The 72,089-nt window shown below is 46.1% G+C and overlaps 1 protein-coding gene across 2 annotated transcripts; it reads right to left on the bottom strand.

The window, feature by feature from the left end:
* Positions 1-48,779: 48,779 nt before the first annotated feature.
* On the bottom strand, positions 48,780-64,522 carry SIX2 (SIX homeobox 2). Of its 2 annotated transcripts, none has more exons than XM_081904389.1 (2): positions 63,871-64,522; positions 48,780-50,333 (listed from the first exon to the last, which is right to left on the bottom strand). In XM_081904389.1, the coding sequence occupies exons 1-2, from the start codon at positions 64,434-64,436 to the stop codon at positions 50,030-50,032; spliced, it is 870 nt and encodes a 289-aa protein (XP_081760515.1). In that variant the 5' UTR covers positions 64,437-64,522; the 3' UTR covers positions 48,780-50,029. The 2 variants fall into 2 exon arrangements, with proteins under 2 accessions (XP_081760515.1, XP_081760516.1); XM_081904390.1 differs by having other exon boundaries at positions 63,877-64,521.
* Positions 64,523-72,089: the final 7,567 nt, after the last annotated feature.

The raw sequence follows: 72,089 nt of genomic DNA, 5'->3' as shown, positions 1-72,089 counted from the left end.
AACACATGCTGAATGTGCCTCTTGGATAATCCAGCCCTGCTGGATTTGCTATGTAAGCTTCCTGACAGGTGGGCTGCTGTTGCTTACTAGGAGGGAGAGGAAAAGCAAAGGAGATGCCTGCACAGTGCAAACAAGCCAGCAGGAGGGCTACATTGACTCTGCTGGTGCATTTGCACTGCACCAACCTCCCTACCACTACTACCCCCATAAGCTACAGCGCCCGCCTGCCAAGAAGCTAGTGTAGCAGTGCAGGCACCACCTAGCCAGTCACTTCTGCTGCTGGGCGAACCATTCATTCATGTGAACCCCAACTTGCGTCTATGGCTGATACAGTTCGGGCAGTTAAATCAGCTGACCTGTATGCACAGGACAACAGCTTAGCTACTGCATGTCTATTCAGAAGTAAGCCCCTCCGAGCATATCCCTAACATGCAGGTTTTCTGCAGCACCTCTGCTGAACACATTTCGATTCATAGTATAGTATAGCAGGGGCTGAAAAACAAAACAATGTACTTGTTTTTGGAGGGTTATTAATTGATCACGGATGGCACTCCATTTGTAGGCCCTGTTCTAAGCCCCGTTGAAATCAATGAGAGGCCTTCCATCGACTTCCTATGGAATTGGATCAGATCCTATAGCTGTAGGCGCCACGGAAAAGGTCACTTCATTTAATTCCTGGCCTCTTTTTATTGCAATTGTCGCTAAAAGGAAAAGAAATGATTTTTAATCAATGTCCTGTGTTCTTTCTCTTTGCATGTGACATTCTCAAGGGACTTTTCATAGGAAAGAAGGCAGAGTCAAGTCATTCCCTTATTGCTTTTCTTGTTAGCGTTGGTAACAGACCAGAGGGGTGGGGTGAGCATGATCTGACCAGGTTGCTGACCGCTTGCCAATATATTGTGTAAAAATCCCAGCCATTTTTTTTTAAAAAAAACCCCAACTAAGTCAGATGTCTTTTAGAGCAAATGTTTGCAGTCCCATCTTTCAATGAGTTGTGTGTGCACTAAGGAAGCTGATTGCTGATGGGGTTGCGGGTGGGCACTGGAGCTAGCTGGGCTTTGTGGAGGTTGTCTGTGTCATGAAAAACTTTAAGAAAAATATTAACAGGCAGTGATACTGTTGTAGAATAGAATGTCCCTATTTTCATCTGAGGAATATTGGAAGACCTGTACTAGGCTTATATTAGGGCTGGAGAACCTGTGGCCTTCTAAATATTTTTGAGCGCCATCTTCCATCATCCCTGACCATTAGCCGTGCTAGCTGGGAATGGAGTTCCACAACATCTGGAGAGCCACATGTTCCCCATCTCTGATCTCTTGAACCATGTAATAATAATAATACAGTCATACCTTGGGTTACAGCCGCTTCAGGTTGCGTTTTTTTTGGGGGGGGGTTATGCACCCACCAAAACCTGGAAGTACTGGAATGAGAGCCAGTGTGGTGTAGTGGTTAAGAGCCGTAGACTTGTAATCTGGTGAACTGGATTCGCTTCCCCGCTCCTCCGCATGCAGCTGCTGGGTGACCTTGGGCTAGTCACACTTCTCTGAAGTCTCTCAGCCCCACTAACCTCACAGAGTGTTTGTTGTGGGGGAGGAAGGGAAAGGAGAATGTTAGCCGCTTTGAGACTCCTTCGGGTAGTGATAAAGCAGGATATCAAATCCAAACTCCTCCTCCTCCTCCTCCTCCTCCTCCTCCTCCTCCTCCTCCTCCTCTTCTTCTTTCTTCTTCCGGGTTTTGGTGGTCGCGCATGCGCAGAAGTGCCGAATTGCAACCCGCTCGTGTGCAGATGCGCCGCTGCGGGTTGCGAACGTGCATCCTGCACAGATCAAATTCACAACCCGAGTGTCCACTGTAATAATAAATTATTTATACCCCAGCCACTCTGGGAGGCTCCCAACAGAGTATTAAAAACATGATAAAACATCAAACATTAAAAACTTCCCTAAACAGGGCTGCCTTCAGATGTCTTCTAAAAGTCAGATAGTTGTTTATTTCTTTGACATCTGGTGGGAGGGCGTTCCACAGGGCAGGTGCCACCACCAAGAAGGTCCTCTGCCTGGTTCCCTGCAACCTGACTTCTCGCAGTGAGGGATCCGCCAGAAGGCCCTTGGAGCTGGACCTCAGTGTTCAGGCAGAACAATGGGGGTGGTGACGCTCCTTCAGGTATACTTGTGCAAATGGTGCAAAGCAAGGAAAATAGCACTATGACTTACCAGAAGTCATTATTGCACCAGCACAATAATGAGGAAAGAAGGGAATCACAGGTGTCCTCTAATTTTTATGTGACTGGTATGCCAAATTTTCTCTAAGTCCTGAATGACTGGTGAGATTTTTCTCTTTTTTTGGTTAGGGGAAGAAAAAAAAACACCACCCAACCCACAGGAGAGGAAAGTATTATTATATAAAAGATGAATTGCTTTCAGATTCAATCATCATTCTGGCCGGGATATGGCATCCCACTACCTAATGACAAGCCCTGAGGATTTAGAATAAGTTCAGCAACAAATAATACACTAAAGCTTTAACCCAAACCTGTATTTGATTCAAATTACTCATGCTGCGGTAGTTGAGCTATGCATCCCTCTCTAGATGCGCTTGATCAAAACTGGCAGGCAAAATACAGTGAGTGGTGACAATTAATCTCTGAGTGGAAAGGAGGGAAGGAGAAGGATGTGGCATAATCTTGCAGGCTTGCTTTTCCCCCCAGCAACCTGTGCTGCTCAGGTCAACCTACCGCTCTGAAGGAGCCACGCAGGTAATAATAATAATGTCACCTTCCAAAGTTGCCGATCAAGAATCAGAAGTGAGTTTGCCCTCCAAGGAGAAACGCCAGTCAAACGCCGGTAAAGGCCGACACGCATTTCTGCAACAGTGGTTCAGCTGGTCTTGTGGCTTGAGTTCCTTTCCTTTCTCAAAGCAGTGGCAATGCCGGAGGGAAGAATATGTCTCAGTTTTAATAGCCTTGTCATGATGCTTAGTAATAGGTCAGATAGAAGAGAGCAAAGGCTGCTGCCTGAAAGGCCAGGACTGAATCTGACAAGCTAAAGGTTGCAACTAGGTGTGGGGATAAATTTAGTTTGGTTTATATTTCTTTTTTTAAAAAAAATATAATTTTTATTAACAGGCCAATCAAATCACATTAATTCCAAATCACATTAGTTCCAAATTATACAGCCAGATTTTTAATTTTTTGTTGGGGGTACCCATACTACAAGCTCCGAAACGGGGTCCAAACATCACTTATATTGCTGCTTTAATTAGACAGTTCTATCCAGTTCTGTCCAGATAATCTCTTTGTTACTTTCCTCATCTTCTTGTTGTTATCATATATTCCTTTCTTTGCGATCTCTGATAATCTTCACAAGCGGGTTGGAAACAAACATCCTCTGTGTGGGTTTTACACTCTCCAAAAATCATATCACATAAGGACAGGCGCCATTTCCACACCTCCGTAAAGAACTTTCCCTCAGTCTGTCCGTTGATTTCCCCAGGTTTGCCAAACATATCTCCGAGGGCTCTGCCAGGTCTAGATCACATTCCAATAACCATTTGCATTCCAATGACCCTTGTCCTCCTCCCCCCGGCCTTCTTAGGCAAGCCTGTCTTAGCGAGATGCCATTTGAAACTGCGTCATACAACTTTCCTCCTTTCTCCGATGTTTACCAATCCTCTCTTTGATCAATAATTCACTCCACACAGTTCTTGAATTCCTGCTTGTGATTAATAAACTGCAACGATTCTTCTCTCTGGGGTGGAGGGTTATTAATATTCACATAAGGCAAAGAAAAGAAAAGTTTTTTCCTCCACCCGCTTTCCGTTTCACTCCAAACATACCAGTCTTTTAATGGTGATTCCTCACTTGATTTATTTGTCCCGCCCGTCACTCCGCTCACAGAGATTCATCAAGCAGTCTTTCTCCCGATCTTCGCTTGATGTATGTCCTTTAGCTTCTTTCCAATTATGTATTTCCAATTATATATTTCAAGCCAAAGCGAACCAGTGCGCTGATTGGAGATAGTGTCAGGAAGAGCCGACTTCAGACGAGGGCTTGTGCCAAGTGCCCGCACCCCCTTCTTTCAAATCCAGGGGTGAATTATGGACACCGCTGGCAAGGCAGTCCCCCCCATCCCTTTGGGGGGGCCGGGAAGGCTGCATACTTCCCATAGAAGCCTCTTAATTACCTCGTGTGGGTCGGAGAGATGTTATTGTCGGCCATCTTCCAATGCGCCCCCTGGTGGCCCCCCCCGTTTGGTTTATATTTCAAAGCAAAACGTCTCTAATTCGCACTAGGATAACCGAAGCACACCTGTCTTTAGAAATGCGCGCCTCTCTGGATTTTTTGATACACTTCATGAACCACAAAATACACGCAGAAATCTGTATCATAGGAGAAAGTGTTCCGTAAAATGCATATGTTGGTGAAAATATCGTGCATGCATGATATTAGAGGAAGCTGCTTGCAAAAATGGGTATGTCTAAGTAAAATGGCAGACAAAATTATAAGGAGAAATGTGCGTTAAGATATTGTTGCATTCTCATGAGGACTTTAAAAATATCAGTTTGAAAACTGATGTGAAAATGTGACAAGGATTTGAAAAACTGATTTGAAAACTGATGTGAAAATGTGAGAAAGATTGGAAAAACAAGAAGCACCAGCTGACAGATTCAACCATCCCTTGTTATAGGGAAGGTAGCTTTTGGTTAAAGATTAATGGCATTATTGGATGGATCTCAACCAGGGCTTTTTTTCCCAGCCAGAACTCTACAGAACTTGGTTCTGTCACCTCTCAGGTGGGCAACATTGCCATTGTAAGAGAACGAGGGAGGTGTTCATGGTGAGTTCCTGCACCTCTTTTTTCTAGAAAAATCGCACTGGTTTCAACTAATGAGTCCCATCAGTGGGAGCCCTGTTCAAGGACTTCCACTTGCAGAAATAGGTTCCCCCTCTCCCCCCATGCCCTTGAAATTGGCTTGGGGTGGGTGGGAGAACCACCAGAACAGTGGCCAGGGTAGGGGGAGGAGCAGGGGACCGTTCTGACTAGAAATCCAAAATGTTTGCCATGACAGAAAAATCAGAAGAACACGGTGATGAATCACTTCCATTCCTTAGAGGAGTGATGGACCCTTCCTTCCTGGAGGTCTCAAAGCAAAGGCTGGATGATTCTGTGTTGAGGACACTCTGCGGGGGGGGAGGGTTTAAATTAAATGACCCAACGCCTCCAACTTGATGATTCTAGGATGCTAAACAGGTGCTACCTGTTAAGATTCCCGCTCCATGATTGTAGTCATGGTATTGTTGTCTTTCACATGACAGTGTATGTTTTGACTCCACAGAGTGGGAAGTGACGGAGACAGGATGTTTGTGTTACTGTGTTCCGTGAAGTGGGACTATTGTCCTTTGTTCTTTCTCTTTGCTGTCTGATGCTAGAGAGAGAGGGAGTCATGTTGCAGTGCTCCGTGTGTGTTTATATGTATATAAAGTAGATTAGCCAAAATGCTGAGTTGCTGAGGTCTGTTACGCGAATTGTGCAAACTCTGCGGATCCCTGAGTGTGCTGACGTCTATTGGCATCGGTCGCTGTGATGTTTGGGCAGAAGAAAGCTTTTGAAACCCCTGAATGATCGACCAGGAGGGAGAGAACATGCCAGTCGGGCATGTGTCTCTGCCAGGGTCCTACTCGACAGTAAGATGAGATCCAGACACTACCGTGTACCATTACACATATACATCTGGAATGGGAATACCATGGACATTTGCATGAATATATTGAATCAAATCTTTCTGCAAAGAGCACACCATGGCATGGGTCCTCCACACTCCCTGCCTCTCACACACAAATCTCTGTGTCAGTGCAAATCCAAAACAATATTTCTTCCACCTTCACAGACCGGAGCCAGGGTGAAAGTGTTTTTGTTTTAAAACAACAACAACTAACATTTATTAAAATGGTTAATAATGTCAAAATACAAATCAACTGAGCTCTCAGAACATGCAGACCGAAGATATTTTTCCTTTGTTGTTGTATTACAGCGAGAATATTTATTTGTTAAAAATACCTCCATGAAAAGTATTATTATTTTTTAAAAAAAGAACATGTAAACCAAAAAGTGGCATGTACTGTGGCTGCAATCCTATATGCATGTGTTTACATTCACACAAATTAGGGATAGTCAGATCTGTCAGTTTTTATTTCTCTCGCTTTCTTAAATTCCATTCACATTTTCACAGGAATTTCTATTTGTTTTTTAAAAATCCACTTGATAATTAATCAGCATTTAAGTGCAAATTTCTCCAGAGGGAGACAGACAGACAGACAGACACACACACACACACACACACACAGAGAGAGAGAATTTGCACTTAAATACTTACACACACACACACACACACACTTACTTTTGCATGTAGTTTTCCCTATATACACATTTTTGCAAGCAATCTCCCCTAATATCATGCTTTTTTCATGTTATTTTCACCCATCTTTGTGCACACCTGTCCCTCATGTATTCGTTTTGCACACCTTGTTTGGTAGGAAAACTTCGTTGCAAAATTCAGCATTGCAGATTTCGAATGATAATCATGTTTTGGTCCAAGAAGTGTGAATTAGGTAGTTTGCTATTAGAATGCAAACAAATTTGAATTTCTCCTCGTACCAAACACATGCACGCACACGCACACAGACCATTCACTTACTGAAATGAAAATGCATGCATGCTGCCTCTCTTCAGAGCTGCCTTTCATTCCAAGCCTATCGGGCAAATGGCAGCCAGCCTGCAAAATCTTTCCAAGTCAGCCTCAAGGGCCTTGTTTGCCCAAGTTCATGTCTCTTCCAAGCAGCTCCCTGTTGAGCTACCTAAAAATCTGCCTGGAATCCTTTACGAGTTTTACATCAAGGTGCGAGCAAGAGATTATGTTACCTGTCAAGAGAGGTGAAAGGGTTGGTACAGCATGCTGAAGGAATAGCCCAAGTGCAACACAGTGCTGAGATGGTGTTGTGGGATAGGCAATGAGAGGGAGCCGTGGACTTGGTCGGGCAGATCCTGGGGTGGGGGTAATCGCTCAGAGAGGTGCTTAGAAGGTCTCTAAAGAGAGCACATTGCATCTCCTGCCATGCCATAAGAATACCTTGCATTCCATTCTGCATCCTATGCTATGCTGTGTGTTGTTGCAAATATTTGCTTGTTGGCTTTGCATGAACAAAGGTGTTGTACTCTACATGGGGCTACCTTTGAAGGTGACTCGGAAACTACAACTAATCCAGAATGCAGCAGCTAGACTGGTGACTGGGAGCAGCCGCCAAGACCACATAACACCGGTCTTGAATGACCTACATTGGCTCCCAGTACGTTTCCGAGCACAATTCAAAGTGTTGGTGCTGACCTTTAAAGCCCTAAATGACCTTGGCCCAGTGTACCTGAAGGAGTGTCTCCATCCCCATTGCTCAGCCCGGACACTGAGGTCCAGCGCTGAGGGCCTTCTGGTGGTTCCCTCACTGCGAGAAGTCACGTTGCAGAGAACCAGGCAGAGGGCCTTCTCAATAGTGGAATGCCCTCCCATCAGATGTCAAAGAAATAAACAACTATCTGACTTTAGAAGACATCCAAAGTCAGCCCTGATTAGGGAAGTTTTAATGACTGAGGCTTTAATATATTTTTAATCTTTTGTTGGAAGCCGCCCAAAGTGGCTGGGGAAAGCCAGCCAGATGGGTGAGGTATGAATAATAAATCATTCTTATTCTTATTCTTATTCTTATTCTTATTCCTACTATTACAGGATTCCATGTCTTCAGAACTCCCTCAAAATCCCTGGCTAAGGGTATGCAGTAGCTTCCTGCTGAAAGGGAAGCTTTGCTTACCAGTGGGGTAGGAGAGCTGAAAATAATGCCAATGTATTTCATTTCTGGCAACCAATGGGAAGACAGGTCTAAAAAGCCTGGGACACAAATTTTCAAGGCCAGTCACACTTGGGCCAGTCACACTTCTTTGTCTCTCAGCCCCACTCACCTCACAGAGTGTTTCTTGTGGGGGAGGAAGGGAAAGGAGAATGTTAGCCGCTTTGAGACTCATTAAAGGGAGTGAAAGGCGGGATATCAAATCCAAACTCTTCTTCTAGGAGTCTTAGTTTGGTCTGAATCGTGTATACACTTCCAGAGTGTATACATTTCGTCTGATAAATGAGCCACCATAGCCACTAGAGGGCCATCAATACAGTGGTACCTCGGGTTAAGAACTTAATTCGTTCTGGAGGTCTGTTCTTAACCTGAAACTGTTCTTAACCCGAGGTATTTCTGGGTTAGTGGAGTCTGTAACCTGAAGTATCTGTAACCCGAGGTACCCCTGTATTTGTTTTTGTACGATGTCTATGGGAGAGAGGCACTCCTGGGATGTCAAGTTTCCTTCTTCTTTTGCAAGTTACTAGTCCTTATGGCATAAGGATTAGAAACTTGCAAAAAGGAAAGAAGAAGAAGAAGAAGAAGAAGAAGAAGAAGAAGAAGAAGAAGAAGAAGAAGAATAGTAGTAGTAGTAGTAGTAGTAGTAGTTTGGATTTGATATCCCGCCTTTCACTCCCCTTCAGGAGTCTCAAAGCGGCTAACATTCTCCTTTCCCTTCCTCCCCCACATCAAACACTCTGTGAGGTGAGTGGGGCTGAGAGACTTCAGAGAAGTGTGACTGGCCCAAGGTCACCCAGCAGCTGCATGTGGAAGAGCGGAGACGCAAACCCAGTTCCCCAGATTACGAGACTACCGTTCTTAACCACTACACCACACTGGCTCACAAGAACCTAACACCTCAAGGCTTCGGCCATTCTTGGAAATGAATGAACAATGCCTTCTGAAGGGGGCAAGGGGGAATAAGGTTTCCAGTGATCTGGGAAAGGGCTTCATTGTCCTGCATAGCTCATTGTCCCTTCCCATGATTAGCAGAGCCATAATAAACTATGTGAGTCAATTTACATAAATCACAGAGGTCACAGAGTTCAGCCTGCCTGGATATGATATTTTTAAGGATTGGGCACACACTGCTGCTGTACATGTATCAATATGCACATGATGGGCCAGAAATGCCTTGTTTTTCATTTTTAATGAAGTATGTCAGTTGTTTGTAACTTGGAACTGGCAATACTCACTGGTGGGACAAAGAGAAGGAAATCCTGGTCAAGCAACTATATAGCTCTAAATAAAATAAAATAAAACTTTAAGAAGTCTACTTTAAAACACAGAGGGAAAGAGAGATTCCAGTGTTTGCATTGAGGCTCCATGGTTCTTGAAAGTGGAATAACCAATACAGGCACCCCCAGAAGAGTGCATTGTGTTAAGATTCAAATGTATCATTTGCTGAAGAGCTTGATAGTGCTGGAGGCCTGGGCAGCATGTGACACGCAGCTGCTTGGTTTTTTCCAGAGAACACCCTGGCAAAACCATGTTGTAATAAGCCTCTTGCTGCCTGTGCAACATTCAGCATTATCTCACTGACCTACTTATCAATAAAGAGGAAAGCCAGAAGTTTAGCCGCGGCTTCTGCCAAGCACCGTGGAACAGATTTTGAGACGATAGCAGAAGGGAGACCAGCACTGCAATACCCTCATTAGAGATGGGGGAGATGGTTGTCTCTCTTTCCCCGTCTCGCTTGAGAATCTCTGATCTGTCTTATTGGGAAGATAATAACACAGTCCCAGCAATTGAACCTCAGAACCATTTATGGAGGCTGTTAGGGAGAGAGGGAGGAATTCCTTCTGGTTTCACCTGAGTCTGAAATGATTCCTTGCATGGGAGACAATAGCAGCAAGGGCAGCCGGGTCTGTGTCTATCAATCTCCTTCTCCTCCCCCTCCTCCTCCTCCTCCTCGGCTGAAGTGGGTAATGGATAATTTTGATAACTGGAGCCCCGGCTAATGCGTCAACTCATTCAGAGCCAGAGAGGGCACCAAGGCAGACTTTTAGCAGATAGTTTGCAAGGTCTCCGCAGTTGTCACATTGGCTGCATCTTGTTGGGGGAGCAGCTGTTTTGTCCCGAACAATTGAGATCATTGTGCCGGAGAATGCGGAGAAGCCGCCGGCAGAATGTAGGACATGCCAAGAATCTGCGGACAAAGGCACTCGGAAGCTGTGTCAGGCCTTGCCGGGGCTCATAATATGGTCTCAGCATGAAAAATAAATGAGCGACATCTGCTTAAGCTTTTAAGAGCACCACATGCATGGCAAACCATTAGCGACTGGATGGAAACTGGGTGACAGGGTGCGGAAACCGGGCCCTTTAATGAGCCACAAAGTGGAAGGAAGACTTTCCTAGATTGGGGAGGAATGGAATGAAACGGAGAGGGTTGTGTCCAAATGGTCAGAACGGTCATTTCATGTGTTTGGGTGCATTCAGACATGGGGAACATGCATTAGTTTTCCTGTCCATAATGCTGATCCCATTTTTTTTTAATGTTCCTTTCACAGTGCAGAACCTGTTGGGTTGCTGAACTGTGGCTTTTTGACTGATACACCGGCACGCCAAGCTAAATTCCGTTCACTCCAGTGGGTGTGGTGTGACACAACGACAAATATCATGGGATAACGCCGCTGCTCCCCCAACCCTTTCTGCGCATGTGTGTTTCTCCCCCCCCCCCATGATGCCTCCCCCATGAAAATAACAGGATAGAGCTATATGCCGCTATGCTGCCCCAAATTTCAGCACTTTACTTCTTCAATCTTGTAGGTTAAGGGCTCTGCAAACCATTTTTTTTTTCTGGAATCAGGTAACGCAGAAATGAATGCTAAAAATGCTCTATAGTCCATTGGTTCCCCCCCTGCCCCCCGGGAAGTGGCTTTTACATTGGGCAATGCTCAAATATAATGCAGAAATTTAACAGTGAGGGAAACACCGGGAAAACAGAAGAAACCACCATGTGAATGCAGCCTTTGTGTGAGCCAGATACATTATTACAACAGGAGCTGGAAATGGGTTATAAAGAAATGGAAGAGACAGGGAAACAGAATCCTGCATTGGAATGAATGACAACAATGTGATAGTTGTGGTGATAGAAGGTGGTTATATATTGGGAATAATGGGAGATTCGTTCGGGAGAAACCTGCCCCTTGGAACTGGGCTGGAGTGCTAGGTGTTATGGGGGAAAGGCCATAGTTTAGTGGAAGGACATCTGCTGTGCATGCAGAAGGTTCCAGGTTCAATGTCCGGCATCTTCAGGTTGGACTGCAAAAGAGCTTTGAAACCCCAGAGAATCGCTGTCAGCTGAGGAACAGTTGAGGAGTTGGTTGGAAAGAGGTGTGGAGGTAATTGAGTTGGGTGAAGGATTAGGAGAAACTGGCTCAAGGGAAAAACCACTGAGAAGCTTGTACCAGGAGCTCTCAAGTCTACAGCAACAGCCAACAGGCAGTTTTGAGTTCCCAATATGTGTATCCGTTCTCCCTTTTGTGTACAAAATTCCCACCCTCTCTCTGGTACACCTTGTGTCCAAGCCTAACAAACTAGAGGCTTTGAAGCATTCTGAAGGACCCGGTGACAGTCAAGAAATGAAAGGAACACAGACGCAGGCAAGGCTGGCATGACCATTGGACAGAGGGAGGCAACCGCTTCAGGTGGCAGTAACTGAGGGGCAGCAGCAGCACCTCCTCCTTGGCATCGTCCCCTCTGTCAGAGTGCAGAAGTGGCTGTGCGGGGTGGTCTGCCTTGAATTCCCTAAACTAGCCAGCAGCCCACAGGTGGGTCAGGGGATGCTGCTATCCTGCTGCTGGCGTTGAAGTTTGAGTCCACTCTCAGTCCAGTAACCTTGTGAATGTGTAAGAAGGGCACTACCTTGTCCTTTGCTTCCAGCCAAGAGAGGACAAAGGGACTGTCTCCTTATGAGATAGTTTCCAGGCATATGTTACTTTTCTAAGCTAAGTCTGCCTTCTGGGATCCAATAGTGAACAGAATGTGAGTGAGTAAACTCTTTTTATACCTTTATAGAAGACTTATCTTTTATGAGGTAATGGGGGGAAATACCTGAACTTTTATGAGGTAATGGGGGGAAATACCTGAACAGTTATTATAGAGGCTTTAGCAAGCCTGCGCAAACTCATCCACTGTGAGTTTAAAAAGGGGAATGTTACTCTGCTAAATTGTGAACTTGTTTACACAACTTGGAAAGGCTATAATTATACAATATATCCCCTCCTGCATCCCTGAACATTCCCACCCTCTGAACACAGGGATGTGCGTGTGAGAGTAGACAAGTGAGGCTGAGGGGCCAGAATCCCTGAGAAGCCCCCAACCACTTCCCACTGAGGGAAAGTGGCCCTCGGGTAAGAGAGAGGTCCCCTACCCCTGGTCTAGGCTGCAATGGGATAAATGGGGGAGATCCAGGGGAACCCCATTCTAATGAGCTCTGAAACCAAATAGATTTACTATTCTTGAACTATAAGGAACAGTGGGGTTCAGCCCCACTCTAATATGGCGGCTCCCTTAAGCTATTGCTTTGGAAGGCTGCAAGGGGACATGATTTGGCTATTTCACAATTTGAGAGCCAGTGTGGTGTAGTGGTTAGAGTGTCAGACTAGGACCTTGGAGACTAGGGTGTGTATCCCCACTCAGTCATGAAGCTCACTGGGTGATCTTGGGCCAGTCAGTGCCTCTCAGCCTAACTCTTCTTCCTCTTGTTGTTGTTTAGTCATTTAGTCGTGTCCGACTCTTCGTGACCCCATGGACCAGAGCACACCAGGCACTCCTGTCTTCCACTGCCTCCCACAGTTTGGTCAAACTCATGCTGGTAGCCTCAAGAACACTGTCCAACCATCTCGTCCTCTGTCATCCCCTTCTCCTTGTGCCCTCCATCTTTCCCAACATCAGGGTCTTTTCCAGGGAGTCGTCTCTTCTCATGAGGTGGCCAAAGTATTGGAACCTCAGCTTTAGGATCTGTCCTTCCAGTGAGCACTCAGGGCTGATTTCCTTAAGAAAGGTTTGATCTTCTTGCAGTCCATGGGACTCTCAAGAGTCTCCTCCAGCACTGTAATTCAAAAGCATCAATTCCTCGGCGATCAGCCTTCTTTATGGTCCAGCTCTCTACCTGACAGATATTGTGGGGATTATATGAGGAGGGAAAGAACCAGTACTATTTTTCTATTTTTAAAAAAGAGGTGTGGGAACTCACCATGAACGCCTCTCTTATTATGGCAATGGCGCCCACCTAAGAGGTGCCCTAACTGAGTTCTGGTGAGTTCTGGCTGAAAAAAAGCCCCAGAAAGAACCATGTACACCACCTTGAGCTTCTTGTTGAAAAAGATGGGATTTAAATGCAACAGCTGCAACAGCAGCAGCAGCAACAACAACAACATAATAATAATATTAGAGATGTTCAGCAGTAGGGCTTGTGGATTTCATTGAGGGCTTCATTATCTTCCCGTAATTTGATCACTGACTACCTATTAGTTTAAGAAGAGTAAGTTAGGGGGTGGCTCAGGCAATTCTCACTCTTCAATGTGAGAAAGGTGAGAATCTTAGGACAGAGACATAAGTCTTTTCTCTCATTAAATCTGGCAATCTGAAAAATATGAGTTTTGTCTGCTGAACTGGCCAGGAGCTCGTCCACCAGCTATTGCTACTTAGCACATCTCTAGCTGCCTGCAGGAGTGTAGCAGATGAATGTTTGGAATCTGATGTTCATAGGCCATTTTAGGATGGAGAGAGAGAGAGAGAGAGAGAGAGAGAGAGAGAGAGAGAGAGAGAGACTGACTGCTAGGTTGCATTCACACATTGGCACTTTAAGTGGCTTATAACATTGTAACACCAGTAAGTGTCCACACCACTTACTGTTTTTGAAAATGCTTCAGTGCCATTTAAAGTATTTTACCCTGGGTCATCTCCCAAGGTGGTCTGGAATAAAGAGCATTAACCTAATGCAGTGTAAAACATAGTGTAAATGCGTTAAGCACTTTGAGCGCCCCCCCCCCGGGCCACAGCCATCCCAGCATGCTTCAGGGCTGAGCAGAGAAAAGGAAAAAAGCTCAGATTGTTACCTCACTGTTGTTGTTTTAATTGACAGAGAATGAATGCCCCCACAGCAGCTGCACAGCAAACAGAAATTCAACAGGTAAAGCTCTCCATCACTGAAATTCCATGCCAGTTAAAGAATTGCCTAGTGAACAACTGGCTTGCTGTACATTTCATGCTGAAAGCATTGAAAAGCCCAGTGAGTAAAATGGCGGCAATGCTTGACACTGCCTAGGTGACATGGATTCCGAAAGGTGCTCTCTGTTGTGAGCATTTCAAAGAAATGGCTTCCCTAATTTCACCCCCCCCCATGAATTATGGGCGCCATTGTGGGTCTAGTTTTAATACTGTTCAGAACATAATAAGAGCCTGCTGGATCTGAGACGCTTTGATTTGGGCCAGTTTTTGGTGGCCCGTATTTATTTATTCTGAAGATTTATACCTAGGTTTTGTACCCCCATCAATCAAAAACTATAGAATTGTAGAGATGGAAGGGACCCCAAGGGTCATCTAGCAATGCAGGAATCTCAGCTAAAGCATCCATGACAGATGGCCATCCAAGCTTTGCTTAAAAACCTCCAAGGAAGGAGAGTCCACAGTCTCCCAAGGGAGACTGTTCTACTGTCAAACAGCTCTTACTGTCAGAAAGCTCTTCCATATGTTTAGCTCGAATCTGCTTTCTTGTAACTTGAAACCATTGGTTCGAGTCTTACCCTCCAGAGCAGGAGAAAACAAGCTTGTGACAGTCCTTGAGATATTTGAAGATGGCGATCATATCTCCTCTCAGTTTCCTCTTTTCCAGGCTAAACATGCCCAGCTCCTTCAACCGTTCCTCAAAAGGCTTGTTTTCCAGACCCTTGATCATCTTGGTTGCCCTCCTCTGCACTCATTCCAGCTTGTCAACATCCTTCTTATACAGTGGTGCCCTGCAAGACGAATGCCTCGCAAGACGAAAAACCCGCTAGACGAAAGGGTTTTCTGTTTTTCGATGCGCTTCGCAAGGCGAATTTCCCTATGGGCTTGCTTCGCAAGACGAAAACGTCTTGCGAGTCTTGTGATTTTTTTCGCTTCCCCCCCTTTTTCTAAGCCGCTAATAGCCTTTTAGCCGCTAAGCCTTTAATAGCCGCTAAGCCGCTAAACCGCTAATAGCGCTAAGCCGCTAAGCCGCTAATAGGGTTGCTTCGCAAGACGAAAAAACCGCTAGACGAAGAGACTCGCGGAACCGATTATTTTCTTCTTGCGAGGCACCACTGTACTTTGGTGCCCAGAATTGGACACGGTACTCCAGGTATGGTCTGACCAAGGTAGAATAGAAGAAGCTGTTTAAATCAGCTTATAAATATGAAAACAAACCTACATGATCCAGCTGTTAAAACATACATTATAACCCAATGAAAAACAAATGGCAATCAATATATTAAGCAGCAACGGAATATTACGCTTGCTTCAAAAGGGATGGTTTCTATTTCTACTGCAACATAAAGAAAGAGGAAGATCGTCTAACTAAGCTGAAGTGGTAAGGAGGTCCACTTCTAGGGTGCCACCACAGAAAAAAGCCCCCTCATGTGTTCTAACCCCCTTCTCTCTTGTTCTAAGCAGAGCAGTAGTGGATGGCAGGATGGAGCAAGGTGCGTACCTGATCTCCCAACAGCAGAATCTCTGCTGCTTACCAGGAGGAAGAGTGAGAGGGCTAAGGGAGTGGAGAGGATGGCCCAGTGCAAACACACTGTCAAGAGCTCTGAATTGACTCTGCCACTGCATTCGCACAGCACCAGCCTCTCTGCCGCTTAGGCCCACACACTTTCCCACTTGGTAAGTAGCAGCGACTCTGTTGCTGGGGGGCCAGGTAAGCATTCTGCCTCTCCCCACCACCTGCTATAGGAGATTCTTTCATGGTATTACGATAAAACATTTTAACAGTTTCTTTGCAGATCTCCCAGAGTTTGTGCACGTGAACGGAACCTAATATAAGGAGAGCATTTCCCGTGGGCCTGTATTTATTGCCTATCTTCAGCTTCTTAATTTCCATCCTGGGTAGCTTTTAAGTAAACAGCTTTAAAACTGAGACTCCTTCGCTGCTTCACCAGCGCATTTGCGCTCCTGGCAGGCAGTAAAAGTGAGAGACGTTAGGCAATCTTTTGTTTTGAAAAGTCACTCTGCTCTTGGGATACGGGTGAAACAGAAAAAATAGATGGGAGTTTCACAAAAGGACAAGCCAGTGTGATATGACAGTCAAACGTGTTGGAGAGAACTGGATTCAGATAGCTACTCAGCTACAAAGCTCATTGAGTGACATTGGGCCAGTTACTATATTTCAGACTAATCTACTGTGGGTTAAACCACAGAGCCTAGGACTTGCCGATCAGAAGGTTAGCGGTTCGAATCCCCGTGACGATGTGAGCTCCCATTGCTCGGTCCCTGCTCCTGCCAACCTAGCAGTTCAAAAGTACGTCAAAGTGCAAGTAGATCAATAGGTACCGCTCCGGCGGGAAGGTAAACGGCGTTTCCGTGAGCTGCTCTGGTTCGCCAGAAGCGGCTTAGTCATGCTGGCCACATGACCCAGAAGCTGTACACCGGCTCCCTCGGCCAATAAAGCGAGATGAACGCCGCAACCCCAGAGTTGTCCGCGACGGAACCTTACGGTCAGGCTTCCCTTTACCTTTACCCAGATGTTTAGAAAGTTGGTGCCAGTTTTAATCTGTTTTTAGTCTCTTGTTATTTTAATTTTTTGGATGTCTTAAATTATCGTGGTTAATTTTTCTTATTGATAATTTTATTGTTTCTTTCTTTGAGGGTTTTTTTTTAAATCAAGCAGTGTATAAATTTTATGAAATAAATAAGTAAGATCTGGGACACCATAATTAAGCTCTTGGAATGTCATCTGAGCCATCTTACTCAAATTGGGGAGCAAGAGGGCACTGGGACCATATAGCACCAGTCTTAAAGCATTGGCTCCCAGTATGTTTTGAAGCGCAATTCAAAGCATTGGCATTGACCTTTAAAGCCCTAAATGGTGTCTCCACCCACATTGTTCAGCCTGGACACTGAGATCCATCTCCAAGGGCCTTCTGGCAGTTCCCTCATTGCGAGAAGAGGCAGAGGGCCTTCTTAGTAATGGCGCCCTCCCTATGGAACGCCCTCCCATCAGATGTCAAGGATATGAGTAAATACATAACCTTCAGAAGACATCTGATGGCAGTCCTGTATAGGGAGGACTTTTAAGGCTTAATGTTTTACTCTGTTTTTATATTCTGTTGTACAGAGTGGCAACCCAGTCAGATGGGCAGGGTGCAAATAAAAACTATTATTTTTATTTATTTCATTACATTACATTGTTAAGTGGCTGCATAGAATTCTGAAGAGAGAGTCAGGAGCAACAGGTTGCTTTTGAGGGGAGAATCATTTGCATGAAATAGCAAGCATTGCAAGTGCCACTGCTGGGTTATTTATCACAGCTATGTTATATAATAACCAGTCTCCACAGGGCACAAACCTAATAAATGGGCATTTAAGTCAGGGGGAAAGCAGCCTAACAGGTAACCATCCATCACAATGCAGGCACACATGTTATTATGCAGAGTGCCAGATAAGCAATGCTTCCTTGTGTCCCTTTTTAAATGCAGCATCTATACAGACAGGAGCACCCACGGAGGAATGGGTCGTTTCTCTTTCTACTGCGGTCAGCTACTGATGGCTTGCTAAGTCCTGAACGCGTATTCTCCGTTTTACCAGCAGATGGCGCTGAGACTTTATCTTCTGCAAGCCTTTCTGGAAACGTAATATCGCGCTAGAATCGCTTGCCTTGACAACGAAAGAAATGTTGCCCCAAGCAAGCCGCCTTAATAATATGAAAGGATTAGCTGAAAACTTAACAAATAAATAAAAATAAAATAAGTTTTGGAAATAAAAACTGCATAGGAGAAGATAGTGTTTTAAAAACCAATGCACAGAGTCAGTTTCCTGGCCATTTGCAGCTTTTCCCACAGAAGAAGTGGGACGTGGGTGGCGCTGTGGGTTAAACCACAGAGCCTAGGACTTGCCGATCAGAGAGTCGGTGGTTTGAATCCCCGCGACGGGGTGAGCTCCTGTTGCTCGGTCCCTGCTCCTGCCAACCTAGCAGTTCAAAAGCATGCCAAAGTGCAAGTAGATAAGTAGGTACCGCTCCGGCGGGAAGGTAAATGGCGTTTCCGTGCGTTGCTCTGGTTCGCCATAAGCGGCTTAGTCATGCTGGCCACATGACCCGGAAGCTGTATGCCGGCTCCATCGGCCAATAAAGCAAGATGAGCACTGCAACCCCAGAGTCGGCCACGACTGGACCTAATGGCCAGGGGTCCCTTTACCTTTACCTTACCACAGAAGAAAATGAAAGCCATCCTTTTGGGAAAGAATGAAAACTTTGACAGTTTGGAATTGCCCAAGAAAGGTGTTAAATTATTTTTGTATGCCACGACCGCAGCTAGAATTTTGTTAGCGAAGAACTGGAAAACACAAGAAGTACCAACAGTGGAAGATTGGCAGATTATGGACTTTTCAGAGCTGGGTTGGCAGATTATGGACTTTTCAGAGCTGGGTGACCTGACTGGAAGAGTCCACGACCAGAAGGAGGAGGACTACCAGGAAGAATGGAATAAATTTAAAGACTATTTAGCTAAATATGTCAAAATAATTTAATGAGAAAAGCTTTCAAATACTAGATAGGCTTAGGATTTAAGTATGCAAGGATAGAATTTAAGATGTTTAAAGACAAATTTGAAAGAATGAAAGATGTTAAGTGACTAAGTTAACTTTCTGATAAAACTGAGTTTGGAAAACTGTTAAAATGATATATAATGAAATTCAACCAAGGGGTTTTGAGGAAGTCACTAAATAATGTTACCAAGATTTAAATAGGATGTATGTATGTTTGTGTGTTTGTTTGTTTGTGTTTTATTTATTTTTTTTGGAAAATTAATTTTAAAAAATTGGAAAAGAAAGAAAGAATGAAAACTTCTGAAGAAAAGGGGTGAAAAGGTTCAATCCCTGCCAATGTCATCTCCAGGGCAGGAAGAGCTAATAGTTCCCCCAGACCTTCTGTCATAGAGGCTTTAGCTGAGATAGTGAGATTCCTTCATTGCAAGGGGTTGGGCTAGATGACCCATGGCTCCCTTTGAGCTCCACAATTCTGAGATTTTATGATTCTGTAAAAAAGTGCACCCATTGTGCTGGCATTTCCCTTCCCTCCTGGGACCCACATGCTCATGGTGGGTGGGGAGAGCAGAGGCTCAAGTAGGCAGAGCAACGAATGCGAATTATACCTTTGTGCTGCAGGGTAGTATACGGGGGGGGGGGGGGGATATGGGCCACTTGGCCCGGGCCTCCGATTCCAAAGGGGGCCTCGGTCAGCATATTTATCTATATTTTCCATTTTGTCTTTATATGCAGATACGGTTCAAGCCTTGAAAAAAAATTATTTGTCAGGATAACTTTTGTGAAAATTATTTATATACTTGCTTATTTATAAGACGGTCCACTGTTTCTTTAATGCTTAAAAAGCTGGGTCTGCATGAGTCAGCGGCCTGCAGTGACTCACGCAGCCTTTCACTAGGTTGCACTTGTATATCTAGAGTGAGAAATGTTACTTTAGTTTTGTTTTGGGTTGGTTGGTTAGTGAAAGCTGGTAGTGCTGATGTGTGTACAGTTGGTCAGTTGCTTTTTGCAGAAAGACTTTTTAAAATAAAAGCAGAAAGTACTCTGCAAGGAAAGGGATGCGGGTGGCGCTGTGGGTTAAACCACAGAGCCTAGGACTCGCCGATCGGAAGGTCGGCGGTTCAAATCCCCGCAACGGGGTGAGCTCCCGTTGCTCGGTCCCTGCTCCTGCCAACCTAGCAGTTTGAAAGCACGTCAAAGTACAAGTAGATAAATAGGTACCACTCCGGAGGGGAGATAAACGGAGTTTCCGTGCGCTGCTCTGGTTTGCCAGAAGCGGCTTAGTCATGCTGGCCACATGACCCGGAAGCTGTACGCCGGCTTCCTTGGCCAATAAAGCGAGATGAGCGCTGCAACCCCAGAGTCGGTCACAACTAGACCTAATGGTCAGGGGTCCCTTTACCTTTACTCTGCAAGGATATTCTTCTCGTGGACTCTTTTATGCCGACAAGGGTCTGAGGACCAGGCTGAGGCGACAAAGGGAGGTCAGAACCTTTTTTTTTTTTACAAACACTGACAAAGACTTCAGTTATCCCCAGGGTAAAAGGGGGGGCACATTATCTACCTGGCCCGGGCCTCTGCCTGGCTCTGTCCCTGCGTACCCCCAGAAAAATCACTGATATAACAACAACAACAACAACAACAACAATTTAGTATTATATTATATATTGAGTCCAGTATTGTATTGTATTGTATTATAAAATATTATAATGTCATGTCATGTCATGTCATGTCTTGTCATGTATTGTATTGTATTGTATATTATTAATGGGACTCAAGGAGGCTTACAGATAAAAACAAGAAATGTTAAAAACACTAAAAACATAAAAATCAATAAGTATATACAACTAAATAAATACCACTAAACTTTGATAGAATTAAAACTATATGCATGTATAAAATCTGTTTAAAGCATACCAATAATTACAATAAAAACAGCTCTTTCATTAAAAGCTAGTCAGTTCCCAGAGGCCTGTTGGAACAAGAAGGCTGTCACTTAAACGACAGCAAGGAGGGAGCCAGTCTAGCTTCCCTATAGGAGTTCCAGTCTGGGAGCAGCCACCCAGGAGGCCAGTGTTGTGAGCTCTGGCTGGCAGTTGCTCTCCTGGATCTTGGGCAGAGGTCTTGTCTAGCAACCTGCTTCCTGAGTCATTAACTGGAGGTGCCAGTGATTTCGCAAGGCACCTGCTCCATCACTGCTCCCTATCCCTGAACCAAGGCCAAGAGGTTAAAAGCATTGCATTGCTCCCAGTGCCTTTCAACTCATATAGATGGTGAGTCCTCAGGATAGGGATCTGCCCGCTCTGCTTTTTTTGTGGTCTAAAAATACAGGGCAGGATCTAACTAACAACATTTAGAATGCATTTCAAGTCAAGGTTTACGGGAGCCACAGATTTGGGGAAATGACCAGCACAACATTTTTTCTTCAAATCCCACAACAAGCAGACAACAATAATTATAATAAAGTAAGGTAAAGGTAAAGGGACCCCTGACCATTAGGTCCAGTCGTGACTGACTCTGGGGTTACGGCGCTCATCTCTCTTTATTGGCTGAGGGAGCCGGCGTACAGCTTCCGGGTCATGTGGCCAGCATGACTAACCCGCTTCTGGCAAACCAGAGCAGCGCACTGAAACGCCATTTACCTTCCCGCCGGAGAGGTACCTATTTATCTACTTGCACTTTGACGTGCTTTTGAACTGCTAGGTTGGCAGGAGCAGGGACTGAGCAACAGGAGCTCACCCTGTCGCGGGGATTCAAACCACCGACCTTCTGATCGGCAAGTCCTAGGCTCTGTGGTTTAACCCACAGCGCCACCCGTGTCCCTTATAATAAAGTACATAATAAATAAATAAATAAATAAATAATACAATAACTTTTTTGCTTTATATACTGCTTAGTGTTAAAATAGGCTTTTAAGCGGTTTACAAGTATAAAAACCAATTGCACTGATAACAATACAGACCCGTAGCCAGGACTTTTTTTCCAGCCGGAACTCAGTTCTGGCACCTCTCAGGTGGGCACCGTTGCCAATATAAGAGAACAAGCGAGGTGTTCATGGTGAGTTCTGGCACCTCTTTTTCTAGAAAAATAGCACTGCCCATAGTCAAGAGTTTGGCCAGTCTGTTCAAATCCTTATATGATGCCCATGACTCACTTGACTCCTTGGTTGCCATTCACATGGCTTCTTGGCCCATCCCCTTCCTGCTGGAGCAAAGAGAGTTTCCTATCACTAGACCCTGTGCACAGTTTCTTCCCTAGTACAATCAGATTTTTGTTTTCATGATACCAGTTCCATATTAGGGCTGAGGATTTATTTCCTTTAGCTGCCACTATGTGCCCTTAACAGTTTGTGACAAAGGTCTGGGCGCATGCACTGAGTCACTCAGGAGGACGGAAGTCACATAATGCCCGGAATCCCGTAAGCCAGGATTTGTGCTTTTGGAACTTAAAAAGTAGATCTATGATAATGATTGTGTTCCTTCTTTGCGCATAATGATGTATAAAGTCATGTTGTTGTTGTTCTTGTTTTGTCGTTTAATCATGTCCGACCCTTTGTGACCCCATGGACCAGAGGACACCAGGCACTCCTGTCTTCCACTGCCTCCCGCAGTTTGGTCAAACTCATGTTAGTAGCTTCAAGAACACTGTCCAACCATCTTACCCTCTGTCGTCCCCTTCTCCTTGCACCCTCAATCTTTCCCAACATCAGGGTCTTTTCCAGGGAGTCTTCTCTTCTCATGAGGTGGCCAAAGTATTGGAGCCTCAGCTTCATGGTCTGTCCTTCCAGTGAGCACTCAGGGCTGATTTCCTTAAGAATGGATAGGTTTGATCTTCTAGCAGTCCATGGGACTCTCAAGAATCTCCTTCAGCACCATACTTCAAAAGCATCAATTCTTCGGCGATCAGCCTTCCTTATGGTACAGCTCTCACTTTCATTGAACAATCCTAATCTGTGTCTACTCAGAAGTATGTCCTGTTGGATTCAATGGGGCTTACTCCCAGGTAAATGAGTCTAGAACTGCAGCCTAAGCCACTCATGTGAGTTGTTTAAAATCCACATCTTTGGTTGAAAAGTAAGAAGAGTTTCCTTTCCTTTTTTTTTGCAGCAAGAATGTTTGTGAATATTCCGTGGTATGTTGGCAGCTCAGTCAAGGGCTTGAAGCAAAGAGGAGCACCCAGGCTGAAAGTGATAAACAGGAAGATATTTAGCCTGTTAAATGGTATGTTCTGGGATCACCGCAGCAACCATACCTTTAAATAAGTTTACATGAAAATGGATCTCTGTGTCAATACGTGCAGAAGAAAAGAGCAGTGTTTTCTGCGTAGTCTTGAGTGTATGTGCTTGGTGTTGGTTTTTTTAATCTGCTGGTGCATCTCTAAGCTGGTATATTTACTGATATAATCCTCCCATGCAAGCCTTAGTTAGGCCACCAGCTTCTTCAGTGTGTGCCTGGTATTTCTCAATGAGCCAAACCTGGCACTGTTTGCCATGCCGTGCATTAGCTGTATCGGGTAACAGAAATGGTGCCATGTAATGTCCTGTAATAGGAGAGGTGCTTATAAACACTGGATTTAAAGTCTATGCTTGTGACCTTCCAGCAGATGGAGGCAAAATTAATTAATGAATTGCTAGATCTTAGCCGTGCACTTTCTTTAATCAAATGCTAAATGAGTGCAGGAGGCGGGGGAACGTAAGCAGGGGAAAATCAAGCAAATCCGCACAGCTAAAATAACTAGAGTGACACCAGGGATTTGACGGACCCTGTAGATATTATTAAAAGGGGAATCTTTAAAAAACTCATCTTAGAGACCTCATGTCTGACCAGTACAGTGGTACCTCGGGTTAAGTACTTAATTCGTTCTGGAGGTCTGTTCTTAACCTGAAACTGTTCTTATAACCTGAAGCACCACTTTAGCTAATGGGGCCTCCCGCTGCCGCCGCGCCGCCAGAGCACGATTTCTGTTCTCATCCTGAAGCAAAGTTCTTAACCCAAGGTACTATTTCTGGGTGAGCGGAGTCTGTAACCTGAAGTGTATGTAACCTGAGGTACCACTGTACAGACATTCGAAGGAAGAATAACAAAGAATCTCGTAGCCCCTTAAAGGCTGCAAATATATTAAAGCATAAGCCTTCAGGTACCATAGCCCACTTCATCAGGTACATCAAGTTTAACCCTAAATAATCAGGCTTATTATACATTGGTCATTTTGTTTTTATTTAAAGCAGGAATTGCTAACCCATGAGCCGTATCTACCCACCTAAACATGTTTTGTCATCCCCAAACCTATCCCCCCAAATTTGTCTGTCTTGCCGGAGTGGTGCATGCTCTAGTTATCTCCCGCTTGGACTACTGCAACACGCTCTACGTGGGGCTACTTTTGAAGGTGACCCGGAGCCTGCAACTAATCCAGAATGCGGCAGCTAGACTGGTGACTGGGAGTGGCCGCCAAGACCACATAAAACCAGTCTTGAAAGACCTACATTGGCTCCCAGTACGTTTCCAAGAACAATTCAAAGTGTTGGTGTGACCTTTAAAGCCCTAAGTGGCCTCGGCCCAGGATACCTGAAGGAGCATCTCCACCCCATCGTCCAGCCCAGACACTGAGGTCCAGCGCCGAGGGCCTTCTGGCGGTTCCCTCATTGTGAGAAGCAAAGCTACACGGAACCAGGCAGAGGGCCTTCTCGGTAGTGGCACCCGCCCTGTGGAATGCTCTCCCATCAGATGCCAAAGAGATAAACAACTACCTGACATTTAGAAGACATCTGAAGGCTGTCCTGTTTAGGAAGTTTTTAATGTTCAATGTTTTATTCTGTTTAATATTCTGTTGGGAGCCGCCCAGAGTGGCTGGGGAAACCGAGCCAGATGGGCAGGGTATAAATAATAAACTATTCTTATTCTTATTGTCATTTATTTAAATATATAAAATTGACAGCCCCCACAGGAAACCTGTGATGCCATGATGCCAAAAATTATTTATGACCTCTCAATTTCTTTCCATTCTATTTATTAATTGGCTTCTCCCATAGCCCGCCCCTTCTCATTGTCATGCTGTCATTTCAAAATATTTTTGTTAGTCTCCAAAGTTTCACCATAGAATCATAGAGTTAGAAGGGACTCCAAGGGTCATCTAGTCCAACCCCCTACAATGTAGGAATCTTAGCTAAAGCATCCATGACAGGTGGCCATCCAAGCTCTGCTTCAAAACCTCCAATAAAAGAGAGTCCACATCCCCTCTTTTTGCTCTGCTCCCAAACTCCTGAAACATGATTCCTGAGCGCTCTGTCTGCTGCTCAGTCTGCGCCATTACTTGTCTACATAAAGAACTCCATCTTACTTACATGTAAGAGTATCTGTCTGTGTGTTTGGGGCAGAAGCTAGGACATGGGTAGGCAAAGTAAAGCCTGGGGACCAGATCCAGGCCAGTCGCCTTCTAAATCTGGCCCATGGACGGTCTGGGAATCAGCGTGTTTTTACATGAGTAGAATGTGTGCTTTTATTTAAAATCCATCTCTGGGTTATTTGTGGGGCCTGCCTGGTGTAGAATGTGTGCTTTTATTTTAAAAAATGCATCTCTGGGTTATTTGTGGAGCCTAGGAATTAGTTCATTCCCCCCCCCCAAAAAAAATATAGTCCAGCCCCCCACAAGGTCTGAGGGACAGTGGACCGGCCCCCTGCTGAAAAAGGTTTGCTGACCCCTGAGCTAGGACATCTGAGTGCTTTCATTCTCAAGGAACCCTGTATTTTAGAATCACACGCTGGTATTAGGTTTTCAGGCGTGTGCAGTTACATATAACTGCAACAAGTTATGTGTAGGGCTGCCTCTCAAGAGAGGTTTGGAAACTTCAGCTGGTGCAGAATTTGGTGGCCAGGTTGCTCACTGAGACGAAACGGTTTGAGCATATTACCGTGATCCTGGCCCAACTGCACTGGCTGCCAATTAGTTTCTGGGCCCAATTCAGAGTGCTGATTTTGACCTCTAAAGCCTTAAATGGCTCAGAACCCAAATACTTCATGGAAGGACCTCCTCTCTGTATATGAACCTAGGTAAAAGGTAAAGGTACCCCTGCCCGTACGGGCCAGTCTTGCCAGACTCTGGGGTTGTGCGCCCATCTCACTTAAGAGGCCAGGGGCCAGCGCTGTCCGAAGACACTTCCGGGTCACGTGGCCAGCGTGACATCGCTGCTCTGGCGAGCCAGAGCCGCACACGGAAACGCTGTTTACCTTCCCGCTGGTAAGCGGTCCCTATTTATCTACTTGCACCCGAGGGTGCTTTCGAACTGCTAGGTTGGCAGGCGCTGGGACCGAGCAGCGGGAGCGCACCCCGCCGCGGGGATTCGAACCGCCGACCTTTCGATCGGCAAGCCCTAGGCGCTGAGGCTTTAACCCACAGCGCCACCCGCGTCCCATATGAACCTACCCAGACCCTGCAATCATCATGTGAGGTTCTTCTTTGTGTGGCTCTTCCACAAGAGGTCTGGAGGGTGGCAACATGAGAATGGGCCTTTTCTGCTGTGGCTCCCCGTTTGTGGAATGCTCTCCTAAGGAAGGTTCACCCAGTGCCTTCATTGTACACTTTTTTTAAAAAAAAAATTTTAATTTATTTTTATTTTAATAGAAAAGAGATTCACATTAGACATCAAGCATATACAGTTAAAAAGTGAAAAAAGAAAAAGGAAAAAAGAAAGGAAACACAATCAAAAGAAAAAAGAAAAAAAAAGGAGAAAAAGAAAAAGAAACAATAAAAGACAAACTTCCGTTCAGCTCGGTCCAGGAATTACATAACCACAATATAATCTTTACAGTAGAACTTACATTAGTATTTTACATCGGAGGTATTAATTATCATCTGCTATTGTGTTGCCAATACCCATATTATTCTCAACATAAATTAAAAATTTCTTCCATTCATCTTTAAGTTTCGTTGTACTGTTTTGCCTTATTTTCTGTGTTAGTCTCGCTAATTCTATATATTGGAATAATTTCACTTGCCACTCTCCAATCGTGGGACTATCAGGGGATTTCCAATTTTGTGCAATTAAAATCCTCGCAGCGGCTATCGCGTACTGGAAAAAGATTTGATCTGGTTTTTTTATTTCCTCACCAATCATACCCAGAAGAAACAACTCGGGTGTTTTGGGGAAGTTGTACTTTAAGATTTTTTTCAGTTCGTCATATATCTTACCCCAGAATTCCTTCACTACCTCACAGGTCCACCATAAGTGAAAAAAGGTCCCAATCTTGTCTTTGCATCTCCAGCAATTACTATCGACGGTTTTATACATCTTTCCTAACTTTGCTGGGGTCAGGTACCAGCGGTACATCATTTTCTCTAGATTTTCCCGGAGAGTTGCACACGCTGTGAATTTCATACCCTTCCTCCAAAGTGTCTGCCATTTATTATAATCTATATTGTGACCAAGGTCTTTATCCCACTTTACCATAACCCCCTTCACCACATCCTCTCTTGTGTCCCATTCCAGTAGTTGTTTGTATAATTTGGAAAGGTGTTTTTCATTATTCTCTAAGATTTCCACCTGAAATCTTGATTTTTTATCCCTCATCCCCAATTTCTTATGCTCAGTCCACAGTGCATTAATCTGATGGAAGTGAAACCATTCTTTTATCTTATCTTTCACCTCGTCGTATGTCTTCACCTTCCAACCTTCTTCTGTCTTAATTAAAAGGTCCTCATAGGTCCACCTTTCCCCCGTCATGTTTAACTTTTTAATTTTAATAATATCCACTGGGGATAGCCACCAAGGGGTCCCTTCTTCCAACAGTTTTTTATATCTATTCCACACCTCCAATAGTGCCCCTCTGATTATATGACTAGAAAACCCTCTGTGAACCTTGCCTTTCTCCTGCCACAAATAGGCGTGCCACCCAAACCTAATGTCAAAACCCTCCAAATCCAATAAATCAGTATTTTTAAGGGTGGCCCATTCTTTTACCCAACTTAAACAGGCTGCCTCATGATATAACCTTATATTCGGTACCGCAAAACCACCTCTCTCTCTTGCATCTGTCAAATATTTAAGTTTTATCCTGGCTCTCTTCCCCTGCCAAATAAACTCAGACAAAATTTTTTGCCAGTTCCCGAAACGGGTGGTACCTCTAATTATTGGGATGTTTTGGAACAAGAACAGTAACCTTGGAAGAATACACATTTTGATCGCCGCCATCCTCCCTGTCCACAAAAGCTTCAGCCTGTGCCAGGTGTCCATATCTTTTTTAATATCCTGCCAAATCTTGTCATAATTATCTTCAACCAAATTTATATTTTTCGGGGAAAGCCAAATTCCCAAATATTTCACCTTATTCACAATTTTTATTCCGGTCTTTTGTTCTAGTTGGGCTTTATCCTCATTGGCCAGATTCTTTGTTAAAATTTTTGTTTTCTTCCTATTCAATCTAAATCCTGACAATCTGCCGAATTCCTCCAATAATTCTATTACCTTACATGTGCTGTCCATTGGTTCTTCCAGGGATATGACTAGGTCGTCGGCATATGCCTTTAATTTGAATTCTTTCTCTCCGATTTTTATCCCCTTCACTCCCACTGCGTCTCTTATCCTATTTGCGATAACTTCCAAAACCATTATAAATAACAGGGGAGATAGGGGACAACCCTGCCTTGTACCTTTCCCGATCTTAAATGGTTTAGACAAATTGTTATTTATAATCAGCATAGCCTGTTGTTCCGAATATATTGCTTTGATACCTTTCAAGTAGGGGCCTTCTATACCTGCCTTTTCCAAACATCTTAATAAGAATTCCCAGGAAACATTATCGAATGCCTTTTCGGCATCTATAAAAATTAGTGCTGCTGGAATGTCTATCCTTGTGTCTAAATATTCGATAATATTTAATATATGGCGAACATTATCTTTCTGGTATCGGTTCGGGAGGAATCCCGCTTGATCTTTATGTATGTATTTCGTTAATAACTTCTTGAGTCTGCTTGCCATGATATCAGCAAAGATCTTATAATCGTTATTGAGCAGAGAGATTGGCCTATAGTTTTTTATGTCTGTTTTCTCAGTTTCTGATTTTGAAACCAAAGTTATGTATGCCTCCTTCCAGGAACCGGGAATTCCCCCTCCCTGGAGAATATTATTAATTAGATCCCTAAGCACCGGAGCAAGGAGTTCCCCAAATATTTTATAGTATTTTGAGGACAGACCATCCGGCCCAGGGGCCTTTCCGTTTTTCATCCTATTTATAGCCTCCTTAACTTCATTTACTGTAATCTCTTGGTTTAATTCTATTCTGTCTTCTTCCACTATACATTTTCCTCTATCCTGCTCCAGGTAATTTTCAATTTCAAGAGTCTCCTACAGCCCCATAATTCAAAAGCATCAATTCTTCGGCGATCTGCCTTCTTTATGGTCCAGCTCTCACTTCCATACATCACTACTGGGAAAACATAGGTTTAATTATACAGACCTTTGTTGGCAAGGTGATGTCTCTGCTTTTTAAGATGCTGTCTAGGTTTGTCATTGCTTTTCTCCCAAGAAGCAGGCATCTTTTAATTTCGTGACTTTTGACTTCTAGTCAAAAGGACTAGAAACTTGTCAATTAGGATGTTCCACAGCAGTGGAAATGGTCCATTAGGCCCAATAACCTCAATCTGCCCTCAGTGAACTCCCACCTGTCTCCCTTCTTGCTTACAACTAGTCCTGGGCATGGAACAGGCTGCCATACCCTTCCTCCTTATCCACAGCATTGCCCTTGTAGAACTCAGCACAGAGGATGAGGGAAAACTATTTTTTTAAAAAAATAACTTTTTATTCAAAATTAAAACAAAACATATTATCCAAAAAATATATCATCCTTATTTCCACCCCATTTTTCCTCCCTCCCCCCACAGAATCCACCCACCCCGACTTCCCTCAGTTCCAGTCTTTGATTTCTCTAAAAATGCTGTTTTCTGCATGTTACACAGTTGTATAGATCCTCACACTATTTATCAGATTATTATCAATAAAAAGTTTGTGAATGTTTATTCAAAACCAGCCAAGGAGTCCAGTTCGCTTTGTTGTGTCTTCAAATACTTTGTAAAGGGTTCCCATTCATCTTTAAAGTCACAGTTATCCTTGTCCCGTAGCTTGTATGTCAGTTTTGCCAGTTCTGCATAGTCCATCAATTTTATTGCCATGATTCTTTAGTTGGGGTTTCTTCAGTCTTCCATCCTTGTGCTATTAAAACTCTCGTTGCTGTTGTCGCATACATGAAGATGTTTTTCAGCTTTTTTGGCAGATCTTTCCCTACAATCCCTAATAAAAATGCTTCAGGTTTTTAAACAAATGTTAAATGGAACATTTTCTTCAATTCGTTGTATATCATTTCCCAACATTTTTTAATTACCTTACAATCCCACCACATATGATAAAATGTCCCCTCCTTTTCCTTACACTTCCAACATATATTTGAACTAGTTTTGTACATTTTCCCTAATTGCACTGCTGTTGTGTACCATCTGTACATCATCTTCATGTAATTCTCCTTCAATAGGGATGAAGGAATTAGGGAAAATTAGAATTTGTCAGCTCTGCCTTCCTGTTCATTGGCTCTGGCTCTACCTACTGTTAGACTCCCTGCCTTCTGCCCTACCAGTTCAAATAAGCACCAGCCATCACTGATCCCTTGTTTAATCTGACTGGCAGCAGTTCTCCAGGACCTCAAGAAAAGAATGGCTTTCCCCTCCTGACCCTCTTAAACTTGAGGTACCACGCAGTGAACCCGAAACTTTCTTCATGCAAAGTATATGCCCTGCAACTGAGCTATGGTCCTTTTACTGTACCACACCCTTCCCTAGCCTGATGCCTTCCAGATCTTTGTAATTGTTTGTTCAATAATAATAATAATAATAATAATAATAATAATAATAATAATAGAAAAAGATATAAAAGGAGAATTCCTGGATGCCAAGATCCAAGCACCCTTTGGTGGGAGAACCCCATCAGAGATTTAAAGACACAAAACATGCAGCAAAATAAAGTGTGGAATTATAGGCTCTTAGACCTTTAAAATATGCCCTTTAAAGTGAATTCCAAAGTTTCTCTCTTTCCCTAGAATGGGAAAAGACTACACGTTTGGTAAGTTACAAATTGTTTACTTACAAACTCTCCAAAGGTCAGATTCATGTGCTTTTTCCATACAGCATTCAGAAAAATGTTGCGCAGGCAGTAAAGCTTCGTTTAGTTCCATAGTGCTTTGATACTTTTTGTAGACATGTCAGCAACAAAATAGAAAGCCAGTGTGGTGTAGTGGTTCAACTGTTGGACTAAGACTTAGAAGACCAAGGTTCGAATTCCCACTCAGCCATGAAGGTTTCATATATCTCATATTCATAACATTTACTATGCATTCCTTCCTCCCTCCCCTCCTGGGCTTCCCCCAACTTCCGCTTCTGATATGTTTCTCCTTTCACCCTCTTCACTACCTCCTAAAAGAAAAAATTACTAATAACATATTTATACAAGAACATCAAACCTACAAACATAAAAATAACAATGAGTGCACCATATTATTTCTCTATCTTCTACACATTTTCTAATACTAATAATGTGAATGTTTATTTAAATGCTGCCCTCAAGTCTATAGACTTTCTTTGTTTCTGCAAGTATAATATAAATGGTTCCCATTCTTTTTCAAAGTCGCTGTTGTCTTTTTCTCTTAGTCTGGCTGTCATTTTTGCCAGTTCTGTATAGTTCATCAGCTTCTCATGTCACTGGCTGACTTTAGGCCAGTCTCAGCCTCCAAGCAGAACCTACCTAACAGAGTTGTTGTGAGAATTACATGAGGAGGACAGACCCATATACACCACCTTGAGCTCAATGGAGAAAAACGTGTTATATAAATGCAATGAATAAATGTTAATAATAATAATAATAATAATGTGAATGTTAAGGACTTGTATATCGATGCGAATTGGTTTTAGCATGTCATCTCCCCCCCTGTCCCCGCACACCATGTCTCATTTCTGACAGCCCCTTCTGTGCTCTGGGATTGAGTTACACAAGGCTGTGTGTGTAACAGATATCGGCCACAAGCTCCTTGCAGCCGTGAAAGCTCTCCCACCATACCCGGTCATACCTGTTTTCTTCTGAATAGAAACCAATGAAAGTTGTGCTTTCCTTTCCTTTTCCTTCTCCTGTTTTCGTTAAGTGCAGAACGGAGCCCCTTTGTTCTCCCTTAAGTCCCGGTTACAGGAGAAGGTTGGCTGTTTCGCCCAAGCGTGACTCAAAGGTGACCTGATCTTTCTGGGAAAGAACGGCCCCAGCCTCACCAGCCCAGCCCAGCCCAGCCAGGTCCAATCAAGCACAGGTCTGTGGCAAACAGCAGCAAGAGCCAATGTTGACATGGGGGCTTAAACTCCCATGCAATCAAAGAGTAAGTCTGAGTGGCACAGGGGGAATCGGCCTGATCCATGGGTCGCATTGGGGGTTGGGTGGGTCCTGGTTGACGCAACTCTAGTTCTCTTCTTGTAGGTTGCAAAGTTCTGGTGTAGGTCCATGTCCTAGGGCAGCCTAGTGTCCTGCAGTGGCTAGGATGTCATATCTGAAGCAGCGATGTAAGGATTCAAAACCCCAATGTGCCACAAAACCTACTTGTTGATCTTGGGCCAGACTCACTCTGTCCCTTTCCCCCCACCCCCTCTCTCCTCTCTGCCTGATCAACTTTAACAGGATTGTTGTGAGGATCAAAGGAGTGGGGAAATTGTGTATGCTGCCTTGAGCTTCTTTGAGGAAATGTGGTATAAAATAGAAACAAAGGAGCTGCCTTAAATGTATTCAGCCACTTGCTCGTCCAAGCCAGTACTATTTACTCTGACCACCAGCAGTCTCAGGGTCTCAGGCCAAAGACTTAATTGAACCTGTAATACAGGGACATATGCATGATGTTCACACAGAACATGAGTGTTCCTTGTACTTCTCTTTATTACAGTGGTACCTCTGGTTGCAAACGGGATCCGTTCCAGAGGCCCGTTCACAACATGAAAAGAGTGCAAACGCAGTGGCGCATCTGTGCACACATGGGTTGTGATTCGCCGCTTCTGCACGTGCGCATGACGTCATTTTGCGCTTCTGCACATGGGCGAATGGCGAAACCTAGAAGTAACCCTTTCTGGTACTTCCGGGTCACTGCGGGACGTAACCTGAAAGTACGTAACATGAAGCGGACATAACATGAGGTATGACTGTAATAATAATAGTAGAGTGGTACCTCGGGTTACATACGCTTCAGGTTACATTCGCTTTAGGTTACACGCTCCGCTAACCCAGAAATAGTGCTTCAGGTTAAGAACTTTGCTTCAGGATAAGAACAGAAATCGGGCTCTGGTGGCGCAGTGGCAGCAGGAGGCCCCATTAGCTAAAGTGATGCTTCAGGTTATGAACAGTTTCAGGTTAAGAATGAACCTCCGGAACGAATTAAGTACTTAACCCAAGGTACCACTGTAGTAGTAATAGCAATAACAACAACATTTATTTATTTACACTTTCACACACACACACACACACACACACACACACACACACTGCCTACCTGGCTGGATTGCCCCAACCACTCTGGGTGACTTCCAACACATATAAAAACACAAAGCAGTTTTTTGTTGAAGTCACTGGAAGCAGGCTGTGCATATAGGGGCCCCAAGCAGAGCTTTGGAGCAAGGCCTCCTGATTAAAAAAGAAAAACCCACTTTCTCCTACATGATCCTCCTGCCCATACATTTAGATCATCTTCAGAGGCTCCATTTCCTTTCTGACCAGATGTCAGGGACTGGGCAGAGGAGGAATGGTGGAGACTTGCCTCCCCAGCCCGACCCCTCCAGAGAAGAAGGAGACAGTTCAGATTTACAACAGGGGTTTGAGGGAGATCACAGCTCAGAGGAAGTTGAGGGGGGAAATTGGGAGATAATGGGAGAGGAGGCAGAGCTGGAGGAACTGGCTGACACTTTATTACTGGAAAGCATTCCAGACCCTCCATCTCCCAGAACCTGGCAAGCCTTAAAAGTAGGAGAGCAAAGGGCTTAGAAGCAAAGGGCCTTCAGTGCCGCCTGTAGAAGGGATGATGAATGAGGAAGTGGGAGATAGGGGGAGGGGAGATTTACTTAGAGCAATGCCATTAATCCGAGATGCTGCATTTCTAAGCCTCTCTCTGTTAATATCGAATAAAATGCTGTTGGTAAGAACTTTCCCCAGTCTTGTCCATTCCTGGCAACCTGCCATGGGTTCTCTGCTACCTGACACCACCACTGGATATGTACTTAATAATAATAATAATCGCCGAAGAATTGATGCTTTTGAATTATGGTGCTGGAGGAGACTCTTGAGAGTCCCATGGACTGCAATAAGATCAGACCTATCCATTCTGAAGGAAATCAGCCCTGAGTGCCCACTGGAAGGACAGATCGTGAAGCTGAGGCTCCAATACTTTGGCCACCTCATGAGAAGAGAAGACTCCTGGAAAAGACCCTGATGTTGGGAAAGATGGAGGGCACAAGGAGAAGGGGACAACAGAGGACACTAAAAGGAAGAGAGACAAATTGTTCTGTTCAGTGCCTTTTGTTTGTTTGTTTTTAATTTAGTGAATTAAAATTTTTGTTAAGGTTCAAACAAACATTTTCAGTTTTGAAACAGAGAGTAATCACACACAGTGTTCTGTTGAGAATGCATGTCTCTGGAATTCCTAATAAAGCAACATATTCCTGAGAAGAAGAAGAAGAAGAAGAAGAAGAAGAAGAAGAAGAAGAAGAAGAAGAAGAAGAAGAAGAAGAAGAAGAGGTGTTTGGATTTGATATCCCGCCTTTCACTCCCCTTCAGGAGTCTCAAAGCGGCTAACATTCTCCTTTCCCTTCCTCCCCCACAACAAACACTCTGTGAGGTGAGTGGGGCTGAGAGACTTCAGAGAAGTGTGACTGGCCCAAGGTCACCCAGCAGCTGCATGTGGAGGAGCGGAGACGCGAACCCGGTTCCCCAGATTACGAGACTACCGCTCTTAACCACTACACCACACTGGCTCTGAACATAGAAGTGTAGAGTTGGAAGGGACCACGAGGGTCATCTAGTCCAGCCCTCTGCAACAGGAATCTTTCAGACCCACAACCCTGGGATTTGGGGTCTCATGCTCTACAGACTGAGCCATTTGCTCTAATGCCTAGAGCTTAGTTTTAAACCACTTACATGGCACAGAAGCCATAGCCAGTTCACCAGGGCAGCTGAGAGTTTTTCCAAAGGATTATTTGATTGTAAGACTGAGATCATCCCACTTTGTACTTGCAGGCATGGTTTTCATATCACCGATGCCAACTCAATAAAGACAATTTGCAGATTCATTTGACAGACATCAAGTGTCAAGTTAACAATCAATCAGGTAAGGTAAAGGTAAAGGACCCCTGGATGGTTAACTCCAGTCAAATTCAACTATGGAGTGAGGCACTCATCTCCGCTATCAGGCTGTGGGAGCCGGCATTTGTCTGCAGACAGCTTTCCTGGGTCATGTGGCCAGCATGACTAAACTGCTTTTGGTGCAATGGGACACCGTGATGAGTGCCAGAGCGCATGGAAATGCTGTTTACCTTCCCACCACAGCGGTACCTATTTATCTACTTGCACTGGTATGCTTTCGAACTGCAATCAAGCTGTGTTCATCCACATGTGAATCAGAGGTACGTACTCTTTCATACAAATTAATTTTAGGGAGATGTATAAAAATTTAATAGATAGATATAGATATAGATATAGATGATATAGATATAGATATAATATTCCATTTTAATACATTTTTTATCCATAGAAGCATTGGAAGTTACTTTATACTGAAGAAGACCACTGGTCCATCTAGCTCAATATTATTCACAATGACTGGCCGCAGCTCTCCAGGGTCTCCAACATGGGGTATTCCCAAAACATAGAAAACTCTAAAACACATTCAGGTTTTTAAAAGGCATGATTAGAGCATCACACCTGTTAAAACAGGCCACAGATAAGTAAAAGCCAAAGGCCTGGCAGAAAAGAAATGTTTTTGCCTGGTGCCTAAACTCTTGTAATGATGACACCAGGTGAGCCTCCTCGAGGAGAGCATTCCAGAAGTGCGGGGCCACCACTGAGAAGGCCTGTTCTTGTGTTGCCACCCTCCAGACCTCCTGTAGAGGTTACCTATAAAGAAGGGTGCCAGATGATTTGTTGTAGGGTTGAACCTGTGACCTTTGGTTGTAGGATTAAACCTGTGACATTTTTCATGTAAAGCATATCCTCTACCAGTGAGTGCTTCCCAGCTCATCTTGCATGGAGCTCTGCTCTGAATTATTATTTAAATTTCTTCCCATCTTATTCCCACAGCAATCCCGTGATAAAGTGGAAAGGTTTGTTGGAGGCTTGACAATTATTATTATTATTATTATTATTATTATTATTATTATTATTATTTATACCCTTAATTATAAAAGCAGCATAAAATACAGTATAAAAACATGAATAACAATAAAATTCAAGAATTCAAAAATCAATTAGATAATCCCCAGGGCTAGCTGGCTGAATTTGGTCCTACTTGGGCCAGCAAGGAGGCCCGGGGAGAATTAGCTGTGGGGTCTCAGAGCGGGTGATCTTCATAAAAGGGGAGGGGGAGGGAAGAAAGGGGAACTAAAAGATCAGGCTGAATTCAAATTAAAGGCCAGGCGGAATAGCTCTGTCTTACAGGCCCGACGGAAGGAGGTTAAATCCTTCAGGGTCCTAGTCTCATGGGACAGAGCATTCCACCAGGTGGGAGCCATCACTGAAAAGGCCCTGGCCCTGGTGGAGGATAGTCTGACTTCCTTAGGGCCTGGGACCTCTAAACTATGGTTGTTCATGGACCTTAAGGTCCTCTGCGGGGCATACCAGGAGAGGCGGTCCCATAGATACGAGGGCCCTAAGCCACAAAGGGCTTTAAAGGTCAAGACCAGCACCTTGAACCTGACCCCATACTCCACCCGGAGCCAGTGCAACTGGTAAAGCACTGGGTGAATATGCTCCCATAAGACCATAAGAAGAACCTGCTAGATCCAGCCAGTGGTCCATCTAATCTAGCATCTTATGCTCACAGTGGCCAACCAGATGCCCAGAAGCAATCTCCCCTCCCTCCCTTCCCTTCCAGCAGCTGGTATTCAGAAGCATTACTGCCTCTGACAGTTGAGACAGAGCAAAGCCGCTTTGGCTAGCAGTCTTTTATAGCCTTATCTTCCATTAATTATTGTAATCCATCTAAGTTGATGGCCCTCACTGCCTCCAGTGGGAGCAAGTTCCATAGTTTAAATATGTGCTGTGTGGTAAATATTTATCTCCTGTTTGTCCACCCAGGAGCTCCACCTTTGTCTACAAAATTTCATTGGCCTTATCTTCTGAAGGTTTGGCTGCACTTCTTAGCATACTTTCTCAGGAGTCAGCCCCATAGAACTCAGTGGGTCTTACCTCTGTAAGATTGCACTGCTAGTTACCAGTCAAGAAGTATAGACTCAGATGTGTTAGATCATGAATGGGGAAGCCAGGGAAGGAGAACTCTTGAGGTTGTGAGACTCCAGTTCCCACCAGCCCCAGCTAGAATGGCCAATGGTCAAGCATGATGGGAACTGTAGTCTAGCAGTATCTGGAGGAAGGGCCACGGTTTCTCTAGTCTTGCTTGAGTTGAAATTGTGACTCATCTCCTAGAGCAATGTTGTTCAAACTTAGCTCTCCATCTGTTTTTGGACTACAATTCCTATCATCCCTCACCGCTGTTCTTGCTAGCTAGGGATGATGGGAGTAGTTCAAAAATAAATGGCGACCCAAGTTTGGGAAACCCTGCCCTAGAGTACTGGTCTTCACCAAGTATGGGGGCCCTGTGGGTCACGACCTGATCCAAGAAGGGTCACAACAGGAGCAGTACCACCATGCAAATACCTGCCCTAGAGGACTATTTCATATTAATTGACAGAGATCAGAAACGTGTGGCCTGCGTATACCCGATGCACATTCTATTTTCCGCTGCCGCAGGGAAGAATTTGTGGGAGACCAAAATGCCTTTCTTTCAGACATCTTCTTGACTGGTTTGTCTCTTGCGAGGAGGGATTTCTTAAGTTGGAACTTTAAGGATTTAATTATTAAAGCCAATACTACTACGGGCAAACATTCCCAAGATCGGATTTTACGCCCCTCCCCCGCCACAGAATTCACTGCTGATGAATCAGATCTTAATCCTTTGGAAATCCAAGATTAAGGACGTCACTTTCCGCATCTAAATTTTCTCTTACGAAACGCAGCGGCGTTTGCAGCGGATCAAGCGCTTGTTTGTGTGCGGGGTTGCGGGTGCGGCTGAACTGGTTGTATAAAAACATAATTGCCAAGACAAGCGCGAGGTTGTCCTAAGTGAGTCGAAACATGTAGGGATTTTCGGCTTTTGCAACACAAAGGTGAAGGAGAAGCGGGAGGGAGGGGGAGAGAATTACGCGAAAATTTTGCATAACAAATCTGCTATCCACCCTCACGTTTGCCTCCTTACATTGCGAGACCTGCCTACCTCGCTCTCTGGGTCGCAGCAACAACTCTACCTGGATCAAGTCCATTGTCGGATGAGCCTTTCTAATCTGGACATCGCCCCTAGACATTCAAATGGGTTGTTTTTTTTTTTTTTTTAGTGCTGTTGTGATTATTGTGAGCCACTTTGAGCTCAACATTTGTGGTTGGAAAAGCGGGATACAAATATTAAATTCAATATAAGTTATCGTTATTATGATTATTGAGCGACGTAGCCTTCTGTGCCAGACCAAATCGCATCTTCTGCTGTTCGTCCGACTATTGAAGCAGCCTCCATATTATTGAGGAGAAAGTTGGAAAATGTCTTGTTAGACCTGATTGAAGGTCTACATCTCCTCCAACCTCCAGTTTTCAGGAGATGGTACCTTCAGGAAACCCTCGCTTGCCAGGGGTGTCAACTTGAATAAAATAGGGGGGCTGCCCCCCCCTCATAATCAATCACATGACACGGTGCACGCACACCACACCATTTGGATGGCAATGCCCATCAACTGGGGGGGGTGAGGAGTAGGGACTCTTTGTAAAACTGCCAAAAATGCTAAAAAACAGAGGTCTCTCTGACATGGGGCAAAGAAAACCAAGGAGATACCAGCCACATATTCCAGTCCCGGCACCAGGGCGCAGTGTCCAGACTGAATAGCATTATGCTCACACAAGCCCTGATCCCCTTGGTTGAATCAATACAGTAACATTAAATCAATACAGTAACATTAAAATCACAGACCACGCTCCAGTAGAAGCTACCCTTAACATAGGAGAAAAAACAGGAACCACCCCACCACGGTCCTTCAGTACCATCCTAACTTGAGGAGGGGTGGGCCCTCCTCAAATATTTTATTAAGGGGGGCGAAGACCCGTCGGGCCCTAGGAGTTGGCTCCTATGTCGCTTGCCCTTTGTCTCCAGCCCGTCCTATTTACAGGTGTACTGCCTATTGATAGGGAGGCTCCATTCATGAATCCCTTCCACGAATGAATGGCAGTGGCTAATAGCTGTTGACAGATCTCTGTCTTGCTCTGAGCGCGTGTGTGTGGTCCCTTCCATCTTCATGGCATCGTAAGCCTGTATCCCTCTGGGTTCCAGTTCCTCCTTGGACTCCCTCGCAACGCATGTACGTATCGTTGTTTGCCGCCCTGGGCTCCTTTGAGAGGGAAGGCGGCCCAGGCGGGGTATAAACGTAATAGCAAATAAAATGGGGAAAGCGCGCATCCAAAAATCAAGGGGAAACTGCGCCATGGAGTTTGGACGATGTTCGATGGGGGCTCAAAGAAGTGGAGGAAAGATTTAAATAAGTAAATCTCGCGATCCTATTAAATCAGCCCATCTACCTAGGACATTTATGAAAGCCACCCCTCTTCTCAACCCCCACCGAAATGAACGGGCGACGTTTTCTCCCTTCTTCCACTCCACCACCGCATTTGTAGCAAGGGCGATTGCGCCTTCAGATTCTGTATCCGCCCACACCGCGATACTCACATTCAATCCCTTGAAAGTTAAGGACCATTATATAATCAAGGGAACTCTTCCGGAAAGGTATTGAGGAGGAATTCCATGAAGCAATCCAGATTTTCAGCGTCGAATGTTCGGTGGAAATGAAGGAGCAAGTTAGCAACAAATTATATTGATATCAATGGCGGGGCCCGAGTGGCTTTCCACCATATAGAGGAAAAAATCTATTTGGGAACGCCTGGAAATATCACTGCAGTTCTAGTTACCTGCAAGGAAGCCCCATTGAACTATAGGATCCTGCTGTTGAGGTCTTTGTTGTTTCGGGTTTCAGCTGTTTAATTCAGGCATCCCCAAACTCGGCCCTCCAGATGTTTTGGGACTACAACTCCCATCATCCCTAACTAACAGGACCAGTGGTCAGGGATGGTGGGAATTGCAGTCTCAAAACATCTGGAGGGCCGAGTGTGCATATTCCTAGTTTAATTCATTCGAGTCAACGCTGCATCGCGCATAGTCTCGTTATAACTGCATTCCCTTTTATTGTGAATTCTTGCCTCCTTTCACTCTACTTTTCTACAACATACAGGCTAGCGTCTGGAACCTTAAAAAACACACCTTTAAAAACATTTTTTTCCCAATGCTTTTAACTTTTCCTGGAGGGAGAGGAGGGAGAATCGGTTGGAAAGATAGCACGTCCAGACAGATAACTTGCCTGAGCTTTTTTTTGTATATAAATTAATAATAATAATTTTAAAATATCCTACCCAATGGTTTAGCTCATGAACTGATTTGTTGATTATTATTATTATTATTATTATTATTATTATTATTATTATTATTATTATTTTAAAAAGCAACCACCAAGAATCCACTGACGAACACTGCGACGTTATTCTTCAGGATCCAATCTGACATATTTCTGTGAACCTTTCGATGGGGTAATTGCAAGAGGCAGAGTGAGCCGTTTGTAGCGCAGATCGCTTTCGCCGAAACGGTTCTGTATTTCTCTTTAATTAAAAAAGTGTTCAACTTCACGTCGGACACGAGCAGCCAGCCAGCTAAACCATCAAGCACCCAAACGAGGCATTTCGGCCAGGACACACTGATTAGAGAATCCCGAATCTGAATTTTAAACTCGCTTGAGCTCCCTTGCGGATAGACCAGTTGGCACAATAACAGCTGTGAAATACACATATTAAATTAAACCGCCCTCTGGAATCGTGGGGCCGCGATCTTCGGAGCTGACACGCCACCAAATATTGTTTTGAAATGCCGAAGCGTTTTGAATGGCAAATTCCTGGGGGTGAGGGTGCATAAAAGATCTCCATTAAGCACCGCGAGAAGCTAATAAGCTAATCTTATGCATGCTTACTCGGAAGTAAATCCGATCATTGAGGCTTAGACGCAAACCTATGCACACACCCGGGAACAAGTCCAATTGAATTCAGTGGAAGGTTACTTCTGAGTAGGTATGTGTAGGAGTGCATCCTTACTCTGAGGTAAATGAGCACAGAGTTGCAGGAAGGAGGAATTGCCGTCTCAAGATCTCCGCAGGGATCGGGAACTCGTGGCTCACCAGCTGTTAAGTCTCCAACACCCATCATCCGTGGCCACTGGCCTTGCTGACAGGGACTGATAGGAACGAAGGACAACCACTTTTGCAAAGCTACGGACTCCCCAGCCTTGTAATATTATCCTCTAACCGGCAGTGAGAGATTTTACTTTCTTGGGCTCCATGATCACTGCAGATGGTGACAGCAGTCACGAAATTAAAAGACGCCTGCTCCTTGGGAGAAAAGCGATGGCAAACCTAGACAGCGTCTTAAAAAGCAGAGACATCACCTTGCCAACAAAGGTCCGTATAGTTAAAGCTATGGTTTTCCCAGTAGTGATGTATGGAAGTGAGAGCTGGACCATAAAGAAGGCTGATCGCCGAAGAATTGGTGCTTTTGAATTATGGTGCTGGAGGAGACTCTTGAGAGTCCCATGGACTGCAAGAAGATCAAACCTCTCCATTCTGAAGGAAATCAGCCCTGAGTGCTCACTGGAAGGACAGATCCTGAAGCTGAGGCTCCAGTACTTTGGCCACCTCATGAGAAGAGAAGACTCCCTGGAAAAGACCCTGATTTTGGGAAAGATTGAGGGCACAAGGAGAAGGGGAGGACAGAGGAGAGATGGTTGGACAGTGTTCTCAAAGCTACCAGCATGAGTTTGACCAAACTGCAGGAGGCAGTGGAAGACAGGAGTGCCTGGCGTGCTCTGGTCCATGGGGTCACGAAGAGTCGGACACGACTAAACGACTAAACAAAAACAACCGTCAAGTGTCCTCATTTGGGTGGCAAAACCGAAGATGCCCTTTTCATTCGTGCCAGCTGGCAGGGGTGCCAACTTGAATAAAATGGGGGGGGGGCATGTAAGCCCTGTCCTGCATGATCGATCACAAGGCACGTACACCATTTCAATGGCAATGCCCATCAACTTTGGGGGTCCCGGGCCCCTCACATATTTTATTGGGTGAGGGCCGAAGGGACCTCAGCCCCTAGGAGTGGGCTCCTACGCCAGCTGCAGTTGGACTACAACTCCCATCATCCTTGACCACTGGTCCTGTTAGCAAGGGATGATGGGAGTTGTATTCCAACTGGAGACACACGTTTGAGAAACACTGGATGGAGGACTCCTAATCATAGCTGTTAACGTTTCCCTTTTTTAAAGGGAAATTCCCTTATTCCGAATAGGATTCCTCGCAAGAAAAGGGAAAAGATGACAGCTATGCTCTTAATCCGCATTAGGGTTTGGAAATATAGAAATGGAGTGGCAGTAGTAGTCACTATCCCGATTTGATGAATCCCGAGGAGAAGTAAACCTAACATTTTTACCTGTTGGGTAGCATGAGCTAGACTGGATGACCCCTGGATACTCTGACCTGCAAGCGAGATGCTGGTGTTTTGCCGCGTTTTGGCCCTGCGTGATCTCTCCACCGCCAAATGCGTCCGAATTCCACCTTGTCCTCAAAGGCACCGAGCACGACACCGGCATCGATTTCTTCTGCAATCCACCCAAAGGAACACGGAGATCCTCTTCAAAGCCGGGATGCCCTTCCCTGTCCCGTGTATAAAACGATTCTGCTCTCGACAGCCATGAAAGGAAAGGAAACGGAGCAGAGTCCCTGTTGAAGGAGGGCCGATCGCCTCCAAACATTGCCGCTTCACATCTTTAGCCAGGTCTCCAAGGAGACGCCTGCGCCGCTTTGGTGAGCTCGGATGCGGAGCTTGTGATTATTATCTGATTACAGTATGTGCATTATTACGCGCTTCTCTCTCAAAACCACCGGTATTGCTGGTTGTACACGCGGATCGGGTACAAGAATGGTCTACTTACAAGCCGTTTACGTTATGAGGAATTTACGGAAGGACTGAGGCTTCATCATCAGTTTTAGTGAATGGAAAAAATACGATTCATTCCGGTGTGCCCCCTTGAATAAAATATTGGAGAGGGGGGCAGGAAAGCCCCGCCCCACATAACCGATCACATGATGCACAACCATTTGAATGGCAATGCCTATGGCGGGGGCTGGCCCCCTCAAATATTCGTCCTATGGCCCCTATGGATCTATTAAATAGACTGCCGTCAAAGGCAACAAACCCCTTTGCATTATTTTTTAAAACCAGAAAGCTTGGAAGGATGCTATTAAAGGATATTGACTTATTTAAAAACAAGTGCTTTGCAGTTTGTGTCTTGTTTGTTTTTTTGTCTGTTCTGTTGTTGTTTGCTATTTAATCTCGAGTAAATCCAAAGGCTGGATTGCAGCCTTAGAGGCTCAGCCTGCACTATACATTTAAAGCAGCATCGCCCCCCACTTTAAGCAATCGTGATTTCCCCCAAGAAGAAGAAGAGTTTGGATTTGATATCCCGCTTTATCACTACCCTAAGGAGTCTCAAAGTGGCCAACAATCTCCTTTCCCTTCCTCCCCCACAACAAGCACCCTGTGAGGTGAGTGGGGCTGAGAGACTTCAGAGAAGTGTGACTGGCCCAAGGTCACCGAGCAGCTGCATGTGGAGGAGCAGAGACGCGAATCCGGTTCACCAGATTACGAGACTACCGTTCTTAACCACTACACCACATTGGCCCTCTTTGTTAACTACCGAGAGTTCTTAGGACAACCCCTCGCCTTCAATTCTCAGAGTGGTTTAACAGTCAATTCCTCATCCCAGGGCACTCTGAAAACTAGCTGTGGGGTGGGAATAGGGGGTTCTCCTAAGAACTCTCAGCTTCTTTAACAAACTACAACTCCCAGGATTCTTTGAGGGATGTCATGGGTGTTTAAAGTCACATGACCCTGCTTTAAATGTATGGTACATATGAGGTCTCGTCTACTTTTAACGGGGAATCTGAACCACTTTCCCCTACTGAAATGACCTCCCTGTCTGACAGGCAACCTCAGTTACCTCACTGCACTGGCTCCCAGCTGACCTTCGCTTCTTTCCCTGTCCTATCCTTACCTTGTACTTGTTAGGTTGAGAAGCAGACACTTCCTTCATTATTCCCTCTACTCCTGATGTTCAGGCTGTGAGTGCCGTTCATTATGTAGTAAAAAATAAATAAATGCATTACCCCTGCACAGGTGGGACCCCTTGTCTGGCTTGAGCGTGTGGGGGGATGCACAGGTTTGCAGAAGGGCAAGAAGAATGAGTATTATGGAGGTGAAACAGAGGGTGTCCGCTCAAAAACACCTGGACGAGGGCTCAGCATGTTCAGGGGCCACGAAAAGCTGGGGAGGGGCCGCAGGAAACGGGAGGGAGGAGCGGCACTGGAGTCAGCTGGCTCTAAACCTGAGCAATATAAAGTTTGGTTACAAGTCCAGCTACTTTCAAGCAATAACAGAATTTACAGTGGCCAATAAACAGATATTCCAAAAGAGATTCTAACTTTTCTTTTAAAAAATAAAAATAAATCAAGCTTGATTATGAGCGGAAAGATAATCCCAGTATGATTAGCACGCCTCCATAATGAAATAAGCAGAAAGGGTTCTCGTTCACACGTGCATCTTTTATCAGTAAAAACAAATCCCTGCTTGTGAGCAGAGACTGAGCTCCACAGAACCGAGTTCCCACGTTGCCCGGTATATGGTCCCAACAGGATGTTCAGCTGTGGATCGTCTAATGGTTAATCACATGCGCGTGTGTAAAAGTTGACAAGAAGCCCATATACATTGGCAGTTGCCCTCGCATAATTGTTAGAATTTTGCGTTTCTGACAGTACCTAACGGACCCTAAATTGATGTGACGTTGGAGGCGATTAAAGGGCACATCTAGTTACAAGCTTGAAACAGTTGGACAGTCTTCTCAGGGCATCCTGGGTGAGGATGGGGACCCCTGTGCCCTCCCAGATGGTGTTGAACTACAGCTGCCATAGTGCCTGACCATTAGTCATGCTGTTGAGGCATGATGGGAATTGGAGTCCAACAACTTCTGGAGGCCACAAATGTCTCCCCCTGCCCCTCTCCCCACAGATGAAGAGAAACCCCACTGCAAGGCTTCCTCGTGCTCCGTTCCTTTCAAATTCCTGTCCAGCTACCGACATGACTGCACCGTGAAGTTCAGTAGGCACTGAAGAAACCTGATACAATGTCACAACATAGCCATCACTTCTCCTCATGGGATCAAGGGTGTTGGGATCATGGATGTAGTATTTCTGCGTCACCATCTACCAAGGTGACGGTGATGGAAGGAGGGATACTTACACTTCAGCTCACCTGTTCCCTTCTCGCATCTTTGCGCTTGAGGTGTTGGAACCTGACGTGAATTATTGTGCTTCAAAAGTTGGAGAACAAGAAACAAAGTTCATGAGATGATATTCCCTCCCATCAGAAGTTAAGGAGATAAAGAACTACACAACCTTTAGAAGACATTTGAAGGCAGCTTTTAATGCTGGGTGTTTGATTGTTTTTTTATATATATGCTGTAAGCCACCCAGAGTGGCAGAAGAAACCCAGCCAGATGGGCGGGGTATAAATATGATGATAATGATGGTGATGGTGATGATGTAATGGAGCAGGGACAACCGCCCCCGCTCATTTCACAGCAGGGGGGAACCCCAGCCAGATGGGCGGGGGATAAAGAATAAATTGTTATTATTTATTGGGGGGAGATTTGCCAATCCATTGCATGCCAAACAAGCTAGGCAAATAAGCTTAGCAGAAAGGCTAAGTCTTAAAACTGTCTCTCTTCCTTTGACAAATTCCAGGCTCCCTAGACTACGACCAAGCTAATGTTCAACAGGTAGTGCGCAAGCTTCAGAGACCACCAGAGATCTTCCTTAGGCTGGATGTTACGGAGAGCGGGAAGTGACTATCTCCAAAAGCCGGTGTTGAAACCATAATTCTGTATTACTAAAAGAACAACAACAACAACTTTAAAAAACGATGTTGCTGCATCGTCTCAGAAGGGGCGTGGCTAAAGGAGCTGTCACAAAGAGCTCCCCTACTTCAGAATTTAGCCCTAGACCTAAGAGAGGATTCCCTGCACCCCCCCAGGCTGCATCTCCCAGGATTCCTTGCGGGGGCAGAGCAAGTCTGTTAGGGCCAGAAACAGGAAATAACAGAGCTAGAATTGACTAGCAACCGGCAGAAGCAGTGAAACGTACAAAGAACTCATTCTCTCAGGGACATTACTTGGAGTAGGGGGGAGAATCCAATCCTCTGCCTCTCCCCACCCTTTGCAAATGAAAATCAGGCGCAGTGTGATCAACCGATGTGATGGTCTTTAACCTTTGGGTGGATGTGTACCAAACAATATACCCCCCCTCCTCCCTGCTGCCTCTCAATCCTGCGCTAGGAGAGATCCCTTTTAAAACACACAAACACACACACCATTTTTCTTCCCTCAGCCGTGCTTCATTTTCTACTGCACTGCCATCGCTTCCCTGCAACTCAATTCCCTCCTGTCCAACCATCTCCCTGCCTGTCCTTTCCCCTCTCCCCATCACTGCTGATTGTGCAAAGTGTACAGGTTGGAGGAACCCCCTCCCCTCCAAAAACACCCAAAACAACGGCCCTCAAAACACAGCAACCGCAGAGATGCAGCTAAACAGATTACCAAGAGTCCAGCAAAACGTTTATTGCAAGAAGTGGTTGGGTAGGTTGGGGGTCATGTTGTAAAATCGTATGTTTACAACAGTAGACGCAACAAAATGGATTTAACGTGCCACACACGTCTGTGGTCTACAGCCCGCCTATCAGATCCCTCAAAACCCTTCTTCCCCAAACTCTTCTCTTCTAAACTTTTGGGTCCTCTGAAAGACTCTGCGCGACGCCACCTTTCCTGGGTTCCATCCGTATCTTCTCTGCAGCTCTCTGTCACACACACATTTCTTCTTCTTTGCTAAACAGGTACATTTCTCTTCGCCTCTCCCGCTCCAGTCCACCCCTATTTCCCCAAATCTCCCGGCCCAACATAGGAAACTGCCTTATACAGAGTTGGACAACTGGTCCATCTAGCCCACTATTGTCTACACTGACTGCCAGCAGCTCTCCAGGGTTTCCAGTGGAGACTTTCCTTGTTCTACCCGGAGATGCAGATATTGAACTTGGGTCCTTCTGCATGCATGACATATGCTCTACAACTGAACAAGGCCCCTTCTCTCCAACCACAGTGGCTGCTGCCTGTATCCAACTGCATCTTTCTAAATCAACTCAATCATGTCCCTAACACAACCGGTACTTTCTTCGTTTTATCGAACTCCACACCGCAGCAGTTTCTGAGTTCTTTGGGAGCTTCACACCACGCCACAATAAGCGATAGAGTCTCTTCTTTTCAAAGTGGGGGGGGGGACTTTCGCCTCCTCCGCCCTCTCTCCCTCTTCTCAAGGAGGACTAGGAACTTGAGGAGTGGGATATGGGAAAACGCGCTGGTAAATAGATGGGAGGGGGAAATGATAGCTGTCAACTTAATACTCCAACATTCAGTTTTTAAGGCTAGTTCAGGTGATTGGTTTTTCTCTTTGTTTGTTTTACGAGTTTCGTTCAAGGATTGGTTAGGCAATAAATGAAGGAAACGGGCAGGGCCCGCTTAATTATTATTCCTGAACATGGGGTCGGAGAGGAGAGCTCTCCAGGAAAGCTTCAGTTTCTTACTTGTACTAAACCACAAGCGTCCACTTATACTGCCTAAACTGTCAAGACTTCCTTGAAGATTTAGGGAAATGTATTTTTCGACTGCGGCACAATTGTCTGCTTGGATACCTTCGCCGCCTTTTGGAATTCTCGTTCCCAGCAGAAGCTCCTTGAGAAAAGGGTGTGTGTGTGTGTGTGTGTGTGTGTGTGTGTGTGTGAATCCGTGACAGTTAAACCGGTTCATAGTGCAGACACGTATGCAATTATAACCAAAAGGGGAAAATGCGCCGGTTAAAAAGAAACCCAGGATCCCTTTGCACAGTAGGCTGGATTTCTCGATTTTATTATAAAATAGAAGCAGAAATATTATTTTTTTTCCAAATACCGTATTCACATAATATAAACAATACAGAGAAGTTGAGGGGGCCTCGCTGGCGCGTGATAACTTTCCTTGGGTTTCGATGAGCAGCAATGGCTTATTATAATATACACATATAGATAGGTAGAGATAGAGATATAACGCCTGCTCTTGGCCCTGTTATGATTTGAATGGGTGCCGTGGGCTCCAAGCGGGTCAGAGTCCGAGCCTGGCACAAGCCCGGACAACCCCGCACATTATCCTGGGTGGCCCCGCAGACTCCGAAGGGGAAGGAATAGAGGGGAATATTATTATTATGAATAAAAATATTATTAATAATAAGGGTGATATAGGCTATCTCAATGTTAAATGTGCAAAACGCTGTACAGTCTTTATCCTCACAAACAGCCCTGCGAGGTAGTTCGCCTTTGTTCCCATTTTACAGATGAGGGAACTGAAGCTGAAGAGCGCCCACTGAGTCGAGGAGCTCAACCCAGATCTCCCGGCTTCCGAGTCCAACTCTGGAGCCACTGGATCGGCTTGAAGGCAAGTTCTGTGGCTTAAGCGATTTGTGGATCGCACCTTGCTTGTCCTTCACACCTAAAGAATGGCTTAAGGGAGGGGGGACCACACGAAGAAGACGAGGAGAAGAATAAGGGCTGGGATTCATAGCTGTCAACTTTTCTTGCGAGGAATCCTATTCGGAATAAGGGAATTTCCCTTTAAAAACGGGGAAAGTTGACAGCTATGCTGGGGTTGCCTATACGGCAGCTGGCAGCTACTACAGCGCTGGAATTTCAGCTGCTACTCTCCTAACCAGCCTTCGGATCCAGCCCCACGATGCAACGTGCATTCTGCCATTCTCAAGCTATAGTAGCCCCTTTACAATCAAGAGGGTTGCTAGGCTGGAGTCCGATCCAAAAATCTGGGGCGGGGTGGGGTTGAGGGGAGAAGCCTCCAGTTTGGAAAGAAGCCCCCCTGATTTCAGCCAAACATTATCCCCAAGCACGTTGTTTCCCAAGATTCAGAAGCAGGACAAACCGGATGGGTTGGAGTTGCCAACTTCGCAAGCAGCATCTGCGCTCGATTAATAGGCCTTCCCTCCACCCTCAGCGGCTTCAGATGCGGAAACGAAGAGGGCCAATGGCTTTAGAGATGGTTTTGAAAGGGGATTAGAACTAACTGGATGGACTATAGATGTACCAAGCTAGAAGCCGTGATGGCAATGGAAGCTTCCGGTCAGAGGCAGCAGACGCCTCTCTGAAGACCATGTTGCTAGAGAGCAATTGGTATTCAGAATGGGGTTAAGAGCTGGGGAGTGGGGCAACTCTCTGTTTCCCAGAGGCCTCTGGTTGGCCATGGAGGAGAAGACGGTGCTGCTGGTGCCTGGTGGACCTTCTGGTCTCTTCAAGGCCTACAAAGCTTCACTTGTTGCTGATCAGGGTTCAAGCGCAGCTCCAGAGCCCGGCTGAGAAGTTGGCAACCCCCAAACTGGACCTGATAAACTCCCATAGAGAGTGTGAAGGCTGAAGCTGCCAGCCACGTCCCTTCCTCTCCCAAGTGAGGGGCTGCCCTGACCTCCTTTGCTCCCCTTCCACCATCCCCACCCCTGCAAAACCACACACCCAACAACAACTCCTAAGGAAGAGTCCACCAGCTTCGCCAAACCCTCTTAAGACTTGCCAGGGTCTTGAGGTTACAGTACCTTTCCCCAAAGTCACTAGTCAGCCGACCAAGCACTGATCCAAAGCCAGACAACGGATCCGTGTGAAGGAGCTTGCTATCCCTTTCAATGTTTCAGGTAATAGGTATGAGTGTTTTGTTTCTTTTAAAAAAAGAAATAACAATAAAAAGCCGAGTGGGAAGCATGGATTCAAGGGACATCGTGGGTGCCACGAACGTCTTAAGAGCCCAGGTCGACCAGGGTGGAGGACATGGAGTTGAGAAGGGAGTCTTGCAAACTGTGGTGGTGCAGAGGGTCCGCGCTGGGTACAGGAATGGCACTAGGACCCTGGGGGTGGCCCAAGCTGTGGAGAGGCTGCAAGCCTGGGTTCGAATTAAGCAGTAAAGCCGGGCTGGACGAAGAGTGATCCGGCGTCCCCGAGGGCGTTTTCTCGTCTTCGGAACTGCCCAAAACCGCCTTGTTGCCGTTCAGGGAGGAGGAAAGCGGGTTGTGGCCGTTGGAACTGGAATTCTCGTTGTTTTCCCTAGAAGGGAGAAAAGGAAGAGAGAGAAAAAATTAGGCTGTGAAAGGGGACCAGTCTCTCCCCGCCCCCCCTTCATGCAGATGGTATCGACCGGATTGAATGCATGGTTCCCTGAAGCAAGTCTCGCTTGAGTCCGTGACCCAAGCACAGAGTCCAACCACAGGCATATATTTTCTCAGAAGTAAGTTCTGTTGCAATCAAGGGGACTTGCAGGGCAGTCCAGGGCAGGACCCGTCCATCCATGGTGAAGCAATCGCCTCGGGCAGCAGGATCCACAGGGGCAGTAGATCCCAATGTAGATCTTTATTCCTTCCTTGCTCCTGATATATTCACTCATCCCTTCTTCCCTGGCAGGACGAGGGTGCACTATTTTGTGGTTCACCTCAGGTGCCAAAATGTCCTGGGCCAGCACTAATCCATGGCCCATGTATTGTTTTTAATATTCAGTTGGAAGCCACCCAGAGTGGCTGGGGAAACCCAGCCAGATGGGCAGGGTATAAATAATAGATGATGATGATGATATAAAGCACATGCCCTCCAAAGAACTGTAGCTTACCCTTCACAGAGTTATGGTTGTTAGTAAGGTAAAAGGTAAAGGACTCCTGGACGGTTAAGTCCAGTCAAAGGCGACTATGGGGTGCAGTGCTAATCTCCCTTTCAGGCCGAGGGAGTCAGTGTTTGTCCCCAAACAGCTTTCCGGGTCATGTGGCCAGCATGACTTAACCGCTTCTTGCAAAACGGGACACCATGATGGAAGCCAGAGCGCACAGAAATACTTTTACCTTCCCGCCGCAGCAGTACCTATTTATCTACTTGCAGGGCCTGCTTTCGAACTGCTAGGTTGGCAGAAGCTGGGACAGAGCAACAGGAGCTCATCCTTATTGCACAGATTCAAACTGCTGAGCTTCTGATCAGCAAGCCCAAGAGGCTCAGTGGTTTAGACCACAGCACCACCCACGTCCCTACAGTTGTTAGAGCCCTTAAGAAACTACAGTTCCCAGGATTCTTTGGGTGGGAGTCCTATTAAATTCAATGGGTCTTACTCCAAGGTAAGGGGTTAGAATTGCAGCCCTACTCCCTAGGAAGGGTTAGAGAGCTCTAATGCATTTCAGACTTCAACCATTCTAGATAAGCTTCTGGGGAAGGAAGTCCCCTTGAAATCACTGGAGAGTGAATGAAGGTGGAACGAGTTGGGCTGCACGTCTGTCACTGACGAAGATGCTGATTCCATTTCTCCCTTTGGATCCTGAAACCTGACATCGTTGAGAGAAAGGGCCAAACCTCTGTGGTAGAGCATGAATGCACTTACCTGGACTCAACCACACACCTAGGGTTATTGTGAGAATAACATAGGAAAGGGGAAGAATCATAATCTATACAACTCCATGCAACCCAGCCAGATAGGCGGGGTATAAATAATAAAATTGTTGTTGTTGCTGTTCACTATGACCTACTGAAGGGATCAATAGTAGAGCATACAGGTAGGTAAAAAAAAAGTAAAAGACCCCAGACAGTTAAGTCCAGACAAAGGTGACTATGGGGCTGTGGCGCTCATCTCACTTTGTCTTGCATTTGTCCACAGACAGCTTTCCGGGTTATGTGGCCGGCATGAATAAACCACTTCTGGTGCAACGGAACACCATGAGAGAAACGGAAATGCTGTTTACCTTCCCGCCGTAGCGGTACCTATTTATATGTTTGCACTGGTGTGCTTTTGAACTGCTAGGTTGGCAGAAGTTGGGAGAACAACGGGAGCTCACCCCATCACACAGATTTGAACCGCCGACCTTCCGATCAGCAAGCCCAGGAGGCTCAGTTGTTTAGACCACAGTGCCACCCAGTTCCAGGTTCATCCTCAGACATATCCAGATCGGTTTGGCAAAGTCTTCTGCCTGAAAACTCTGGATAGTCAGTGTTGACAATACTGAGCTAGAGCTTCCTATGTTTCTATACTACATTACAGTTTCTCCCCAAAAAATGACCCCAAAGTTAGGTTTGTTTTATTCCTGCCACTCAAAATTTGGAATTTAGCTTATTTCTTTCCCTTTTTTAACTTTAGAATCACACGGTACAATTTCCCACAATCTGCAACCCATTGAGACGTATTTAAGTGTGTTTCATTCCATTGAATGCTCATTGGATACACAGTCTTTGGAACCCAGGTTTAAATCCCCATTGATCTAGGTCTTCAGAAAAGGCACCTCTTGTAATTATAGTACTATACTAGGAACCAAGGTATGAGACCCTGCAGGCATGTCCAAAGTCCGTTTCAGGGGCCTAATCCAGCCCGCCAGTCAATTTAATCTGTGGCAGTATATGTCCTGGGGCAAAATCCAAAAAAAAGCTCAGTGGCGCTGTGGGTGAAACCACAGAGTCTAGGACTTGCCGATCAGAAGGTCGGCGGTTTGAATCCCCACGACGGGGTGAGTTCCCGTTGTTCGGTCCCTGCTCCTGCCAACCTAGCAGTTCGAAAGCACGTCAAAGTGCAAGTAGATAAGTAGGTACCACTCCGGCAGGAAGGTAAACGGCATTTCCATGCGCTGCTCTGGTTTGCCAGAAGCGGCTTAGTCATGCTGGCCACATGACCGGAAGCTGTATCTTTATTGGCTCCCTCGGCCAATAAAGCGAGATGAGCGCCGCAACCTCAGAGTCGGTCACAACTGGACCTAATGGTCAGGGGTCCCTTTACCTTTACCTTTAACTTCAATCCTAAAAGAAGCTCAATAACTTCAGTCCTAAGAAAGCTCAACAACTTTGGTCGGCCCTCATGAATGTTCACTTCATCAAATCTGGCCCTCTTTGAAAAACCTTTGGGCATCCCTGCGGAACTCTTAATCTCTCATGGGCAGCCTTCAGTTAGCCACTGTCTCTCAGACCCCACCTACCTACCAGGATTGTTGTGAGGATAACAAACGGATCCGATGCATTTTAATCTTTACTCAAAAGTCAGCTCTCAGGGTATTGTCCTTATTTCAGTCAACTGACTTCCTGCTAGCTGCACACCTATGGGAAAATATGTTTTGTGGAGCTGAGCTGCACAACCGCTATCCTAAGGGCAGGTATGCCTGGAAGTGCACAGTCAATTCAGAGCACCCATGCTTGAGATGTGGGTGTGAAATCACCACTCTGATCTCCTTTGAGAGTATGAAAACGTGTGATACACACCTCCAGTTTAGAGGAGAAGATGGGATTGCAGAAATTTTAAGGGCATTCTGATGAGAAACAAACCCCCCAAAGTAGGGGTTCCAGGAAACCCTTTCCCAGCCAGTGGTGTTGTGGGGGACATTGTCACAGGCACAAAATTCTAAGGGGGCACAACCAGGCACGCCATGTAGGCATTGGCTTCCACAGGGACCCACACATCACCCTGGCAAAGGTGGCAGCTCAGGTCCACTTTGCAACCAACAACAAGGTCTAGGTAACAACTGTTTTCTTCTTTGATGGGGCTGTTCCACCTTCACAACATCTGTGCTGCTGACTCTCAAACTTTTGTTGAAAAACATACAACAAAAAATCAATCAGTTTGAGTCATGCAACTCAAATTGGATCTATTAGGCCCAATTTTTTTAAGCAACATAGACAAAAGTCACTTCTGGGGGCCCTCCAGGATTAGGTGCCTTGAAGCTTTATTAGTTTCCACCCCTGACAGTAATACCTCAAGCATTGGTTCTCCCCATATGAACCAATCGGGACCCTGTGATATCATCCAAGGTCCTCCTTTGTGTGCCTCCTCCACAAGAGATCTGTAGCGTGGCCACATGAGAATAGGCCTTTTCTATGGTGGAATGCTCTCCTAGCATCTTGGTTACACATCTTTAGGCACCAGGCAAAAACATTCCTCTAATCCCAGGCCTTTGGCTAATTAAACAAGTAATGGCCTGTTTGTGGGGGGTATTGATTTTGCATGTTACTATGATATGCATTTTTGTGTATTTATATTGTAAACTGCCGTGTAATCCTTGGGAGGTATAGAAATGTAATTATCACCATCAACAACAACATTTTCATATTTGCAGGTATGATTACTCTGATTTGCTTTTTTCTCTTTTGCTCCAGTTCTATAGGGTATTTTAAATCACTACATTCTTTGTGTATGTAACATATTCTGTATGTGTTTCTAAAACAGACCGCTGAAGAATGCAAAATTGTTTAGTTACGTTAAGGTTGATTTGATTAAAGAATAGTAAACTATAGTGACTATATCACCAGATTTTTTTCATTTGCTTGTTATAAAGTTTTTTCATATAACTAATTCATACTTTTCTGTTTTCTGGTATTTTTTTATCACTGGATCCCAATTTGTTTTTGTTTTTTATTTAAAACATTATATATATATACACATACATACATAGAGTAAAGGGGTCTCTGATTGGCAGTGAGCAATTTGTATGACTCCAAGACCACCACTCCTATTCTAGCTACCTCCTGCTAGAAACACTCAGGTTCTTTCCATCCCCACTGTGGTGCCCTCAGAGCAGAACTGTGGGAGACAAAGTCCAGGTAATTAGGTAAAGAGAGCCCCACCCTCAATAGTCAGAGCTTTAGCCCTCTAGATGCTGCTTACCGCCAACTCCCATCAGCCAGCAGGGCACCTGGACAAGGATGAAGGGAGTTGTAGTCTAACCTTCCCGGAATTGCAACACAAACATTTATTTTATTTTCTCAACTCACTGGAGCCTCTAGGATCTCAGGAAATCTTGGGTGCCGCCATCTTCACAAGACCTCTCATTGCGCGCAATGCTTTGCGCATACTAACTTCCCATCCAAGGTGTCACATCCTGAAGCAGTCGCGTAAAGGCGCGAAAAGAAAGAGTTTGGCGGATGACACGTTTGGAAATAATGTCCCACTGATTTAGAACCGAGATGCCAATTATCTGATTTCTGCTTTAACCGGCTGTGGATAGGGAGGAGGAAAATAAAATTCGGGCTTCCACAGCCTCTGCCTGCCCTGAAACCCCCCAGGGCCTCGTTGAGTCGATCTCGGGTCTTGTAAACAGTTTGCGGCCGGCTCAGTAAAAAAGTGTGGTCTGATAAAAACGTTCCTTTCCTCCCTCTCTCTCCTGCAGAGATTAGGAAGCCTTTGGGGGGGTGGGAGAAGGGGACGCGTTAGCACTTCAGTCCTCGGCCCAGAAAGGAAAAGCAGCGCATTCTGGCCGCCGTTTGCTCCGGCTAAATCTAACATCGCAAAGATGGGAATGGAAAAAATATATCTGCGTTGGGGTCCCTTCCTCAGATCTCGGCTAGGGCTAAACCCTTTTCCTCCCCGTCCATTCTGAAGTGTCTACATATATACTGAAATACATTCCAACCTACAGTAGCAAACGAGAGGCATTTTATTTTCTTGAATCAGGAGCGGAAATGCCCTCCGTGGCTCGTGGCACGCAAATATTTCCTTCATCCGGCAACACCTCGGTGGCTACACACACTACTGGGGCCGGAGGAGGGGAGCGGAATTGGCTTCAGTTGCCCTGGCTTCCCAACAAATAAGACCGCGATCCTAAACCCGCTTATTTGAGCTCCATCGGAAGCGGGAAGGAAGCGAGGAGAAAATATCTACTTCTAAATAAGTATGGTGAGAGTCCCACAACTGGCGTCATTTCGATGGAATCCGACTGCCAGGTAAACAAGTTTAGGTTCTCAGCCTAAGACTTCGATGCTAAACTGCGCGATCCTAAACCCGTTGACTCAGAAGTACACCGCACCGCATTTCAAGAGAACTTTTTTTAGTAAGGGAGTTTAGGGTAGCAGCCGTAGGGTAGCAGCCACCGAGTTCCGATAAAGTTTGTTTAACAGAAGAAGATCGCTGTAAGGGAGTTTATTTGAAATAAATCAACAACCAGCCCCGATGATCGGCATGCGCGTTTGCTCAGAAGACGCTTCTGCGGGATTCACTGAGACTAAGCGCGCGCAAGACTGCAGCCGAAGAGTCTTGTGGCAACTGGAAGACTCGCAGTTCGCTTTTTCTGCAGCGTGGATAGGAGAGAGCCTGTTTTCTTGGATGCAGGAAGCGGACGAATCGTCTTTACCCTGGACACTCCACGCCATCTAAGTAGCAGCCTAAAATTAAGCCACCATAAAATGGCTAGGCTCCCAGGTGCCACAAGTCTCGGAAAGAAGCGGAGGAGGGTCGTCTTCTAGAACTGAGAACCAAAAGCGGCTTCCTTATTAGGGCAGAAAAGCGTCCCATCGAGGCGCTGCTAATACTTTATCTGAAATCCTGCACTGTGCTGTAGTTTTATCTGGTAGATTCTTAGCCCTAACAATTCAGTGGTATCACTAGCTCGTTAGGCTACTACTCCAACTCTCACCACCCCGAACGCTTCCAAGGCCTGGAGAATATGCTTTCCCTCCTATTTCTGCCGCAAGCTATTTTGCGGAAACCATCCCATTTTCACGAAGCGATGCAGTTCAGAGGGTTCTTGGGTCTCTCCCACCCCCGCACGGCTTCCTTTGCAACAAAATGCATTTTAACTTCAGTATTGCTGCCCCTCGATTTGGAAAACGACCGAGCCCTACAAGCACCCCACCCCATTGAAGTCAACGGGGCTGCTGGGTTATGTGGAGATAGGTTGTGGGCTGCGTGTGAATATGTAGCATGCTGACCTTCTCCTTGGCAACGTATTATCTTTAAATTGGGTTTCCCCGTCGCGATTCAGATCTTCTCACATGCATTAGATCGCTAATCCTGTAAGGCAGGTCACTACATTATCATTTCCATTTTACAGATTTGGGGCTATGGATGGGTGAGGACTGAGATATATTGGTTTGCCTAAGACCAGCCAAATCCTACCGGGGAAATTCCAGGACTAGGCTCAAACCCACCGCTCTTAGGCTACGATCTATGCCTATTTACCTTGGAGCAAGCCACATTGCACCCGATGGCGTTTACTTCGGAGTAGACATGAGCAGAAACCTGCTGTTAAGCACTATGATGCGCAGGCCTTTCTTCACTTAAATGCAGATGAAGGATTAAACAATCCACATCAACGCATTTTGTATTGTACCTGGATATTTCAGAATACATAGGACATCCACGTTGTATTACACGCTTCTTGAAACATTATTTAATAAAGTTACGCGTTTATATAAATGTAACCCTTTAAAAGCTCGATTTAAAACTCAAGATACATCCAAGCGTTTAAGCAGACTTGTTTCCACTGAAGTCAACGAGGAGACTTCGACTCAAATCCAAGCGCGCTCGGGCTGCAATCCTGTTCACACTCGCACGGGGGACAATTCCCACTGAATTCAATAGCTCTTACCACTGAGCGGACACATACAGGACGGCGCTGTTCATAAAGCTGAGGACATGCGGGTGATTCAGTATGGATGCACAGCCTAATTATTTAAGAAAGCGGCACACCACTCCTAAGCAAAGTTTCGCAACAATCAGCAGTAATTGCTAATTGACAATAATTGCTGCCAACTTTAACTACCTTTATTTGCAAGCAAGACCTACTGTTCACCGCATAAGAACATTAGACGAGCCTGCAGGATCAGGCCAAAGGCCCATGTAATCCAGTATCGGGTTCTCACAGTGGCCAACCAGATGCCTATGGGAAACGAGGGAGCAGAACATGAGCACAAGAGTAACTCCCTCCTTTCCAGCAACGGGTATTTGCAAGCACTGCTGCCAAGAACTGTGGAGGTAGAGCATAACCATTGTGGCTAGTAGCCCTCTCCACCAAATCTACTTTTAAAGCCATCCAAGTTGGTGGTTAATCTCTGCCCCCTGGGGAAGTGGATCCCATAGGATTCTCTGTGCGCTGAGTGAAGATGTACTTTCCTTGATCTGTCCCAAATCTCCCAAAATTCAGCTTCATTGGATGTCAACCATTTGCAGTATTATGAGAGATTATTATTATTATTATTAGTCTATCCGCTTTCTTCATGCCATATGTAATTTTTTAAAAAGACGAACTCTGATCTCATGGCATGGTTTTGGTATTTTAATGCCTACTTTGATAGTAGATTTCATAAAATCATAGAAGGGACCCCGAGGATCATCAAGTCTAACCCCCTGCAATGCAGGAATAGGCAGCTGTCCCGTACCAGAATCGAACCAGCGACCTTTGCATTATGAGCACCATGCTCTAACCAACTGAGCTATCCAGGTATGATGTTTTCTGGTTACATGCTGTGAACACAGATGGTTCAGAATAAAAGTACAACTAGCTAATAAATAAAATGTGTACTCGGAGGTTAGTCCCGTCGAGGTCAGGACAGCTAACTCCCCGGGTAAGTGCCCAAAAGAAGGCTGCCTTACTTTACTCCCAAGTAAGCCTTCACTCTTAAACACCTTCCCTAGAGAGTTAATCTCACTGAACCCAGTGGGACTGAGTTTAAGAAGACTGGTTTAAAATTGGGCTGTAAAATCATATTATCCCCACTGGCTGTAGCGGAATTAACTCTAGGACTGTTATCCTAAGCGTCACTTGTAATGTTGGCAACGTTCTCTTCCAGGTAAAGGAAAATACGTTAATGCCTGACATCAGCCTTCGCCAGTCCCGTACCTTCCAGAAGTTGTTGGATTATAACTCTCAGCCAGGACTGCGCAAGCATTGCATCTGGTGGGCACCAGGTTGAGGAAGGTTGTTAGCAGTCTCCATAGATAACCCAGTGGCATAGGGCTTAATGCCCTGTGATCACACCTATAAGCGCGCAGCGTTACTCAGCTGGCAATCAAACTGCAGACGTCCAGGAGAAGCTAAAGCTATAGCTATGGGCACGGCAGGGTGATATTGGGGAAAGGGGACATTTGTCCCATTTTCATCTGGAAAAACGGAGATCGCTCGGTAAGGGGGACCACCCTGCTTGCGGGACGCTGCCGTCTGTTAAAGAGGATTCAGGATCCTGTTCAAGATGCTAATTCTCTTCCACCTCAGCGAGAGAGAGCGCCTATGATGTGTTCCTCCGATTAGCAGTAAATGGGCATCTTTCATCTCACCAACCCTAGACTGGCCGGGCGAGTCTCTCCGCTTTCCACCCGCGGGAGAAAATAAGCTTATGTCAACTTAGCGAAATGGATGGAGGCCGCGAACCGAATCGAGTCAAACCGCCTGCCTTGAACTCCGCTCGGCTACTTTACCTTAGCCATTAACAGTTTCAAAATGTGTGTATTTTCCACTGAGGCAGCAGTGTTATGACAATTAAGTCGCAAGGACTTAGAACTCAGAGGGACTTATTTTCGACAGGGGGCAACGTATCTAGGATCGGGTTAAACGTTCTGCGCAGAGCGTCTAGCCCGATCCTAGACCTATTGACCCCCATCGAAAATAAGCGCACAAGTGCTAGTCTTGTCCCGGACGTAAATTCCTCCCGGACCTCTAGATTCAGCTGCTGCCAGTTACTCATATAAACATAATATTTGGAGACTGGGGGAAACTGCCTTCAAGGCCACTGGCGTGTACGCCTTGCAGCCTCCAGAGCGCATTTTGTGGAGAAGGCGACCCTGAATTTTGTCATGGGAAAGAGATGTCACCTTTAGCAGGTTCTAGTAAAATCAAGCTACCTGGTTAGACGCTTTGGGAGACGGAATTGCGCAGCGGCGGTGGTTTGGGGTGAGAATAAACTGCATTTTAATTCACAGAGGTTTACTAACAGCTGTCAGATTTGCAACCTGTCTCTCAAACAAGTGCCCAACGCCCCAAAGGCCGTTTATCCATTAGAAAGGGCAGAGCCCCCTGTCCCTAGATACCCGCGCGAAATGGCGGTCCTCTTCCCAGTCAAGACCAGCAAAGGTAGATATTCTCAGAATTTGGACCCACGCAGTGACAAACGCGCGCTGCAGGAAGCTTCTTTCAACTCCGCGGGGCGGAAAGGATTGTCCCGCAGCTCGGAGCCCCGCCTGCAACCCAGGCAGAATCTGCTCAAGAGAAACTAGCGACTTTTTTTTTTTTTTTTTTGCAACAGCTCGGTGCATAAATGATAAAAACAGACAACTTGGATTCAAAGCGATTTTCAGCCCTGTTTAAGACAGCAGGGATTGAAATCACCTTGGCGCTTGGGTTTCAAGTACGCAGGAATTTGGATTTATACCTTACGCCACCCCCGCTTCCCAAATGTTCGGGATCGTGGTGCTAATTTCAAATAAAAGATGCGATCCCATCAATGCACGCACTTATTGGGGAGTAAGCCCGGAGATCGGGTGCCTCCCGGTGAAGGCACGCATGGGATCCGGCTGCCCTTGGGGTTGTGGGTGGCCCTTACTGGACCTCCAGACGAAGTTCACTTTTGCATGCAAAATCCAGCCGGCCACCACTAAAGTGGAACCCAGATTCTCCGGCGAGTCTTCCAAGAGAGTGGTTTCTGGATGGCCGCCTCAGAGTACAGTATATGGGAGAGAGAGCGCCGGTCCAACCAGATGATATCTGCTTTATTAGGCCCACATGTGGGTGGAAGCAGAGCGAGCCGCGACTATGTTTTGGATTTTCTACCAACGCTAGCTCACCAGAAAATACCTTTGAACTCACTTATGGCGCAGGAGGGTGCCCAAAGTGAATTCAGCCGGCCCGCGGAAGACTTGCACATCAAAGGTGCGCGTCCGGGTCCTGCCGGTATTCGGCTGCTTGGCTCTTTCACACGTGTTAATTGTACAAGGGCTGACACTTGCCCTCTCTGGCTGTGTGAGTGGGTTTCGAAACTGCTGCGAGCTTTCTGTTGCGAGGAATTAGACTGGGCTTTTTCGGCTCACCCGTCCTTCTAGACTCCGTATTTGTTTTTAAGGCCATATTATATTCTCCATTTCAGGCCCGTTTAACAAGGTTCTGAAGTTATTTTCCGTCGCCTCCCCTAACCCAGTTTCTAAATATGTTTTTTTTGGGGGGGGCTCTCAAGCTAGCTAGTTACACAATGAGAGATTAGGGAAAGTGCCCCTCAGCAAAACAAAAGACTCCCTCGAAATCAGAGGGGATGACTGCTCGGCCAAAGAGTTTAGGGTCGCGGTGCGCGGCTGCAACGTACAAGCGTCCGCTCGGGAGCATTGACAGCCCCACGGCTTCACACAGAGAATTTACTGAGAAATCCCTCCTGTTAGATGGGACCCACGTCCCGGTACGAACTACAAGGGAGGGATGACAGGACGCTAGTAGCGGTGGATGGCCTCCCGAAACTCCAAACAACCACCCACTTACTCCAGAGTAGTACTATCTGAGTTGCTAGGCTATCACAACAACGTGGGCTTTCTTAATCCGCCGACAGAGCTAACAGTACCGTGGCGGCTCGGGTGCTGCTGGCAAGTCCACGTTAAACAGGCTTCCTATAATGCGTTTAAGGCCTAAACTAGCAGTGCCCAACTTTTCGGCTCTTCTCTCTGGCGTCGAGATTCTACTCGATTCTGTCTCAATGTGGTTCAATGCCTGCAACCTTCAGAATCCCTTTGGAGCCAGTTCGGTTCGTTTTCCACCACTAATTTCATATCCCCTCGAAACAGGATGGGTAAACCTTTACGGGTTTGTATACGAGGCTGATTTACTCAGGGAGAGAATCCATGCTGTTAGGGGCAGCCCAACTGCGTGTGTATTTATTTACTCAAGAGTTAAGGCCCCCAGGTCGGTCTGATCCGATTCAGCCGACATAGGGCCGCAGTTTCGGACCTGTGCTACGATCGAAAAGGTGCCCATTTATTCTAGGATAGCCCTCTCTTAACGCCAATTCGTTGCTCCTTAAGAGTCAGCTACTGAACAACCATTTCCATCTCGGAAGATAGTTTCATAAGAGGAATTAAAACATAATGCAACATCCGCCGGTTTTTCTTCTAGATCATAGTGTTCTGACTTACACGAACACTCTTGTGTTCACAGCTTATTAGTAATTGATGGGACGCGTTTGCGTTGATTAATATGAAATTATTATAGCGTATTTCTGTCCCACAGTTCATTATTATCCTTCCATCTACTATCTGGAATCTGCCCCATCCCTCTTGCATTCACTGAAGCAATGGAATGAAAGGGAACTTGTATCCGGATAGATAAGAAGCCACTTTAACGTGAACGGAAACTCCTGAGATTTATTTCCCTTTAAAATGTGCAGTTTCTGAACAATGTGGGGTATGTCTGTGTGCTCCTGGCCCAACGCATTTTGAAAACCCTGGCTTTCTCTTCAGCTGGTATCCTCAGTGAATTCAAGGGCTTGTCAAAGTGAGAAAGAGATTTACAGCTGGCCGCAGGAAACGTGTTAATTGTGATCATCACCAAGGGTTAAAATCATTGATGATTGTGGCTTTAGCTGCACACTCACCGGCCCCAGGGGCAAAGAAGTTCGCTTTTATAGAGTTGGGGGCCTACTGGGACCATTCTACAAGCAAGCAGCTTTTTCCAACAGTGCTGCGCGAAGTTACTTGCTACCTTTCCTCCACTTTAAACTACTACACTGGTGTGGAGTCCCATTGTAAAGAGTAGAATTGCCGGCAACAGCGCGGAAACTCGGGCTGGGCAGGAAGAATATAACTCCTGCAGCTCAATCCCACGCGCTGGAAGTTGAGGAGCACCGATTCGAATGCGACTTACACCCAGGTAAGTGAATTTAGGATTGCAGCTTTTAATTTTGATTCCCACCAGGGGTTCGTGTGTTCGGGATGGGATATTAAACGTGGTTAATTTTGCTGGCGAGGAAGGACCTGATGGTCTTGCAAAGTGTTCAGGTGTATTTGTTCAATATGCATTAGAGATATTTACTAGCAGAATTAATATCTCCCCCTTTTTTAGTATTGCTTTGACTGCTTTCTTCCTGCACGGAGAAACGGCTCACTCAACACGTTTCTGTTACATAAATATGTAGCCAAGATTGCAGTCCAACACTGATTCATTAAAGTATTCCCTATTGAATTCAATGGCACTTACTTCCAAGTAGATAAGGATGGGGCCGCGAAGTAAATTAAAGTTGAGAAAACTACATATATTTTCCCGGGAAGCGGAAAAGAGTCAGTCAGAATAGGAAGTTGGCCTGATTGTGAAAAGGAACGAAGGAAGATCCAGCTTTCTCCCATTCCATTTACTTTAAAACTCTGCTCCATTTCTTCCAAATCAAGCTTTCCGAGGAAGTGGCCTGGGAGAGGCGAAGCAAAGCGATTTAGCTTTGGCCGGGCAACCCAGTGTTGCTCTCGAGTAAAACTAGTTCCTTGGGGGGGGCGGGGAGTCAACTGGTTGGGACCTGTGTGTTCCTGTTTTTCCGATAGCATTATATGAACGAAACGGCGAAAAGTTAAGATTGCTGTTTTACAAAGAGAATAAAGCGCCACGTTCTAGTTTCATCATTGCCATCTCTCTTCGCATTAGGTGAACCTCGAGGCCGGTGGCGCTTTCCCCCACGGCCTGATCCTCTGCGCGTTTACTCTGGAGCAAGTGCTCGCTAAGTTCAAGGCTGCTTAGGCGACAAAAGCGCCTTTGTGCGCGTCTCAGCGCCGCGCAGTTTGGCCTGGAATGGTTAAGCAAACCTAGGAAGAGTCCGGCACCCACCGCCCCTCCCCTGGTCCCCAAATCAGAAATCTTTTTCAGCAGGGGGTGGGGGTCGAAAGAGGGAGCCAGGAGGAAGTACTTACTCGTACCTTTCTTTGGCCTCGGCCGCCCGGTCCCTCTGCCTCCGGTTCTTGAACCAGTTGCTGACTTGGGTGGTGGTCAGCCCGGTGGCTTCGGCCAGCTCCCTCTTCTCCCGAGGGGACGGGTAAGGGTTGTGCGCGTACCATTCCCGCAGCACGCTGCGGCTCTTCTCCTTGAAGCAGTAGCTGGTCTCCTCGCCGTCCCAGATGGAGCGGGGCAAGGGGAACTTGCGGCGGACCCGGTACTTGCCGACCGCCCCTAGGGGTCGCCCCCGCAGCTTCTCGGCCTCGATGTAGTGCGCCTTGAGCCACAGTTGCTGCAGCTTGGGGTGGTTGTGCGCCGAGAACTGGTGGCTCTCCAGGATCTTGTAGAGCTCGCGGAAGTTGCCCCGGTGGAAAGCCACCACGGCCTTGGCCTTCAGCACGCTCTCGTTCTTGTGCAGGTGCTCGCAAGCCGGCAGCGACCACAGGAAGCGGCCCAGCCTCTCGATGTTGCCACCTTGCTGGAGAACCTCGCAGACGCACGCCACTTGCTCCTGGGTGAAGCCAAACGTGGGCAGCATGGACATGGTGGCGGGCGCCCGGGAGAGGCCCTGCTCCTCCTGCCACCGCCGCCTCTTAGCGCATCTGCCCTGGCCGAAAGGGGGCAGCCACTCCAGGTGGGGTAGGGTGGGTGGGTGGGGGGCGACGCGGCCGAGCGCCCCGCAGGCACCGCCTGGGGGGCAGAACTGGCGGCGGCGGCGGCGGGTCGTGCGGGGGAGGGGGGGTGTCCGGGACGCGCGCGCGCGACAGCCGGCACCAATGGAGAGAGGGCTTCGCAAGGGGCCAGCCAACCACAGAGCGCCGGGGCTAACTTACTTACAAATGGAGCCCTCGGGCTTAGGTCAGCGCTGGCAGGGCCGCTGCGCCGGCGCCCCTGGAGCTTAGAGAATCTTCGCGCGCGGGGGAGGATCAAAGGCAGAGCGAGGCGAGCGCTCACTTTCGCCTCTTCTCGCTTGCTCTCCTCCTGCCTCTTCGGCTTTTGAGCGCCCGCTTGGTTTGTAAGTCCCGGAGTTCCGATCAGCAAACTTTGCGGCTCTATTGTGTGAGAGGCTGCGGCGCTCGCAACAGTGGAACTTTCGCTCTCCCCACCCCCTGGCCGGGCTTGCGAGTTCCACTCTCCTCTCTCTCCTCTTCTCTCTCTCTTCCTCCCTCCCCCCTCCCCGCTTTCAGCGATAGGATCTCTTACATGTAATCCAGTACTTTAAAAAGTCCTGCTCCCCTCTTCCTCCTTCCTCCTCTTCTTCGTCTCCTCGCTCTCCTCCTCTTCTCTTCTTGCCGGGTCTTCTCTCTCTCTCCCTCTCTCTCTTTTTTCTTTTCTTCCTCCTTCCCCTCCCCCTCTTCTTCCCCTCCCTCTCTCTTCGCCTCCCTCTCTCTCTCTTTCCTCCCCCCCTCCAAATAATATTATTCTAAACTGGCATGAAAAAGTGATTAGCCGCGCTGTGATTGGTCCAGTTATTTGACCCGGGGACTGCCAAGGAGAAGACAATTGTTTTAATCAAATTATTTGCCATGGTGACGCTGTCAATCAAAAGTAACCCGATCTGTTTTGAGGTGGCTCCCCGGCTCGGTTGACAGATTGCTTTGAGCCACTCGGAGGAGGGCTTTTTTAGAGCTGGGATATTACTAAGAAGTGGAAGATGCCTGGTTGGGGGGGGGGGGAGAAAAAGCAGAGCGGGTGGGGAGAGAAATAAATGTCTGCTGTGATTGACGTTGCAAAACACGGAATGAGGGGGGGGTCCCACCCAGGCCTGACCGCTGACTGACAGCGGGGGCGCTACAACACCGACAGGTCTCCCAATCCTACCGTTTCGACTTCTAGTTTGATGCTTTCCACTTCGAAACAATCTCAAATTTGGAGGAAAGGGGGGGGGGCGCGCGCATAGCGTCTTGAAATTTTGGAAAATCTTACTGGAAGCTTCCGTGTGGATGAAGACTTCCAAACTTTTGCAGCGGTCATCTTTCCTACGGTCCCTCCACCCTGTAGTAAGTTATGAAAACGAAAGTACCAACAGTGTTCAAAGCGTTTACACTGCCTCTTCCTTGATCCTAGAACATTCACTGGGAGAAACTGAACTGCATTTAAAAAAAATCAAACGCCCAGGCTTATAACCCGTTCGCTTTTACCAGTCATTGACTGTCCTGCCTTATTCTTCTTTCAAATTCAGTGTAAAAGACTAAATGCTCGGGTTTTAAGGAAAATTTAATTCGCTATCAACTGCAGCTTAACTGGAATGTTGATGCATCTGTAGCGGGGCGCATCCATTCTTAATGACGCACATTTCTTTTATTGAATGAAGCAGATTGACCCGATGACAAGCAGATTTAATTTCAGTGTAATTTTCTTCTTAGGAGGGGAGGTATGCAGCCTAACACGGAAACTCTAAAACCGATTTACGCTCTAGTCCTGTGTCCACTTAACTTGGCAAGTATTTAGTACAGCTCTCTGCCGGGGGCGGTGGAGGGGGAGCTTAGAGGGAGTGACTTGGTGAATAAGTTTAAACAGAAAACACACTTTATTAGGAAATAGCCTCCTGTGTTTAGAACCGGGATGCCTGTTATAGTTAGAAAAAGTACCTTTTGGTTATATCTTAATATTGCAGATTTGCCTTCCCCCCCACTCCACCTCCCTATCTATCTACACCATCGTAGATAGAAGAATCCCATCGAAGTCAAAACACCTAGTCTTCAGAATAGGGATTCTATCCAGGCACAGTTTGCTTATAATCGGCGGGCCGTTTATTAAGATAGAGAGATATGAGCGTCTATTTCCTCTCCCTCGTTTTATTCCTTGGCATCTGTTAATTTCAACTCTTCGCTCCAAATAGAAAATGTAGTGAAGGCGATAGAGAGAGGAAAGGAGATCGGCAGCCTAGTTCGGCTTCACGCGTGCGTCAGAGGCAGTTTCAATGAACAAGGGGTGCCTGAGCTCAAAGTTCTGGGTGCCTTTTGGGGTCGCATTTTGCCCGAGATCTCCAGCTCGCATTAGTTCGTCCCATCTCAGCCAGGCCAGCCTTCAGCTCCGCAAACGCTCCGCAAATTATCTCGCTAGTCCCAATTTCCTCGGTCTCCTACAAGGAGGGTCAACTTTCCCTCATCCTGACTAGTGCAGACGGAGGCAGATCCATAGTGCTCAGTCTTCAAAACCGTCTCGAAGCAGCATTCTCTGGAATGCCAAGGCCTTAGCCGCGCGCACAGTTGGTCGCAATTACCGGTGGAAGGAAAAGTATTCTGCGTATGCTCCACGGAACTCTTGTCAAATAACTGTAGGATCGAAAGCAGGTGAAGACCGGCGAGGAGCTCTCGTACATTCACAGGACCACCACTTCTGAAGCCATTGAGCTATTACCCCTTTCTTTTTCCAGCCCGGAGCGTGGGAAACCCAACGACCCCTCTCAGAAGCGCCGGGGCATCCCCTGCGCCGTGATCCTACACAGCACGAGCGGCAACTCAGCAAGTTCCACCCTGCGGGTCTCTCCGAAGCGCTTTCTCAGCGAGACAACAGCGTGAGGCCTCCGGCGCGCACACGCCTCCAGAACTCTGGGTCAAGTTGGGAGGAGGAGAGATCAGCTCGGAGCTGGTGCCTCGCGGGAAAGTGGCCACTTGGGAACTCCGGATTTCTGCTGGAAGTGGAACTGAAAGGAATCATCAGGATCCGCGGCTGGGCAGCCCGGGCGTCGCGCGGAAAAGCGTAAATGGGGCGTGGATGGAACGTTCCTCAGAAGAGGAAAAGAAGTGGAACGTTCGTTCATTCATTCATTGACTGATTTCACCAACAGTTTGAGATTTTCTTTCTCGCGGTTCTTCTCATCTTCTTTCTCAGGGCATAAACTCCGCTAGACTTGTGAAAGAGTTTTAGATCTTGCTGGGAAAACTCGACTTCTTTTTGAAGAGTAACCCCGGAAGGCTACAATAAAAACAAAAACAGGGGAGGGTTTTTTTCCTGACTGCAGCTGAAACAGAGGACTAAATCGGTGGCTCGCTCGGTTTAAAACCAACTGTTTGTTGTTCTCTGCAGTCCTTAGAGCCAGACCAACTTCAGGCTGGTAATTATCTCGCTGACTTAACGGGATTTCTTCCGGCATGACTGCTGCCTGTGCCTCCAACGGTGTGCGGTCAGTACCTTGACCCTGAACGCAAATTCCCTCAAAAGGTCATGTCGATTTCAGAGCGATATACCTTATCTAAATAATGGATTTCAGATCTGGGTGCAGGAAGTGCGCGCAGACGAAGCTGAAGTACGCAATCCGCTTCCCGTTGAGCCGTGGAGCGGGTGGGGGAATTTTCAAAACAAAAACATCTCGCTGTGTCTCTAACAAATCTAGATTGCAATCCTCATTGCAGCGCAAACACGGGATTCCGTAAGCTTTACTTCCAAGTAAGTGTGCATAGGATGGCAGCCTAACAGTACAGAACTATACAGTGTTACTCAGGTGTCAGGCCTCTGAAATTCCTCTGGGCTTGCCCTCGAGTAAATAGGTTTAGGACTGCAGCCGAAGGCTTTCACGTTGTCCTGAGAGGATTTAGCAGCCAAATAAACATGCGTAAACTGGGCTGCAAGTGGAATTTGAATGTAGACCAAGTCAAAAAAAGAAAAGGGATTTAAAAAAAAGAGAGAGACAGAGAGACGGGGGAAAAGATTGGACATTTATCCCAAATGCGTTTCTATATGCGACGTTATAACAACTGGCTGGTGGTTCCTATTCTGCAAGCTCAGTACCCGGTTCCACCATATATTATGACAGATGTTCCCTGACACAGCATTAACGGAAAGATGTGACCAAGGCACGTTTCCATGGGTACTTTTGAATAAAGATGTTTAAATGGGTCATGAGGCACGTCTCATGAAAATCCAGGAGACTATTTTTGTTTTAATTTGTGAAACATTTCTGTCTTGCCTTTCCCAAACTGGAGACAGCTTACCGAAAACAACAGCCGGCCACTAAAAATGAGTTTAAATACAATCAATAAATTCAAGAAGAAGAAACAAAGAGCCTTCGTGTTCCTCCGAGTGCACTTTGATTTTGAGTAAATCGGGCTGCTAAGCCAAAAATGAAGGGTGGGCCCTATATTACATTACATTAATGAGTTGAATGGGGCATGTGTTAATATACAGGACTTCAGCCTAAGCTAGGAATTAGGAAGTCCCCGGTTGCAATCTGGCCTCTGCGATGAGTTTGCTACGAGGTGGCCTTAGTTAGGCCTGCCAAGCAACTCTGCTTTAGCCCCAGCAGTCTATCTGCCATCTGGGAATAATAACACCCACCTTGCAGGGTTGTTTGTAAGGATTTGGAAAATGGGAATGTGAGCGAATTGCTTTGAGCAGTTGAATCCATTATAGAAATGCTGTTATTGTTGATATTGTTGCTTTTATTTATTCACTTGGGGTTGTTTTGAAATAGCAGAGTTCCTAGTTGAAGCAGGATGCCCTCTGAGCGAAAGGACATGTCTTTTAGGAATTGTTGTTAAAACTGTGGTTAATGGTCCAGGAAGGAATGTTTGTCTGTCTGTCTGTCTGTCTGGCTCTCGCTCTCGCCCTCTCTCTCTCTCTCTCTCACCCCTTGTGGATTACTTGGATCAAGCCGAACCTTGTTCGAATCTGAAAACCTCAGCAGCTAGAAACGGGAACCCGAGTAGATCGGGTTGGGGGTTGGGTTGAAAACAGCAGCTGCTCGCCTCTGCCGGAAGGAGACGTCAGGACCTGTTCTGAGGACTGCTCTAAGGATCTCTCTCCTCCAGCACCTTGGGAAAAATCTGAGTCCGCAAAACGAGGCCAGGGGAAGAAAAGTTTTGGACATATCTTTACACTTAAGCCTGACAGAGCTCTCCTCCTTTGGTGAAGTTCAGAACTTTGGTGTAAGCCTAAGAGTCAATCAAGTCATCCTAGCATAGACTGGCTGGGAGCAGAAACGAATTGGTTACTGGTTTTGGAGGGGCCTGCAGAAAATGTCCTCCCATAAGGGAGGAAATCTGCATGGATAGATGATGGAAAGATCGTTCATTAGGGGCTTTCTTCTGGTTCTGGGCTTTCAACAGAAGCAAGTCTAAAATCCTCATATTTCTGTTGCAACTGAAGTTGTTGACAGGGAACTAGATCCCGATTCTAGATGACTTAGGCTCCAAGTCGTAAACCAGGGAGGGAGTGCATTGAACTCATTGGGCCTCATGTTACTTTTGAGTAAACACCCTCAGGACCATTCTGTTAAGCTGCAGCCAAAGATCCATTAAGTTGGATCGAGAAGTGAAAAGGCCTCACTCCCTTCCAATCACAGCTAACAGTAGGTCTCCAGTGGTGTGCTTTTGAGGGTCGGCAGGGACACTTCCCAGTACCCCGAATGCAGCACAGCTATGTTTACTCGAGTTCACTTGACTTTCATTTGTACACTCGCCATCCTCTGTCAGTCTGGGTTTCGCTTTGGAAACAGGGCTTCCATTTCCAGCTATCACTCTTACCATGCGTGTTCTGGGGCAGATTCAGATTGCATTGCTTACACTAGCCAAGGTGTGAACAGGGAGCCAGTGGAGGGCAGCTTTCCCCTTATTAAGTCGTCTCCATAAGAAAAGTATGGTCTCCTATGGAGCGGAAGTTGGTCCCAGAACTGCTCGTGTGACAGACTCAGTGCAGGAAATACAGGGAAAGTTTGGCATGCCTTAAAAGCCCAATTGAAACCAAGGGGATTTGAAACGCGCTAGAGACCCTTTGAATCCAGTTGAATATACGTGGCACGCAGCTTTCCCCTACGTCTACTTTAAGGTATGATGGTATCCGCCTTTCTGCCGCCCAGTCGGCCTACATGAAGTATCCAAGCTGTGTTCCATATCCAGAACTTAGACCAGCTGCTCGGCTTCCATCACGTACCTTCCGACCAGGCCCAGCAGCCCCGACATCATAGAAGCGAAGAGTTGGGAAGGGACCCCCAGAGTCATCTAGTCCAACCCCCTGCAATTCAGGGATCTCAACTAAAGCATCCATGACAGATGGCCTGCAGCCTTAACTGGAGACAAACCCTACTGACATCAGTCAGCGTTACCTCCAAAGAAGTAGGCATAGGATCATGCCTGGATACGTCTGTGTATTTGTTGGCAGAACTGAGGTTGTTACGAACAATGGGGACATAAGGATCTGCCTTATACAGAGTCAGGCTGCTGGTCCATCTAGCTCAGTGTTGTCTGCACGGACTGGCAGAGGCTGCCCAGGGTTTCAGACAGGGTAACTCTCGGCCCTACCTAGAGACGCCAGGGACTGAAGATGAGCCCTTCTGTATGCAGAGCAGACGCTCTGCCAGGGACCTACGATCCTTCCTGGTTGGGATTCTAGGTTGCATTTAAACATCCCTTGCGAACTTTATGCTGTTGTTTTAGAAAAGGGAAATTAAGATTTTTGCACGCCCCCCACCCCCGGTCGCCGCCCCAAAAAGGGGGGGGGGGGGAATCATGTATTGCAGAAGCCAGAACCATCAAGTCCTTTGAGTTGTTCCATCGATCTGCTTACCTCTTTAACAAAATATATTATTCACAACTCTGAAACGCGCTTTGAAGTTCTTGTGCATCCGCTACCTGCTTGGAGATGGATATACAATTACATTCTCGTATCTCCTACCTTTTGTGCTGATTGCTCAAGAGCCGGTCCGGGAGTCAGGAACCGGAACCTGGATTCTAATCCTTGCTGAATTACGACCAGCGCTGGAGGTCCTTGGAACGATTCTGATCTGTGAACCTAGCCTACCTCACGGGGTTGTTGTGAGGATAAGCCAAAGGCAGGACAAGTATGCAAATATTGATCCTGGTCCTCGGTGGAAAGACGGGACAGGAATATGAGAGGCAAGACTGTAGAGGCTGTAAGAAAACCCATATAATTCATTAGAATGCAGAGTCCTTGTAGCTCTTAAGAGGTACAAAAAAGGAGCGATTCTACTAAATACCAACGGGGGGAAAAGGTGCAGCTATAACTTTAGTAACAGCCCAGACACAATATTACTTAGTCAAGAGTAATGGTGCTTGTTGCTAATGGTGAGACTGCAAGCACCACAAACAGTGCCATTGCCACTCACCGTAGTTTTTAATTACAGTCAGTCAACAAGCGCTGTTGTTGAACTAATATCACCGGCGCAGCTTACTGGCCGTAGTGCAACTGGCACCTGTGATCAGCATTGCTCGACCCTAACTTAGCGTGTTCGCTTGGA

The sequence above is a fragment of the Podarcis melisellensis genome, assembly GCF_964234715.1.
Source record: "Podarcis melisellensis genome assembly, chromosome: 3".
Taxonomy (NCBI): domain Eukaryota; kingdom Metazoa; phylum Chordata; class Lepidosauria; order Squamata; family Lacertidae; genus Podarcis; species Podarcis melisellensis.
This window is presented reverse-complemented; position numbering and strand designations above follow the sequence as displayed.

Excerpts from the sequence above, each read along its gene's own strand:
- SIX2 (XM_081904389.1), bottom strand. The coding sequence starts at position 64,436 with ATGTCCATGCTGCCCACGTTTGGCTTCACCCAGGAGCAAGTGGCGTGC. Across the intron at positions 50,334-63,870 it reads GAGGCCAAAGAAAGGTACGA|GGAAAACAACGAGAATTCCA; the intron begins GTAAGTACTTCC and ends TCTCCCTTCTAG.